Raw genomic sequence first — 72089 nt, 5'->3', positions numbered from 1 at the left:
CCTCAATAAATTGTCTAGTTCCCTGTGAACTAACGGCGGATACCGGACGCACGTCTAACACCAACATAGTTGTCAAGGACTCAGTTATCCGCTTTGCAGTAGGATGACTGCTGTGATATTTCATCTTCCTCGCAAAGGACTGTTGAACAGTCAATTGCTTACTGGAAGTAGTACAAGTGGGCTTAAGACTTCCCCTCTGGGATGACCATCGACTCCCAGCGGCAACAACAGCAGCGCCAGCAGCAGTAGGCGTTACACGCAAGGATGCATCGGAGGAATCCCAGGCAGGAGAGGACTCGTCAGACTTGCCAGTGACATGGCCTGCAGGACTATTGGCATTCCTGGGGAAGGAGGAAATTGACACTGAGGGAGTTGGTGGGGTGGTTTGCGTGAGCTTGGTTACAAGAGGAAGGGATTTACTGGTCAGTGGACTGCTTCCGCTGTCACCCAAAGTTTTTGAACTTGTCACTGACTTATTATGAATGCGCTGCAGGTGACGTATAAGGGAGGATGTTCCGAGGTGGTTAACGTCCTTACCCCTACTTATTACAGCTTGACAAAGGGAACACACGGCTTGACACCTGTTGTCCGCATTTCTGGTGAAATACCTCCACACTGAAGAGCTGATTTTTTTGGTATTTTCACCTGGCATGTCAACGGCCATATTCCTCCCACGGACAACAGGTGTCTCCCCGGGTGCCTGACTTAAACAAACCACCTCACCATCAGAATCCTCCTGGTCAATTTCCTCCCCAGCGCCAGCAACACCCATATCCTCCTCATCCTGGTGTACTTCAACACTGACATCTTCAATCTGACTATCAGGAACTGGACTGCGGGTGCTCCTTCCAGCACTTGCAGGGGGCATGCAAATAGTGGAAGGCGCATGCTCTTCACGTCCAGTGTTGGGAAGGTCAGGCATCGCAAACGACACAATTGGACTCTCCTTGTGGATTTGGGATTTCAAAGAACGCACAGTTCTTTGCGGTGCTTTTGCCAGCTTGAGTCTTTTCAGTTTTCTAGCGAGAGGCTGAGTGCTTCCATCCTCATGTGAAGCTGAACCACTAGCCATGAACATAGGCCAGGGCCTCAGCCGTTCCTTGCCACTCCGTGTGGTAAATGGCATATTGGCAAGTTTACGCTTCTCCTCCGACAATTTTATTTTAGGTTTTGGAGTCCTTTTTTTTCTGATATTTGGTGTTTTGGATTTGACATGCTCTGTACTATGACATTGGGCATCGGCCTTGGCAGACGACGTTGCTGGCATTTCATCGTCTCGGCCATGACTAGTGGCAGCAGCTTCAGCACGAGGTGGAAGTGGATCTTGATCTTTCCCTAATTTTGGAACCTCAACTTTTTTGTTCTCCATATTTTATAGGCAGAACTAAAAGGCACCTCAGGTAAACAATGGAGATGGATGGATTGGATACTAGTATACAATTATGGACGGACTGCCACGGTTAGGTGGTATAAAAAAACCACGGTTAGGTGGTATATATTATAATAATAATACAATTATGGATGGACGGACTGCCTGCCGACTGCCGACACAGAGGTAGCCACAGCCGTGAACTACCGCACTGTACACTGGTTGATAAAGAGATAGTAGTATACTCGTAACAACTAGTATGACACTATGACGACGGTATAAAGAATGAAAAAAAAACCACGGTTAGGTGGTATATATTATAATAATAATACAATTATGGATGGACGGACTGCCTGCCGACTGCCGACACAGAGGTAGCCACAGCCGTGAACTACCGTACTGTACACTGGTTGATAAAGAGATAGTAGTATACTCGTAACAACTAGTATGACACTATGACGGTATAAAGAATGAAAAAAAAAACCACGGTTAGGTGGTATATATTATAATAATAATACAATTATGGATGGACGGACTGCCTGCCGACTGCCGACACAGAGGTAGCCACAGCCGTGAACTACCGCACTGTACACTGGTTGATAAAGAGATAGTAGTATACTCGTAACAACTAGTATGACACTATGACGACGGTATAAAGAAAGAAAAAAAAATACCACAGTTAGGTGGTATATATTATAATAATAATACAATTATGGATGGACGGACTGCCTGCCGACTGCCGACACAGAGGTAGCCACAGCCGTGAACTACCGCACTGTACACTGGTTGATAAAGAGATAGTAGTATACTCGTAACAACTAGTATGACACTATGACGACGGTATAAAGAATGAAAAAAAAACCACGGTTAGGTGGTATATATTATAATAATAATACAATTATGGATGGACGGACTGCCTGCCGACTGCCGACACAGAGGTAGCCACAGCCGTGAACTACCGCACTGTACACTGGTTGATAAAGAGATAGTAGTATACTCGTAACAACTAGTATGACACTATGACGACGGTATAAAGAATGAAAAAAAAACCACGGTTAGGTGGTATATATTATAATAATAATACAATTATGGATGGACGGACTGCCTGCCGACTGCCGACACAGAGGTAGCCACAGCCGTGAACTACCGCACTGTACACTGGTTGATAAAGAGATAGTAGTATACTCGTAACAACTAGTATGACACTATGACGACGGTATAAAGAATGAAAAAAAAACCACGGTTAGGTGGTATATATTATAATAATAATACAATTATGGATGGACGGACTGCCTGCCGACTGCCGACACAGAGGTAGCCACAGCCGTGAACTACCGCACTGTACACTGGTTGATAAAGAGATAGTAGTATACTCGTAACAACTAGTATGACACTATGACGACGGTATAAAGAATGGAAAAAAAACCACGGTTAGGTGGTATATATTATAATAATAATACAATTATGGATGGACGGACTGCCTGCCGACTGCCGACACAGAGGTAGCCACAGCCGTGAACTACCGCACTGTACACTGGTTGATAAAGAGATAGTAGTATACTCGTAACAACTAGTATGACACTATGACGACGGTATAAAGAATGAAAAAAAAACCACGGTTAGGTGGTATATATTATAATAATAATACAATTATGGATGGACGGACTGCCTGCCGACTGCCGACACAGAGGTAGCCACAGCCGTGAACTACCGCACTGTACACTGGTTGATAAAGAGATAGTAGTATACTCGTAACAACTAGTATGACACTATGACGACGGTATAAAGAATGAAAAAAAAACCACGGTTAGGTGGTATATATTATAATAATAATACAATTATGGATGGACGGACTGCCTGCCGACTGCCGACACAGAGGTAGCCACAGCCGTGAACTACCGCACTGTACACTGGTTGATAAAGAGATAGTAGTATACTCGTAACAACTAGTATGACACTATGACGACGGTATAAAGAATGAAAAAAAAACCACGGTTAGGTGGTATATATTATAATAATAATACAATTATGGATGGACGGACTGCCTGCCGACTGCCGACACAGAGGTAGCCACAGCCGTGAACTACCGCACTGTACACTGGTTGATAAAGAGATAGTAGTATACTCGTAACAACTAGTATGACACTATGACGACGGTATAAAGAAAGAAAAAAAAATACCACGGTTAGGTGGTATATATTGTAATACAATTATGGATGGACGGACTGCCTGCCGAGTTCCGACTGCCGACACAGAGGTAGCCACAGCCGTGAACTACCGCACTGTACTGTGTCTGCTGCTAATATAGACTGGTTGATAAAGAGATAGTATACAATACATACAACAATATACTACTATACTGGTGGTCAGGCACTGGTCACCACTAGTCACACTGGCAGTGGCACTCCTGCAGCAAAAGTGTGCACTGTTTAATTTTAAATTAATATAATATTATGTACTCCTGGGGGCTCCTGCTATAACAACCTGCAGTGCTCCCCAGTCTCCCCCACAATTATTATAAGCTTTGCCTTTTATACATTGATGTGCAGCACACTGGGCTGAGCTGAGTGCACACAGACTGAGTCACACTGTGTGACTGGCTGCTGCTGTGTATCGTTTTTTTTCAGGCAGAGAACGGATATAGCAGAGAACGGATATATTATATTAAAATAAATAAAAGTTAACTAACAACAACTGCACTGGTCACTGTGGTAAACTCTGTCTGACTCTGCACAATCTCTCTCTCTCTTCTAATCTAATTTCTAATGGAGAGGACGCCAGCCACGTCCTCTCCCTATCAATCTCAATGCACGTGTGAAAATGGCGGCGACGCGCGGCTCCTTATATAGAATCCGAGTCTCGCGAGAATCCGACAGCGTCATGATGACGTTCGGGCGCGCTCGGGTTAACCGAGCAAGGCGGGAGGATCCGAGTCTGCTCGGACCCGTGAAAAAAACATGAAGTTCGTGCGGGTTCGGTTTCAGAGAAACCGAACCCGCTCATCTCTAGTTTTAAGTGTTTGCAGGTAAAATTGCATTGGTGCAGCTGTGCTTAAAAAACAAAATTACAATAATACAGATACAGGCATTTGTAGGTGAAATGGATGGTTTATGAAATGTCCAAGTAAGGTAGTTCTGTGCTATGTAATCAGATGCAACAATCAGGAGGTGAGTGATCTGAGGAGTAAGTGACTCACATTTGTTATTAGTTCTTCAGTTTTCTTTGTTTTGTTAGATTGGTGTGCTTCTGTTTTCCTTCTTTTTCACTTCGATTGAACGCTGATTGAACACTGCTGTTATGTGTCAATTTTATCACGCTTTGATAAAAATGCACGCTTAGATCAATAAATGCACAGCCAAATGGCTTTGCACAGCCTACACCATTGGACTTAAGTAGAAGACTATCACAAGTGAAACCAATAATTGAAATCTGTAACCACACCCCACCCCCTCAAATGCCAGGCAATAAATTACCGTAAAAACAACAACCAGGCATTCCACAAAGATTAAACTGGGTCTATATCATTCAAAACTTTAAAAAAGTACTTCAAAATCACATACTATGCAATAATGTTTCAATTTGCATAACCCAGCAGAATTAGCTTTGCATATATAGATATAGTGCAGCAGAATATATTGGTGGTTGTAGTCAATTGTAATTACCTGTAGGTGACAAGAAGAGAAGAAACGTCAATTCACAATCAATATCAGCTGAAGATAAATTAACGCTGATTGAACGCTGCTGTTATGTGTCAATTTTATCACGCTTTGATAAAAATGCACGCTTAGATCAATAAATGCACAGCCAAACGGCTTTGCACAGCCTACACCATTGGACTTAAGTAGAAGACTATTACAAGTGAAACCAATAATTGAAATCTGTAACCACGCCCCACCCCCTCAAATGCCAGGCAATAAATTACCTTAAAAACAACAACCAGGCATTCCACAAAGATTAAACTGGGTCTATATCATTCAAAACTTTAAAAAAGTACTTCAAAATCACATACTATGCAATAATGTTTCAATTTGCATTACCCAGCAGAATTAGCTTTGCATATATAGATATAGTGCAGCAGAATATATTGGTGGTTGTAGTCAATTGTAATTACTCAGCAGAATTAGCTTTGCATATATAGATATAGTGCAGCAGAATATATTGGTGGTTGTAGTCAATTGTAATTACCCAGCAGAATTAGCTTTGCAAATATAGATATAGTGCAGCAGAATAAATTGGTGGTTGTAGTCAGTTGTAATTACCCAGCAGAATTAGCTTTGCATATATATAGTGCAGCAGAATATATTGGTGGTTGTAGTCAATTGTAATTACCCAGCAGCAGCTCTACTGCACTCAACATCACCAGTGCTCACAATATATATAATGCTATATACTATGCCATAGTGGTGCTTACTATATAACACCTCCTACTGCGTTCCCCCTGGCAATGAGCATGACACCCAGAGAGTGAAACCCCTGGCAATGAGCATGACACCCAGCACGTGAAACTCTTGGCATTGAGCAGTTTTTGTAAAAGTAATTAGAAGCTTTACTGTAGGGCATAGTGTATCACAGATATTGTGGTGAGTGACATAATATGTTCCAAAGGGCATTAATGTGTGGGGCTTAACATGGTGGAAATTACTGTACTTTTTTCCCTGTGGTGGCCGAGGTCTGTTGGTGCAGGGTCAAGAACTGGGGTGTAAGGTAGTCTTTGCCTGCAAGGCTACGCCCATTTTATGGAGACCATACCCATTTTTGCGAGGTCACGCCCCCCCATCCCGTCCGGAGCGCTCACGCAAATATAGTTTTTTATATATATATATATATGGGGGAGGGGCACAATTTTTAATGCCAATGGTGGCGGGGGGCACGCATTTGAAGCCAAATTGTTTAGAAACACCCCTGCAAGAAAATATCTGCAAATCCAATGTTACCATAAGTGTGGCATATACCTGCGCTTGCTCGCGGGGTGAGAACATCTCCCTAATTGAATTCAGCGATATGAATAGAGGTTGTGCAGCAGCCACAGAAAGGGTTAATCTCTGCAGCTTGTCACGAAATTACATTGTTGCAATTTTAGCTGGGAGCTGCAATAATTACTCTAATACATAACACAGCCAACACTTCTATATTCACACAATATACTGCATGGTGAATATAGAAGTGGTGCTTACTAAACAGCACCTCCTACTGCATTCCACATCACCGCTGGTCACACTCATATCAGGCCCATAATGCTGTATACTATGCCATAGTGGTGCTTACTATATAACACCAGGTGCTGTGCAGTGGTCAAAACACACTAACTGGTCCCATGCTGTTGTTGAACTAAAGGCCTATACACACACGATGAGATTCGGTCTTTGCTAATAGGTTTAAAAAGGTTACATAAAAGCTACTTTATGTATTTATTCATTAAAGTTTTTAAGTTGTATTTTACAACCATACAATGATATGATATATAATGTATCGTATAATCATTACATAATGTTGATGGCATTGAATTGTCTCTGCCTTGACTAGTGGCAGCAGCTTCAGCACTAGGTGGAAGTGGATCTTGATCTTTCCCTATTTTCTCTGACGTCCTAAGTGGATGCTGGGGACTCCGTCAGGACCATGGGGAATAGCGGCTCCGCAGGAGACAGGGCACAAAAGTAAAAGCTTTAGGATCAGGTGGTGTGCACTGGCTCCTCCCCCTATGACCCTCCTCCAAGCCTCAGTTAGATTTTTGTGCCCGGCCGAGAAGGGTGCAATCTAGGTGGCTCTCCTAAAGAGCTGCTTAGAGTAAAAGTTTTGTTAGGTTTTTTTTATTTTCAGTGAGTCCTGCTGGCAACAGGCTCACTGCATCGAGGGACTTAGGGGAGAGAAGTGAACTCACCTGCATGCAGGATGGATTGGCTTCTTAGGCTACTGGACACCATTAGCTCCAGAGGGAGTCGGAACACAGGTATCACCCTGGGGTTCGTCCCGGAGCCGCGCCGCCGACCCCCTTGCAGATGCCGAAAAGTGAAGAGGTCCAGAAACCGGCGGCAGAAGACTTTTCAGTCTTCATAAGGTAGCGCACAGCACTGCAGCTGTGCGCCATTGTTGTCAGCACACTTCATAGCAGCGGTCACTGAGGGTGCAGGGCGCTGGGGGGGGCGCCCTGGGCAGCAATGATAGTACCTTATTCTGGCTAAAAATACATCACATATAGCCCCTGGGGGCTATATGGATGTATTTAACCCCTGCCAGGTCTCAGAAAAACGGGAGAAGAAGCCCGCCGAAAAGGGGGCGGGGCCTATTCTCCTCAGCACACAGCGCCATTTTCCCTCACAGAAATGCTGGTGGGAAGGCTCCCAGGCTCTCCCCTGCACTGCACTACAGAAACAGGGTTAAAACAGAGAGGGGGGGCACTTATTTGGCGATATGACTATATATATTAAAATGCTATAAGGGAAAAACACTTATATAAAGGTTGTCCCTGTATTAATTATAGCGTTTTTGGTGTGTGCTGGCAAACTCTCCCTCTGTCTCCCCAAAGGGCTAGTGGGGTCCTGTCCTCTATCAGAGCATTCCCTGTGTGTGTGCTGTGTGTCGGTACGTGTGTGTCGACATGTATGAGGACGATGTTGGTGAGGAGGCGGAGCAATTGCCTGTAATGGTGATGTCACTCTCTAGGGAGTCGACACCGGAATGGATGGCTTATTTAAGGAATTACGTGATAATGTCAACACGCTGCAAGGTCGGTTGACGACATGAGACGGCCGGCAAACCAATTAGTACCTGTCCAGGCGTCTCAAACACCGTCAGGGGCGTTAAAACGTCCTTTTACCTCAGTCGGTCGACACAGACACAGACACGGACACTGACTCCAGTGTCGACGGTGAAGAAACAAACGTATTTTCCTTTAGGGCCACACGTTACTTGTTAAGGGCAATGAAGGAGATGTTACATATTTCTGATACTACAAGTACCACAAAAAAGGGTATTATGTGGAGTGTGAAAAAACTACATGTGGTTTTTCCTGAATCAGATAAATTAAATGAAGTGTGTGATGATGCGTGGGTTTCCCCCGATAGAAAATTATTGGCGGTATACCCTTTCCCGCCAGAAGTTATGGCGCGTTGGGAAACACCCCTTAGGGTGGATAAGGCGCTCACACGCTTATCAAAACAAGTGGCGTTACCGTCTCCAGATACGGCCGCCCTCAAGGAGCCAACTGATAGGAGGCTGGAAAATATCCTAAAAAGTATATACACACATACTGGTGTTATACTGCGACCAGCGATCGCCTCAGCCTGGATGGGCAGCGCTGGGGTGGCTTGGTCGGATTCCCTGACTGGAAATATTGATACCCTTGACAGGGACAGTATTTTATTGACTATAGAGCATTTAAAGGATGCATTTCTATATATGCGAGATGCACAGAGGGATAATTGCACTCTGGCATCAAGAGTAAGTGCGATGTCCATATCTGCCAGAAGATGTTTATGGACACGACAGTGGTCAGGTGATGCAGATTCCAAACGGCACATGGAAGTATTGCCGTATAAAGGGGAGGAGTTATTTGGGGTCGGTCCATCGGACCTGGTGGCCACGGCAACAGCTGGAAAATCCACCTTTTTTACCCCAAGTCACATCTCAGCAGAAAAAGACATAGTCTTTTCAGCCTCAGTCCTTTCATCCCCATAAGGGCAAGCGGGCAAAAGGCCAGTCATATCTACCCAGGGATAGAGGTAAGGGAAGAAGACTGCAGCAGGCAGCCCATTCCCAGGAACAGAAGCCTTCCACCGCTTCTGCCAAGTCCTCAGCATGACGCTGGGGCCGTACAAACAGGTGCGGTGGGGGGTCGTCTCAAGAGTTTCAACACGCAGTGGGCTCACTCGCAAGTGGACCCCTGGATCCTACAAGTAGTATCCCAGGGGTACAGATTGGAAATTCGAGACGTCTCCCCCTCGCAGGTTCCTGAAGTTTGCTTTACCAACGTCTCCCTCCGACAGGGAGGCAGTATTGGAAACAATTCACAAGCTGTATTCCCAGCAGGTGATAATCAAAGTACCCCTCCTACAACAAGGAAAGGGGTATTATTCCACACTATATTGTGGTACTGAAGCCAGACGGCTCGGTGAGACCTATTCTAAATCTGAAATATTTGAACGCTTACATACAAAGGTTCAAATCAAGATGGAGTCACTCAGAGCAGTGATAGCGAACCAGGAAGAAGGGGACTATATGGTGTCCCTGGACATCAAGGATGCTTACCTCCATGTCCCAATTTGCCCTTCTCACCAAGGGTACCTCAGGTTCGTGGTACAAAACTGTCACTATCAGTTTCAGACGCTGCCGTTTGGATTGTCCACGGCACCCCGGGTCTTTACCAAGGTAATGGCCGAAATGATGATTCTTCTTCAAAGAAAAGGCGTCTTAATTATCCCTTACTTGGACGATCTCCTGATAAGGGCAAGGTCCAGAGAACAGTTGGAGGTCGGAGTAGCACTATCTCAAGTAGTTCTACGACAGCACGGGTGGATTCTAAATATTCCAAAATCGCAGCTGTCTCCGACGACACGTCTGCTGTTCCTAGGGATGATTCTGGACACAGTCCAGAAAAAGGTGTTTCTCCCGGAGGAGAAAGCCAGGGAGTTATCCGAGCTAGTCAGGAACCTCCTAAAACCAGGAAAAGTGTCAGTGCATCATTGCACAAGGGTCCTGGGAAAAATGGTGGCTTCTTACGAAGCGATTCCATTCGGCAGATTTCACGCAAGAACTTTTCAGTGGGATCTGCTGGAAAAATGGTCCGGATCGCATCTTCAGATGCATCAACGGATAACCCTGTCTCCAAGGACAAGGGTGTCTCTTCTGTGGTGGCTGCAGAGTGCTCATCTACTAAAGGGCCACAGATTCGGCATTCAGGACTGGGTCCTGGTGACCACGGATGCCAGCCTGAAAGGCTGGGGAGCAGTCACACAAGGAAAAAATTTCCAGGGAGTGTGATCAAGTCTGGAGACTTCTCTCCACATAAATATACTGGAGCTAAGAGCAATTTACAATGCTCTAAGCTTAGCAAGACCTCTGCTTCAAGGTCAGCCGGTATTGATCCAGTGGGACAACATCACGGCAGTCGCCCACGTAAACAGACAGGGCGGCACAAGAAGCAGGAGGACAATGGCAGAAACTGCAAGGATTCTTCGCTGGGCGGAAAATCATGTGATAGCACTGTCAGCAGTGTTCATTCCGGGAGTGGACAACTGGGAAGCAGATTTCCTCAGCACGACCTCCACCCGGGAGAGTGGGGACTTCATCGGGAAGTCTTCCACATGATTGTGAACCGTTGGGAAAGACCAAAGGTGGACATGATGGCGTCCCGCCTGAACAAAAAACTGGACAGGTATTGCGCCAGGTCAAGAGACCCTCAGGCAATAGCTGTGGACGTTCTGGTAACACCGTGGGTGTACCAGTCGGTGTATGTGTTCCCTCCTCTGCTTCTCATACCTAAGGTACTGAGAATTATAAGACGTAGAGGAGTAAGAACTATACTCGTGGCTCCGGATTGGCCAAGAAGGACTTGGTACCCGGAACTTCAAGAGATGCTCACAGAGGACTCATGGCCTCTGCCGCTAAGAAGGGACTTGCTTCAGCAAGTACCATGTCTGTTCCAAGACTTAACGCGGCTGCGTTTGACGGCATGGCGGTTGAACGCCGGATCCTAAGGGAAAAAGGCATTCCGGAAGAGGTCATTCCTACCCTGGTCAAAGCCAGGAAGGAGGTGACCGCACAACATTATCACCACATGTGGCGAAAATATGTTGCGTGGTGTGAGGCCAGGAAGGCCCCACGAAGAAATTTCAACTTGGTCGATTCCTGCATTTCCTGCAAACAGGAGTGTCTATGGGCCTCAAATTGGGGTCCATTAAGGTTCAAATTTCGGCCCTGTCGATTTTCTTCCAGAAAGAATTGGCTTCAGTTCCTGAAGTCCAGAAGTTTGTCAAGGGAGTACTGCATATACAACCCCCTTTTGTGCCTCCAGTGGCACTGTGGGATCTCAACGTAGTTCTGGGATTCCTCAAATCACATTGGTTTAAACCGCTCAAATCTGTGGATTTGAAATATCTCACATGGAAAGTGACCATGATGTTGGCCCTGGCCTCGGCCAGGCGAGTGTCAGAATTGGCGGCTTTGTCTCACAAAAGCCCATATCTGATTGTCCATTCGGACAGGGCAGAGCTGCGGACTCGTCCCCAGTTTCTCCCTAAGGTGGTGTCAGCGTTTCACCTGAACCAGCTTATTGTGGTACCTGCGGCTACTAGGGACTTGGAGGACTCCAAGTTGCTAGATGTTGTCAGGGCCCTGAAAATATAGGTTTCCAGGACGGCTGGAGTCAGGAAAACTGACTTGCTGTTATCCTGTATGCACCCAACAAACTGGGTGCTCTTGCTTCTAAGCAGACGATTGCTAGTTGGATGTGTAGTACAATTCAGCTTGCACATTCTGTGGCAGGCCTGCCACAGCCAAAATATGTAAATGCCCATTCCACAAGGAAGGTGGGCTCATCTTGGGCGGCTGCCCGAGGGGTCTCGGCTTTACAACTTTGCCGAGCTGCTACTTGGTCAGGGGCACACCCTGGCTGAGGAGGACCTGGAGTTCTCTCACTCGGTGCTGCAGAGTCATCCGCACTCTCCCGCCCGTTTGGGAGCTTTGGTATAATCCCCATGGTCCTGACGGAGTCCCCAGCATCCACTTAGGACGTCAGAGAAAATAAGAATTTACTTACCGATAATTCTATTTCTCGTAGTCCGTAGTGGATGCTGGGCGCCCATCCCAAGTGCGGATTGTCTGCAATACTTGTACATAGTTATTGTTACAAAAATCGGGTTATTATTGTTGTGAGCCATCTTTTCAGAGGCTCCGCTGTTATCATGCTGTTAACTGGGTTCAGATCACAGGTTGTACAGTGTGATTGGTGTGGCTGGTATGAGTCTTACCCGGGATTCAAAATCCTTCCTTATTGTGTACGCTCGTCCGGGCACAGTATCCTAACTGAGGCTTGGAGGAGGGTCATAGGGGGAGGAGCCAGTGCACACCACCTGATCCTAAAGCTTTTACTTTTGTGCCCTGTCTCCTGCGGAGCCGCTATTCCCCATGGTCCTGACGGAGTCCCCAGCATCCACTACGGACTACGAGAAATAGAATTATCGGTAAGTAAATTCTTATTTTACCCTCCACCTTTTTGTTCTCCATTTTTTAATGTGTAGAATTATATGCCAGTAATATATCTGGAATTAGACGGTGGTAATGTCTGGAATTAGATACCACTAGATAGATACCAGATATCACTGCATACCCTCCAACATTTTACACACAAAAATCGGTACAAATTAGAAAAAGGGGCGTGGTCACAGGTAAAGGGGCGTGGTCACGCCCCTTTTCCTATACTTTCAATGGAAGTTTGGAGAGCCAAAAATAGGTACAGACCATGAAAAAAAGGTACTGTACCTATTAAAAAGGTACAGTTGGAGGGTATGTCACTGTGACTGGAATGATGACATATGCACAGTGACAGGACACTACCACAGCACCCTACAGCAGCCATATGCGGCACAAGACACTGGAGTATTAGTAATGTACTGTAGTATACTGAGCACCACAAGACAATGAGCAGTGATACGGAGCACTGATGAGATTACTAGAACTGACACAGAGCAGCCAGATGCAGCACTGGACTATTAGTAATGTTCTGTAGTATACTGAGCACCACAATGCAGCACAAAACAATGAGCAGTGATACTGAGCACTGATGAGGATACTAGAACTGACACTGAGCAGCAAGATGCAGCACTGGACTATTAGTAATGTACTCTAGTATACTGAGCACCACAATGCAGCACAAGACAATGAGCAGTGATACTGAGCACTGATGAGGATACTACTGAGAACTGACACTGAGCAGGAGAGACACACTACAATTTCATCTTGCGCCTCTTTTTTTATTTATCTTTGCATCATGTGCTGTTTGGGGCTATTTTTTTAAGTGCCATCCTGTCTGACACTGCAGTGCCACTCCTAGATGGGCCAGGTGTTTGTGCTGCCCACTTGGGTCGCTTAGCTTAGTCATCCAGGGACCTTGGTGCAAATTTTAGGACTAAAAATAATATTGGGAGGTGTGAGGTGTTCAGAATAGACTGGAAAGGAGTAGAAATTGGTTATTGAGCTTAATACTATAGGATCAAAATTACCCCCAAATTCTATGATTTTAGCTGTTTGAGGTTTTAAAAAAAAATCACCCGAATCCAAAACCCGAAAGTGTGGTTTTGCCAAAACGCGTCCGTATCCAAAACACAACTGCGGATCCGAAACCAAAACCAAAACATGAAACACGAAAAATGCCCGCTGCACATCTCTAGTTAGGGGAGAAGCATGTAGCCTTGTAGACTATGCACAGCTATATCTAGAAAAATATACGATCTAATCTTTAACCAACCAATGCAAGAAAGTATTTAATGTGAAAATACGAAACACTAGACTAATTGGAGGTGCGCCCTAAAGCAAATTACAATGTTAGGATTAGGGGGTTCGGAAAGACCTCTAGTGTATACACTACTATATACATTTTAAGATAGGAAGGTACAAATTACATATTCACATTGCATCTATGGGCTGGATTCAAATGTCCCTTTCCTCCCTCAATCGTGCCCGTCAGCAGCTATTCTAATGTTGCTGCCAACGGGTGCGACATGTTTATTTCAGCTCGCTACCCCCAGGGGAAACAAGCTGAAATGTGTGCAAAGAGACCCATTTGGGCAACCAAACGGTGTCTTTTCACGATCGCGCCCATTACTTTATTCAGGTTTAGGTGCTTTGTGCACCTAAACCAGAGTGTAATGGGCGCAATAATTGAGGGCATTTGAATTTCCCTTATATGTGTGTGTGTGTGATATACACATAGACACACATACTGTATTTCTTTATATAATGGACACCTCAGTTTCTATTCATTCATGTCCTGCCCCCTACTCTGTCAGACCCCTTCCCCTCTACTTTTCTGACCCCAAACGCCACTCATTCTTGTTGAGTGCTGGTGGGCCCATTCAGAATTTTGCTATGGGGCCCACAAAGGTCTAGTTACGCCACTGGGCAGGGTTATAGAGGAGGCGGTGCAAGGCATCCTGGGAACAGTCAAAGCTTTAGCCTGTTGGTGCCTTGGATCAACATCCAACTCTACACCCCGATGTTAGTGTAGTGCCTTTTGGGGTTAAGGTTTTACAGAAAGTTACAGGTTTTTTTAATTTAGTAAAATATGCCCCATTTTAAAGATAGGGCATTTAAATTTGTTGCACCTGTGCAGTACATAGCAGCCTGCAGGGCATGTACAGTGGCTTCATTTGGGTGCACATACATTGCCGGCTCCTGGTCGCAAACTGAAATGATTGTGTGTAAGTGGAATAGCGGTGTTTATGTCATACAGGGGGGTGGGGGAGGTTTGTGGTTGGCGGGGGGCACGCTGTGCGATTATTATCCTGCATCTATACATACATGCGCTAACACCTGGACATACACTGATGTACCCACACCTAATATCCATACATACACGCCCTGACACCTGGACATACACCAACATTCCCACACCTGCATCTATACATACACATGCTGACACCTGGACATACACCAACATACAAGCACCTGCATCTATATATACACGCGCTGACAAATGGACATACACCGACGTACCCACACTTGCATCTATACATATATGCACTGACATCTGGACATACAAGCACCTGCATCTATACATACACGCGCTGACACCTGAACCTACACTGACGTTCCCACACCTGCATCTATACATACACATTCTGACACCTGGACATACACAGACGTACCCACACCTGCATCTATACATACACGCGTTGACACCTGGACGTACACTGACGTACACACACCTACATCTATATATGCATGGATGCAAATGTGGGTACGTCTGTATACGTCCAGTTGTTAGCATGTGTATGTATAGATGTTAGGTGTGGGTACATCAGTGTATGTCCAGGTGTCAGCACATGTATGTATAGATTCACATGTGGGTACGTTGGTGTACGTTTAGGGGTCAGCGTGTTTATGTATAGATGTTGGTGTGTGTATGTCAGTGTACGTACAGATATAGGTGTGTGTATTAGAGATGAGCGCCGGAAATTTTTCGGGTTTTGTGTTTTGGTTTTGGGTTCGGTTCCGCGGCCGTGTTTTGGGTTCGACCGCGTTTTGGCAAAACCTCACCGAATTTTTTTTGTCGGATTCGGGTGTGTTTTGGATTCGGGTGTTTTTTTCAAAAAACCCTAAAAAACAGCTTAAATCATAGAATTTGGGGGTAATTTTGATCCCAAAGTATTATTAACCTCAAAAAACATAATTTACACTCATTTTCAGCCTATTCTGAACACATCACACCTCACAATATTATTTTTAGTCCTAAAATTTGCACCGAGGTCGCTGTGTGAGTAAGATAAGCGACCCTAGTGGCCGACACAAACACCGGGCCCATCTAGGAGTGGCACTGCAGTGTCACGCAGGATGTCCCTTCCAAAAAACCCTCCCCAAACAGCACATGACGCAAAGAAAAAAAGAGGCGCAATGAGGTAGCTGTGTGAGTAAGATTAGCGACCCTAGTGGCCGACACAAACACCGGGCCCATCTAGGAGTGGCACTGCAGTGTCACGCAGGATGTCCCTTCCAAAAAACCCTCCCCAAACAGCACATGACGCAAAGAAAAAAAGAGGCGCAATGAGGTAGCTGACTGTGTGAGAAAGATAAGCGACCCTAGTGGCCGACACAAACACCGGGCCCATCTAGGAGTGGCACTGCAGTGTCACGCAGGATGTCCCTTCCAAAAAACCCTCCCCAAACAGCACATGACGCAAAGAAAAAAAGAGGCGCAATGAGGTAGCTGACTGTGTGAGAAAGATAAGCGACCCTAGTGGCCGACACAAACACCGGGCCCATCTAGGAGTGGCACTGCAGTGTCACGCAGGATGTCCCTTCCAAAAAACCCTCCCCAAACAGCACATGACGCAAAGAAAAAAAGAGGCGCAATGAGGTAGCTGTGTGAGTAAGATTAGCGACCCTAGTGGCCGACACAAACACCGGGCCCATCTAGGAGTGGCACTGCAGTGTCACGCAGGATGTCCCTTCCAAAAAACCCTCCCCAAACAGCACATGACGCAAAGAAAAAAAGAGGCGCAATGAGGTAGCTGACTGTGTGAGAAAGATAAGCGACCCTAGTGGCCGACACAAACACCGGGCCCATCTAGGAGTGGCACTGCAGTGTCACGCAGGATGTCCCTTCCAAAAAACCCTCCCCAAACAGCACATGACGCAAAGAAAAAAAGAGGCGCAATGAGGTAGCTGTGTGAGAAAGATAAGCGACCCTAGTGGCCGACACAAACACCGGGCCCATCTAGGAGTGGCACTGCAGTGTCACGCAGGATGTCCCTTCCAAAAAACCCTCCCCAAACAGCACATGACGCAAAGAAAAATAAAAGAAAAAAGAGGTGCAAGATGGAATTGTCCTTGGGCCCTTCCCACCCACCCTTATGTTGTATAAACAAAACAGGACATGCACACTTTAACCAACCCATCATTTCAGTGACAGGGTCTGCCACACGACTGTGACTGAAATGACGGGTTGGTTTGGACCCCCACCAAAAAAGAAGCAATTAATCTCTCCTTGCACAAACTGGCTCTACAGAGGCAAGATGTCCACCTCATCATCATCCTCCGATATATCACCGTGTACATCCCCCTCCTCACAGATTATCAATTCGTCCCCACTGGAATCCACCATGTCAGCTCCCTGTGTACTTTGTGGAGGCAATTGCTGCTGGTCAATGTCTCCGCGGAGGAATTGATTATAATTCATTTTAATGAACATCATCTTCTCCACATTTTCTGGATGTAACCTCGTACGCCGATTGCTGACAAGGTGAGCGGCGGCACTAAACACTCTTTCGGAGTACACACTTGTGGGAGGGCAACTTAGGTAGAATAAAGCCAGTTTGTGCAAGGGCCTCCAAATTGCCTCTTTTTCCTGCCAGTATAAGTACGGACTGTGTGACGTGCCTACTTGGATGCGGTCACTCATATAATACTCCACCATTCTATCAATGGTGATAGAATCATATGCAGTGACAGTAGACGACATGTCCGTAATGGTTGTCAGGTCCTTCAGTCCGGACCAGATGTCAGCATCAGCAGTCGCTCCAGACTGCCCTGCATCACCGACAGCGGGTGGGCTCGGAATTCTGAGCCTTTTCCTCGCACCCCCAGTTGCGGGAGAATGTGAAGGAGGAGATGTTGACAGGTCGCGTTCCGCTTGACTTGACAATTTTCTCACCAGCAGGTCTTTGAAACCCAGCAGACTTGTGTGCGCCGGAAAGAGAGATCCAAGGTAGGTTTTAAATCTAGGATCGAGCACGGTGGCCAAAATGTAGTGCTCTGATTTCAACAGATTGACCACCCGTGAATCCTTGTTAAGCGAATTAAGGGCTCCATCCACAAGTCCCACATGCCTAGCGGAATCGCTCTGTCTTAGCTCCTCCTTCAATGTCTCCAGCTTCTTCTGCAAAAGCCTGATGAGGGGAATGACCTGACTCAGGCTGGCAGTGTCTGAACTGACTTCACGTGTGGCAAGTTCAAAAGGTTGCAGAACCTTGCACAACGTTGAAATCATTCTCCACTGCGCTTGAGACAGGTGCATTCCACCTCCTATATCGTGGTCAGTTGTATAGGCTTGAATGGCCTTTTGCTGCTCCTCCAACCTCTGAAGCATATAGAGGGTTGAATTCCACCTCGTTACCACCTCCTGCTTCAGATGATGGCAGGGCAGGTTCAGGCGTTTTTGGTGGTGCTCCAGTCTTCTGTACGTGCTGCCTGTACGCCGAAAGTGTCCCGCAATTTTTCTGGCCACCGACAGCATCTCTTGCACGCCCCTGTCGTTTTTTAAAAAATTCTGCACCACCAAATTCAAGGTATGTGCAAAACATGGGACGTGCTGGAATTTGCCCAGATGTAATGCACGCACAATATTGCTGGCGTTGTCCGATGCCACAAATCCACAGGAGAGTCCAATTGGGGTAAGCCATTCCGCGATGATCTTCCTCAGTTGCCGTAAGAGGTTTTCAGCTGTGTGCGTATTCTGGAAACCGGTGATACAAAGCGTAGCCTGCCTAGGAACGAGTTGGCGTTTGCGAGATGCTGCTACTGGTGCCGCCGCTGCTGTTCTTGCGGCGGGAGTCCATACATCTACCCAGTGGGCTGTCACAGTCATATAGTCCTGACCCTGCCCTGCTCCACTTGTCCACATGTCCGTGGTTAAGTGGACATTGGGTACAGCTGCATTTTTTAGGACACTGGTGACTCTTTTTCTGAGGTCTGTGTACATTTTCGGTATCGCAACCCTAGAGAAATGGAACCTAGATGGTATTTGGTACCGGGGACACAGTACCTCCAACAAGTCTTTAGTTGGCTCTGCAGTAATGATGGATACCGGAACCACGTTTCTCACCACCCAGGATGTCAAGGCCTCAGTTATCCGCTTTGCAGTAGGATGACTGCTGTGATATTTAATCTTCCTCGCAAATGACTGTTGGACAGTCAATTGCTTGGTGGAAGTAGTAAAAGTGGTCTTACGACTTCCTCTCTGGGATGACCATCGACTCCCAGCAGCAACAACAGCAGCGCCAGCAGCAGTAGGCGTTACACGCAAGGATGCATCGGAGGAATCCCAGGCAGGAGAGGAATCGTCAGAATTGCCAGTGACATGGCCTGCAGGACTATTGGCATTCCTGGGGAAGGAGGAAATTGACACTGAGGGAGTTGGTGGGGTGGTTTGCGTGAGCTTGGTTACAAGAGGAAGGGATTTACTGGTCAGTGGAGTGCTTCCGCTGTCACCCAAAGTTTTTGAACTTGTCACTGACTTATTATGAATGCGCTGCAGGTGACGTATAAGGGAGGATGTTCCGAGGTGGTTAACGTCCTTACCCCTACTTATTACAGCTTGACAAAGGGAACACACGGCTTGACACCTGTTGTCCGCATTTCTGGTGAAATACCTCCACACCGAAGAGCTGATTTTTTTGGTATTTTCACCTGGCATGTCAACGGCCATATTCGTCCCACGGACAACAGGTGTCTCCCCGGGTGCCTGACTTAAACAAACCACCTCACCATCAGAATCCTCCTTGTCAATTTCCTCCCCAGCGCCAGCAACACCCATATCCTCCTCATCCTGGTGGACTTCAACACTGACATCTTCAATCTCACTATCAGGAACTGGACTGCGGGTGCTCCTTCCAGCACTTGCAGGGGGCGTGCAAATGGTGGAAGGCGCATGCTCTTCACATCCAGTGTTGGGAAGGTCAGGCATCGCAACCGACACAATTGGACTCTCCTTGTGGATTTGGGATTTCGAAGAACGCACAGTTCTTTGCTGTGCTTTTGCCAGCTTGAGTCGTTTCATTTTTCTAGCGAGAGGCTGAGTGCTTCCATCCTCATGTGAAGCTGAACCACTAGCCATGAACATAGGCCAGGGCCTCAGCCGTTCCTTGCCACTCCGTGTGGTAAATGGCATATTGGCAAGTTTACGCTTCTCCTCCGACAATTTTAGTTTAGGTTTTGGAGTCCTTTTTTTTCTGATATTTGGTGTTTTGGATTTGACATGCTCTGTACTATGACATTGGGCATCGGCCTTGGCAGACGACGTTGCTGGCATTTCATCGTCTCGGCCATGACTAGTGGCAGCAGCTTCAGCACGAGGTGGAAGTGGATCTTGATCTTTCCCTAATTTTGGAACCTCAACTTTTTTGTTCTCCATATTTTATAGGCAGAACTAAAAGGCACCTCAGGTAAACAATGGAGATGGATGGATTGGATACTAGTATACAATTATGGACGGACTGCCACGGTTAGGTGGTATAAAAAAACCACGGTTAGGTGGTATATATTATAATAATAATACAATTATGGATGGACGGACTGCCTGCCGACTGCCGACACAGAGGTAGCCACAGCCGTGAACTACCGCACTGTACACTGGTTGATAAAGAGATAGTAGTATACTCGTAACAACTAGTATGACACTATGACGACGGTATAAAGAAAGAAAAAAAAATACCACAGTTAGGTGGTATATATTATAATAATAATACAATTATGGATGGACGGACTGCCTGCCGACTGCCGACACAGAGGTAGCCACAGCCGTGAACTACCGCACTGTACACTGGTTGATAAAGAGATAGTAGTATACTCGTAACAACTAGTATGACACTATGACGACGGTATAAAGAATGAAAAAAAAAACCACGGTTAGGTGGTATATATTATAATAATAATACAATTATGGATGGACGGACTGCCTGCCGACTGCCGACACAGAGGTAGCCACAGCCGTGAACTACCGCACTGTACACTGGTTGATAAAGAGATAGTAGTATACTCGTAACAACTAGTATGACACTATGACGACGGTATAAAGAAAGAAAAAAAAATACCACAGTTAGGTGGTATATATTATAATAATAATACAATTATGGATGGACGGACTGCCTGACGACTGCCGACACAGAGGTAGCCACAGCCGTGAACTACCGCACTGTACACTGGTTGATAAAGAGATAGTAGTATACTCGTAACAACTAGTATGACACTATGACGACGGTATAAAGAATGAAAAAAAAACCACGGTTAGGTGGTATATATTATAATAATAATACAATTATGGATGGACGGACTGCCTGCCGACTGCCGACACAGAGGTAGCCACAGCCGTGAACTACCGCACTGTACACTGGTTGATAAAGAGATAGTAGTATACTCGTAACAACTAGTATGACACTATGACGACGGTATAAAGAAAGAAAAAAAAATACCACGGTTAGGTGGTATATATTATAATAATAATACAATTATGGATGGACGGACTGCCTGCCGACTGCCGACACAGAGGTAGCCACAGCCGTGAACTACCGCACTGTACACTGGTTGATAAAGAGATAGTAGTATACTCGTAACAACTAGTATGACACTATGACGACGGTATAAAGAATGAAAAAAAAACCACGGTTAGGTGGTATATATTATAATAATAATACAATTATGGATGGACGGACTGCCTGCCGACTGCCGACACAGAGGTAGCCACAGCCGTGAACTACCGCACTGTACACTGGTTGATAAAGAGATAGTAGTATACTCGTAACAACTAGTATGACACTATGACGACGGTATAAAGAAAGAAAAAAAAATACCACAGTTAGGTGGTATATATTATAATAATAATACAATTATGGATGGACGGACTGCCTGCCGACTGCCGACACAGAGGTAGCCACAGCCGTGAACTACCGCACTGTACACTGGTTGATAAAGAGATAGTAGTATACTCGTAACAACTAGTATGACACTATGACGACGGTATAAAGAATGAAAAAAAAACCACGGTTAGGTGGTATATATTATAATAATAATACAATTATGGATGGACGGACTGCCTGCCGACTGCCGACACAGAGGTAGCCACAGCCGTGAACTACCGCACTGTACACTGGTTGATAAAGAGATAGTAGTATACTCGTAACAACTAGTATGACACTATGACGACGGTATAAAGAATGAAAAAAAAACCACGGTTAGGTGGTATATATTATAATAATAATACAATTATGGATGGACGGACTGCCTGCCGACTGCCGACACAGAGGTAGCCACAGCCGTGAACTACCGCACTGTACACTGGTTGATAAAGAGATAGTAGTATTCTCGTAACAACTAGTATGACACTATGACGACGGTATAAAGAAAGAAAAAAAAATACCACAGTTAGGTGGTATATATTATAATAATAATACAATTATGGATGGACGGACTGCCTGCCGACTGCCGACACAGAGGTAGCCACAGCCGTGAACTACCGCACTGTACACTGGTTGATAAAGAGATAGTAGTATACTCGTAACAACTAGTATGACACTATGACGACGGTATAAAGAATGAAAAAAAAACCACGGTTAGGTGGTATATATTATAATAATAATACAATTATGGATGGACGGACTGCCTGCCGACTGCCGACACAGAGGTAGCCACAGCCGTGAACTACCGCACTGTACACTGGTTGATAAAGAGATAGTAGTATACTCGTAACAACTAGTATGACACTATGACGACGGTATAAAGAATGAAAAAAAAACCACGGTTAGGTGGTATATATTATAATAATAATACAATTATGGATGGACGGACTGCCTGCCGACTGCCGACACAGAGGTAGCCACAGCCGTGAACTACCGCACTGTACACTGGTTGATAAAGAGATAGTAGTATACTCGTAACAACTAGTATGACACTATGACGACGGTATAAAGAATGAAAAAAAAACCACGGTTAGGTGGTATATATTATAATAATAATACAATTATGGATGGACGGACTGCCTGCCGACTGCCGACACAGAGGTAGCCACAGCCGTGAACTACCGCACTGTACACTGGTTGATAAAGAGATAGTAGTATACTCGTAACAACTAGTATGACACTATGACGACGGTATAAAGAATGAAAAAAAAAACACGGTTAGGTGGTATATATTATAATAATAATACAATTATGGATGGACGGACTGCCTGCCGACTGCCGACACAGAGGTAGCCACAGCCGTGAACTACCGCACTGTACACTGGTTGATAAAGAGATAGTAGTATACTCGTAACAACTAGTATGACACTATGACGACGGTATAAAGAATGAAAAAAAAACCACGGTTAGGTGGTATATATTATAATAATAATACAATTATGGATGGACGGACTGCCTGCCGACTGCCGACACAGAGGTAGCCACAGCCGTGAACTACCGCACTGTACACTGGTTGATAAAGAGATAGTAGTATACTCGTAACAACTAGTATGACACTATGACGACGGTATAAAGAATGAAAAAAAAACCACGGTTAGGTGGTATATATTATAATAATAATACAATTATGGATGGACGGACTGCCTGCCGACTGCCGACACAGAGGTAGCCACAGCCGTGAACTACCGCACTGTACACTGGTTGATAAAGAGATAGTAGTATACTCGTAACAACTAGTATGACACTATGACGGTATAAAGAATGAAAAAAAAACCACGGTTAGGTGGTATATATTATAATAATAATACAATTATGGATGGACGGACTGCCTGCCGACTGCCGACACAGAGGTAGCCACAGCCGTGAACTACCGCACTGTACACTGGTTGATAAAGAGATAGTAGTATACTCGTAACAACTAGTATGACACTATGACGACGGTATAAAGAAAGAAAAAAAAATACCACGGTTAGGTGGTATATATTGTAATACAATTATGGATGGACGGACTGCCTGCCGAGTTCCGACTGCCGACACAGAGGTAGCCACAGCCGTGAACTACCGCACTGTACTGTGTCTGCTGCTAATATAGACTGGTTGATAAAGAGATAGTATACAATACATACAACAATATACTACTATACTGGTGGTCAGGCACTGGTCACCACTAGTCACACTGGCAGTGGCACTCCTGCAGCAAAAGTGTGCACTGTTTAATTTTAAATTAATATAATATTATGTACTCCTGGGGGCTCCTGCTATAACAACCTGCAGTGCTCCCCAGTCTCCCCCACAATTATTATAAGCTTTGCCTTTTATACATTGATGTGCAGCACACTGGGCTGAGCTGAGTGCACACAGACTGAGTCACACTGTGTGACTGGCTGCTGCTGTGTATCGTTTTTTTTCAGGCAGAGAACGGATATAGCAGAGAACGGATATATTATATTAAAATAAATAAAAGTTAACTAACAACAACTGCACTGGTCACTGTGGTAAACTCTGTCTGACTCTGCACAATCTCTCTCTCTCTTCTAATCTAATTTCTAATGGAGAGGACGCCAGCCACGTCCTCTCCCTATCAATCTCAATGCACGTGTGAAAATGGCGGCGACGCGCGGCTCCTTATATAGAATCCGAGTCTCGCGAGAATCCGACAGCGTCATGATGACGTTCGGGCGCGCTCGGGTTAACCGAGCAAGGCGGGAGGATCCGAGTCTGCTCGGACCCGTGAAAAAAACATGAAGTTCGTGCGGGTTCGGTTTCAGAGAAACCGAACCCGCTCATCTCTAGTGTGTATGTATGTATGTATGTATGTATATGTATAGAGGAAGGTGTGATACATACATATAACACATACATGATAGATACATACATATATCACACACACGATAGATAGATAGATAGATAGATAGATAGATAGATAGATAGATAGATAGATAGATAGATAGATAGAACACATACCTACAAGATAGATACATACATACATACATGATAGATACATATATACACACACATACGATAGATAGATAGATAGATAGATAGATAGATAGATAGATAGATAGATACATATATATATATATATCAAAAAATAGGGGAGAGTTTATTGCGCCACTTGTGTACAACACCAAATAATCTAGAATCCACGTAAGAATTAACGACACTCCCTAGGAATTAGCACAGGGCGTCAGCTGTCCCCCAGAAAACACAGGGATGGTAGTTCCCTGAAACAACGAGTAATGCACACAGGGGGGTGGGGGATATAGCGACCGTCGGTGTCTTAAAAATAGTTCAGAAATTGTGGAGTTAAAATCGTATCTAAAATGAGTAACCAGATCTAGAAATTATTTAAAAAAGGGGGGTGATGTTTATTTAAACACTAAAACAGACAAATTAATTACATACAATCTCTAAAATTTAAGCAGCAACAATTCTTAAAAAATGGGATAAAAACAATAAACACAATGCTATAAATACCAGTTAAAAGATATAAAACAATTTTAACTTAACTTGGTATGAGGTCACTGCCAGGTAGCGACCTCATACCAAGTTAAGTTAAAATTGTTTTATATCTTTTAACTGGTATACTATTTATAGCATTGTGTTTATTGTTTTTATCCCATTTTTTAAGAATTGTTGCTGCTTAAATTTTAGAGATTGTATGTAATTAATTTGTCTGTTTTAGTGTTTAAATAAACATCACCCCCCTTTTCTAAATAATTTCTAGATCTGGTTACTCATTTTAGATACGATTTTAACTCCACAATTTCTGAACTATTTTTAAGACACCGACGGTCGCTATATCCCCCACCCCCCTGTGTACATATATATATATATATATATATATATATATGTATCTATCACAAACATATATGATTCATACATATATCACACACACATACATGATACATACATGAGAAAGACCTGGGATGGTGATGAGGCCCGGGCCCCCTGCTGATGTTGCGTTGAGGAAGGCAGTGTTCCAGGGCGGATGCCAGTCGGGGAGAGCGCCGCGCAGCCCGGGAAAAATACTGCTGAGGAGCTACATCTGGAAGAGCCCCAGGGAGGGAGAGTGTCACATGCCCCATCCTGCGCGGCACACTCTGCAGGCCTGCACATGGGAAGGGAGGTCTCTGGCCACACATACTCACCCTGCTGCTGAAGCCCCGCTGCTGTCCCCATCAGCGCTCTCCAGCGGGGAGCGGGGCCAGGATGAACCTCAACCTGTGAGAACTATCTTCATGATCAAGAGATCTCATATGCAAGATAAGTATGTGTTGGGAAAGGGCTGGGGAGGGCGGCTGCTCGGGCACACCCTCGTCAAGTTAAGGAGATTTAACTGAGGAAGCACAAGGGAACTCTCGTCTGGGGACAACAACTGCAGGGAGACCACATCTTTTCAGATGAACATGGGAGGGCGGAAGGCTGCCTAATACTGAAGCACCCTCAGACATTAAACCATATGCAACAACTATTGCAAGCATTCCTGGGGGAAGGTCTGCAGCAGACGGATTTGCATTCGGTGATGTCATCCAAGCAGTGGGCCAAAGTTGGCTGGAACCCTCATCTGTATATGAAAAGAGAAAAGGGGCATGCGGGGCATGGCGGTCTTTTGCGGCGCTTGGATAACCCCAAGTTTGCATTAAACACCCCCACCCTCCTTCGGTGTGGGGCTCATGTTGGCCATGCCCAAGCCCCTGAAGCATTCAAGCTGATTTCTTGCAGCAGCTGGGCACTGTAACAGCTTCAGAGCTGCTCTACAAGACAAGTAAAAGGGTGTGGGCCCTGCAGCACCACCGGTAGTTTGCATACACACATATATAGGACAGCATCTCTTATATGCCTCAGGGTCAATAAAATAGTATCCTTGTCTAGGCTATCCATCCCCTCAGATAAGGCATTTGTCCATGCCGCTACAGCACTACACACCCTGGTCGACGCAATTGCCGGTCTGAGTAAGGTACCTGAATGTGTATAAATGGACTTCAGGGTAATCTCCTGTTTGCGGTCAGCACACTCTTTGAGGGTAGCCGTATCCTGGGACGGGAGGGCTACCTTCTTGGATAAGCGTGTTAATGCTTTGTCCACCCTAGGGGAGGATTCCCATCGTAACCTATCCGTTGATGGGAAAGGATACGCCATAAGAATCCTTTTGGAAATCTGCAGTCTTTTATCTGGAGATTTCCAAGCTTTTTCACATAACTCGTTCAGCTCGTGTGAGGGGGGAAAGGTTACCTCAGGCTTCTTTCCCTTGTACATATGTACCCTCTTGTCAGCGACAGGGGGTTACTCTGTGATGTGCAAAACCTTTTTTATTGCCATAATCATAAATCGAATGGATTTTGCCAATTTTGGCTGTAACTTTGCATCATCGTAATCGACACTGGAGTCAGAATCCGTGTCGGTATCTGTGTCAACAAACTGGGATAGTGGGCGCTTATGAGACCCTGACAGTCCCTGCAACATAGGATCAGGCATGGGTTGAGACCCTGACTGTCCCAAAGCTTCTGCCTTGTCTAATCTTTTGTGCAATGAGTTTACACTAGCATTTAAAACATTCCACATATCCATCCAATCAGCTGTCGGCGGAGACACCACATTCATTTGCTCCCGCTCCTCTCTAATATAGCCTTCTTCCTCAGACATGTCGACACACGTGTACCGACACACCACACACACAGGGAATGCTTTTTCTGAAGACAGTTTCCCCACAAGGCCCTTTGGAGAGACAGAGAGGGAGTATGCCAGCACACACCCCAGCGCTATATAACCCAGGAATAAAACAGTAACTTAATGTTTGCCCAGTAGTGCTGCTGTATGTAATTTGCGAATTATGTGCCCCCCCCCCTCTTTTCAACCCTCTTGTCTAACGTGGTATAAGCAGGGTAGAGTCCGGGGAGCTTCCTCTCAGCGGTGCTGTGGAGAAAAAATGGCGCTGGTGAGTGCTGAGGGAGAAGCCCCGCCCCCTCAGAGGCGGGCTTCTGTCCCGCTTAAACTGTAAAATTGGTGGGGGCTCATACATATATACAGTGCCCAGCTGTATATATGTTATATTTTTGCGAAAGAGGTTTATATTGCTGCCCAGGGCGCCCCCCCTGCGCCCTGCACCCTTACAGTGACCGGAGTATGTGAGGTGTATGGGAGCAAAGGCACACAGCTGCAGTGCTGTGCGTTACCTCAGTGAAGATCATGAAGTCTTCTGCCGCCTCTGAAGTCTTCTTTTCTTCTCATACTCACCCGGCTTCTATCTTCCGGCTCTGCGAGGGGGACGGAGGCGCGGCTCTGGGACGGACGGCGAGGGTGAGATCCTGCGTACCAATCCCTCTGGAGCTAATGGTGTCCAGTAGCCTAAGAAGCAGGACCTTGCAACTCAGAGAGTAGGGCTGCTTCTCTCCCCTCAGTCCCTCGATGAGGGAGTCTGTTGCCAGCAGTGCTCCCTGAAAATTAAAAACCTAACAAAATACTTTCTGTCAGAAAGCTCAGGAGAGCTCATGAAAAGCACCCAGTCTCCACTGGGCACAGTATCAAACTGAGGTCTGGAGGAGGGGCATAGAGGGAGGAGCCAGTGCACACCCAGAACTAAAGTCTTTCTTAAAGTGCCCATGTCTCCTGCGGAGCCCGTCTATCCCCATGGTCCTTACGGAGTCCCCAGCATCCTCTAGGACTTTAGAGAAAATAGGATTTTAATACCTACTGGTAAATCCTTTTCTCTTAGTCCGTAGAGGATGCTGGGCACCCGTCCCAGTGCGTACTGTGTCTGCAGTTATTAAATGGCCCTTAACTCCAGAACATTTATGTGGAGACAACTTTCCTGACTTGACCATCTTCCTTGGATGTTTTCCCCCTGTGTGACCGCTCCCCAGCCTCGGAGGGTTGCATCCGTGGTCCCTAGGATCCCGTCCTGGATCCCAAACCATCGCCCCTCTAGGTGGTGAGAACTGTGCAGCCACCAATGGAGTGAGATTCTGGTCTTGGAAGACAGGATTATCCTCCGGTGCATGTGTAGGTGGGATCCGGACCACTTGTCCAACAGGTCCCACTGGAACACTCTGGCATGGAGCCTGCCAAACTGAATGGCCTCGTAGGCCGCAACCATCTTCCCCAGCAACCGAATGCATTGATGGATTAACACTCTTGCTGGTTTCAGAATTTGTTTGACCAGACTCTGGATCTCCAGAGCCATTCCACTAGAAGAAAACCTCTTCTGTGTCCAGTATCACTCCCAAAAACAACAACCGCGTCATTAGGACCAACTGCGATTTTGGCAAGTTTAGGAGCCAACCATGTTGTTAAAGAACTGTCAGGGAGAGTAGGTGTTTTGCACCAACTGGTACCTGGATCTCGCCTTTATCAGGAGATCATCCAAGTACGGGATAATTGTGACTCCTTGCTTGCGAAGGAGAACCATCATTTCCGCCATCACCCTGGTGAAAATCCTCGGAGCCGTGGACAGACCAAACGGCAACGTCTGAAATTGGTAATGACAATCCTGAATTGCAAACCTCAGGTAGCTTGATGCAGTGGCTAAATGGGAACATGTAAGTAGGCATCCTTTATGTCTACCAAAACCAGGAAATCTCCTTTATCCCCCGGACTGGAGATCACTACCCTGAGAGATTCCATCTTGAAATTGAATTTCTTTAGGTAGAAATTAAGGGATTTCAGATTTAAGATTGGTCTGACTGAGCCGTCCGGCTTCGGTACCACGAATAGGCTTGAATAAAAACCTTCTCCCTGCTGACTAAGGCTGATTTGAACAATCGGTGAGGGGGAACTTCTTGAAACCCCATTTTTTACCCTTGGGACACTATTTGTAAAACCCACGAGTCCAGGTCCGAATGAATCCAGAACTGACTGAAGAGTTTTAGACGTGCCCCCCAGTGGTGGAACTAGCGAGCAGTGGGCCCATGTGCGACAAAATGGCTTGGGCCCCCCCCCCCATCCCTTCCCATCCAAGTCCACCCCCTCACCCCTGGAGAGGATCTGGTGAGGGGGGCCTGCTCAGGGAAGTGGATACCTAGCAACAGTGCCGTAACTAGACATTTTAGCAGTGTGTGCAAGAAACTGCATTGGAGCCCCACCCCTGCATGCAAAACAGGGGCAGTGCGCGCTGTAGGCGCGCGCAAAAAAACATAGTGGCGTGGCTTCGTGGTTAAGGGGTGTGGCCACAAAATAATACCAATTCATAAAACGGTGCACAGTAGTCTCCATTATTCAAATTACGCCGCACAGTAGCACCACTACACCAGGTAGAGACCCTTTTACACCTCACGGCGGACAGATTCCTCTTTTTACACATTACAGCAGACAGCGTCCTCTTTTTACACATTACAGCAGACAGCGTCCCCTTTTTACACATTACGGCAGACAGCATCCCCCTTTTTTACACAACGGCAGACAGCGTGCCCTTGTTACACATAGCGGCAGACAGCGTACATTTTTTTCACATAACGGCAGACAGCCTGCCCTTGTTAAACATAGCGGCAGACAGCGTACACTTTTTACACATAACGGCAGACAGCCTGCCCTTGTTAAACATAGCGGCAGACAGCGTACACTTTTTTCACATAACAGCAGTCAGCCTGCCCTTGTTACACATAATGGCAGACATCGTACACTTTTTACACATTACAGCAGACAGCTTGCCCTTGTTACACATTACAGCAGACAGCTTGCCCTTGTTACACATTATGGCAGACAGCGTGCCCTTGTTACACATTACGGCAGACAGCATCCCCCTTGTTACACATTACGGCAGGCAGATTCCCCCTTGTTACACATTGCGGCAAGCAGATTCCCCCTTTTTACACATTGCGGCAAGCAGCTTCCCCCTTTTTACACATTGCGGCAGGCAGATTCCCCCTTTTTACACATTGCGGCAGGCAGTCCCCCTTTTTACACATAGCTGCAGGCAGATTCCCCCTTTTTACACATAGCGGCAGGCAGATTCCCCCTTTTTACACATTGCGGCAGGCAGTCCCCCTTTTTACACATAGCTGCAGGCAGATTCCCCCTTTTAACACATAGCTGCAGGCAGATTCCCCCTTTTACACATAGCTGCAGGCAGATTCCCCCTTTTTACACATAGCGGCAGGCAGATTCCCCCTTTTTACACATAGCGGCAGGCAGATTCCCCCTTTTTACACATAGCGGCAGGCAGATTCCCCCTTTTTACACATAGCGGCAGGCAGTCCCAACAAAGAAAGAAAGAGTCGAAAGAAAGAAAGAAAGAAAGAAAGAAAGAAAGAAAGAAAGAAAGAAAGAAAGAAAGAAAGAAAGAAGAATTATACTTACCCTCTCCGCTGGCTCAGGCTTCTCGTGCAGCTTGACGATTCCCGGGCAGTAGAGAAGGAGGAGGAGGGAGGTGGAGGAGGGAGCCGCAGCAGCGCTGTCTTATTGGTGGAGGCGCTGCTGCTGCTGCCCCTCTGCTTCACTATAGGCTGTTCTCGGAAGACAGCCTATAGTGAAGCAGAGGGGCAGCAGCAGCAGCGCCTCCACCAGTAACAAAGCGCTGCTGCGGCTCCTTCCTTCACCTCCCTCCTCCTCCTCCTCCCACCCGTGCCGCTGCTCCTCTCATCTCCAAGCGACCCTCCTCCCTCTTCGTGTGTTACAGAGGCGGCAGCGTGTCTGGTGCTGCGGCTGCTGCCCGTAGTGCCCTGGCCTGATCTGTTCGTTACGACGGGCGGGCGGCGGGAGTCGCAGGACGCATACCTGACGGGAGCGCTGGTGTGCGGCTGCGGCATGATACAATGAGTCATTGTGACTCATTGTAATGCCGGCGGCTGTGGGCCCTTGAGTGCGGCGGGGCCCCAGTGCAATGCACTGCCTGCCCTGCCAGTAGTTTCGCCCCTGGTGCCCCCCACTGGTGTGGGCTCCTGCAAGAGAGCCCCAGCGTCATGCAGTGGATTTGGCAGAAGCAGAGGACTCTGCTCCTGCGATCTTGAAGAGGCTTCTTGGAGTCAGCATCAGCATTCCCTTGGTGAATCCACAATGCCCTCCTATCCGAGACTGCCATGAAATTGGCCCGTGAGCACTTGTGCCCGGTGTAGGATTTTTAAATATGTGTAGTTTACTGTATGCAAGGGTTTAAAACCTTTTAGGAACTGAGATCTAAGGTGTATTACATGTAGTTTAAAAAAAACAAAAAAGGTTTATTTTATGGCAGTAGTTTCCAAACTGGGGTTCTTGCACTGGTAGCATAGTTTGGTGGTCCAGGACCAATTAAAATTATTTATACTTTATTAAATTGGCAAAACCATTCCCTCACAACATAACTGAACCTGAGGATGACATGCTATAAACACAATTTACTTAATTTTATATTTTTTTCTGAATTTCTCAATAAAAAAAACTTTGGCCTAGGGGTGCCGTGAAACAAATTTTGATACTATTTATTTATATAGTGCTCTTTCTCCAACAGGACTTGAGATATGGCTTCTGGAACTGAACACAGGATTCTAAATGTGGCTGTACCAAGGACCTATACAGTGGCATTACAGGTTGAGTATCCCTTATCCAAAATGCTTGGGACCAGAGGAATTTTGGATATCGGATTTTTCTGTATTTTGGAATAATTGCATACCATAACGAGATATTATGGTGATGGGACCTAAATCTAAGCACAGAATGCATTTATGTTTCATATATACCATATACACACAGCCTGAAGGTCATTTTAGCCAATATTTTTTATAACTTTGTGCATTAAACAAAGTGTGTGTACATTCACAGAATTCATTTATGTGTCATATACACCTTATACACACAGTCTGAAGTTCATTTAATACAATATTTTTAATAACTTTGAGTATTAAACAAAGTTTGTGTACACTGAGCCATCAAAAAACAAAGGTTTCACTATCTCAGTCTCACTCAAAAAAGTCCGTATTTCGGAATATTCCGTATTTCGGAATATTTGGATATGGGATACTCAACCTGTATTACTTTTTTCTGCTACTGGTTCTTTACCTATGCAAACAAGCATCTGACTTGCCTTTCCTATTGCTTTGTTACATTGCTCACCTGAAATAGTAATACTTAGATAGCTTTCCTCTTGCCATTATAATGCCCTTAATATTATAGTTAGCCTTTGTATTTTTGAGACGTGTATGATTTTGCATTTTTTGGCATTAAATGTTGCCATGTTCTTGACCATTCCTCTAGTCCAGGGGCGGAACTGCCAGAGACAACGGAGTCAGTTGCCGCCGGGCTCCAGCCCTAAAGGGGCTTCCTCCATTGCCCTCCGGCTGTTACGTGCCCTTCCTACTAAATAGACAAAGGCGCTACCAGCAGGGTCTCGCAGTTTGTACATTCCATGCCGTAACACCCTTCTTTCCACCTTTTTCAAGACCCAGCCCAGCAGCCTCGCCGCTGCCACCACCGCTAGCTGCAGCACTGCCAGCGGTGGGGTGCCCCTGCTTCTTCTCACACCACAGATAGCTGGGCAGCACTGCAACTGCCTGCCTGATTGCTCCGCCCCCTTCCGGCTCCCAAGCACCTCTGCTGCCCAGTGATCCAGGAGCCTGCTGCTAGGAAGAAGTGGCCGAGCTTCAGCAAGCGAGTCTGGACACTGGCGGAGGAAGCCATGATAACCAGATAATGGGGAGTGGAGAGCCAGTTCCAAGGTAATACTTTATACAGCTGGTTGAGATCCTGGTCGGTGGATATGGATTCCAAGAAAACCCTGGAGGTGCTTCCTTTCAAGGGAGACACTCTCTTTGGAGAAGACCTCAATAAGATTGTAGCTGATCTGGCTACTGCTAAAACAGCTTGCCTACCTAGTATGACTCCTACCACGCAGAAGGCTAAAAGTACTTTCCCTTGGCCCTTTCATCCTCAAGGTAAAGCGTACCCAAGGTCAGGCATACCCAAAGCAAGCTCATGCTTCCAGACCTGCCAAGCCCAGACTGAAGCAAGCCTGGGCTGCCCATCAGCCTGCTTCCAAAACGGACAAGCCTGCCGCATGACGGTGCAGGCCTCCCTCTGGGGGATCCCAGGGTGGGGGGCCCGACTTCTAGGTTTGGCATAATTCTAAGCTAGAGAATTCTGTTTGGAGCTCACCTTGTACTTTGTGAAGAAATAATCAGCATTGTGGCTGAGCAGATACATGTAGTGTGTGGCTGCAAACTGCATGGATCTCCTGCGTTGTAATGCTGATACTTTTTTTTTCAAAGTACCAATAGCTTCATATAATGTTCACAATTTTTATGCAGGATCAAATAGCTCAATAGGTAGGGTGTTTGATTAGAATTCAACAGGTTATAGGTTTGAATCCTGGGTATGGTAGTTTGAGATGTGTTATTTAATAAAGTATGTTGTTCTGACTGCCGGCATCCTATCACCTGGGATATCATACTAAATAAATGGAGTTGATCAATTTTTTTTTATTTTTTTTTTAAACTAGGGACAATTTCCAGATACTTTTCTTTATAACTGAGATTGCCCCCTGGAACTTCACATCAGTTGACAACTATGCATGAGTGAGCAGTGCTTGCTCTGGATCTGCCCACCCATTTATGTGCCGTCATAAAAGAAAGCACAACTGACAGTTATCCTGGGCGTACACTACACAATTATCTGTCAGGCTATCTATCCAGTCTGGATGGATGGAATGAAAATCTGGTAATGTATAGGAGCAAATGTCAATTAACCATTTGCTCCCAAACACTAGAAAAGTGGTCAAAAATGGTCATTACACAAATTGGTTAAACCCAAAATTTAACCAATTTGTTTAGGGGACCATTTTTGTCCATTTTCTAGTGTTTGAGAGTAAATCGTTGATGGTCATTTGCTCACATAGATAACCGGATTTCTATTCCAACCAGCCAGTGTTGGAGATATGGTCTGCCAGATTACATAATGCATACCAGAGCCATAACTAGACTTTTTGGTGCCCTGTGACAGATAATTATATGCCCCCCCCCCCTCCCCATTTTTGCAATATGGACAAAAGGCGCATGCCTTGTGGGGAAGGGGCATAACAAGATTGGTCTCAGAGAAAGCACATGAGATATGAAGATATATCTAGTATACTTGACACTCAATGGTTTGTGGTATTGCCGGGGTGCCCTCCTTAAATGCATATACAGTCACACATGGCGTGTTTGTGCAAATGGCATATCAGCAGTCAGCACTAACTGGTGACATGCCATTTGTACAAGTAAGCCATGTGTGACTAATATATAAACATACTTTATTAAATAACACCTCAAACTATCATACCCAGGATTCAAACCTATAACCTGTTGAATTCTAATCAAATACCCTACCCATTGAGCTACTTGATCATGCATCTATTCTAACCTCCAAAAACAGATTCAGTTGCATTTTCCAGCGTGTTTTGTTTGCGCCTTTGCAAATGTCTTACATCGACAAACTTATTTAGTACTATTTTGCAAATAGGGTTACATTGTCGCAACATTGTGTTCCCTAATTGCTTGATTTTTTTAAATGCAACAATTGATAAAGACACCTGATAATTGCTCTGTGGAGTCTTATTTTGTGTCTACTTCTTATCTACATTTAATCAAGGCATTTTTAAATGCTGGGGGCTGCCAGGACGTGAGGCCTACCTAGACTTTAGATCTGAATTTGAATGTACTTGTGAACTAACTTAATTTCCTACTTCTAAATTCATTCCTAAATTCACTACTTACATGAATCCTGTAGTTGGGCATTTTGGGACTTCGATTGTGGGCATTGTTTTGTGTCCAGACCAGCAGCAGGTGGTGTGCATTTGCTGGAAAGGCATCGAAGACCTCCGATATGCTGCATCTCCTGATGTGTGTCTCCCTCAAGTGGCTGTCAGCAAATGCCTGCTAGACACCCCATTCCAAGCTGATTGTGACATCACGGTACATGCATCATAGAACAGGCATGCTAGAACATGGGTCTTCAACCTGCGACCCTCCAGCTGCTGTGGAACTACACATCCCAGCATGCCCTGCCTCAGTTTTAGCATACCTTAATAGCAAAACTGTGGCAGGGCATGCTGGGATGTGTAGTTTCACAGCAGCTGGAGGGCCACAGGATGAAGACCCATGTGCTAGAGCCAAGCCGCAGGTACATTGAATGCTAGCAAGCTGAATATTTAAATCCTTTTTGTTCCGCAGCATTCCAATGTGGAAGATTCCATGGAACCAGAGATCCTTCCATTGAGAAGGACATGCTGCCTGGATGACTACACTGTGCAAATTAAATCACGGAGCCAGTTGGTTTGTGGGTGGCTCTGGTGACTGGGTGGTTGGGTGGGTGGTGTGTCGGAGGTGGAGCACATGCAAATGATTGTGTATCATCCAGCTAGTGAGAGAGAAAACTCATGCAGGAGTGTGCCTGCTTGTCAGTGGGTTATGCACCTTGCCAGACGTCAAATCTACATAGAGCAGCTGGAGGGGACAAGAGCAGGTTTGCAAAATATAGATAGAAGAGCATATATGCTGGCACATTCTCCATGATTGTGTCAGCTTATGTTTTGGTGCACTGCACTTTCCTCCACTAAGTTTTAGCCATTTTTGTTAAGCTCAAGTGTAGTTGCTTCTCGGCCTTTTGGCTGTGATCTTGTATCGTGGTTGAAGGGTCTGCTGGAGGGAGGGATTGTTTTCTTCATTGGCGAAAAACCAAAGATATTCCAGGATGGAAGGCTATCCGTTTTTCAGTTGTGGAAGAGCACAGAGGTCGGATTAGACTACATTCTATAGTAAAGGATACCTTTCTATTTATTGCCCCTCCCCTTATATGTGTCTGTGTTACAATAAAGCTTCGGTCTTGTGATTCCCTCACCCTCTTACACTCCACACACATAGCCTTATTAACTGTTGTATTATTGTATAGTTTAAATGTATAGTGCAGTTCATGATTTATAGTGTAGGCTGGCCTGTGCTGTAGTTCTTGAACTGTACTATACCGACAGCATTTGTATTGTGTTTTATCTGTGCTGCAACACAGTACTTATGTGTGTAATGTTTATGTATGTTTTTTTGCTTCTTTATGTCAATAAAGACTGCTTTTTCAATCCAATATCTGAAAACAATCAATGTTTATCTTTGATGGCAATAGAAGTGGTATGATATTTGCTGCTTTTGAAAGGCAATATCTGATATGTCCCCTATCTGGGAACCATATATTAAATGGCTTTTCAGAAAAGGGAGATGGTAGAAGAGCTTTCAGTACTTGTAGGACCGATGCACATTTCCTATTCTAGCCTCCAAAAACAGATTCAGTTGCATTTTCCAGCGTGTTTTGGATGCGCCTTTGCAAATGTCTTACATCGACAAACTTATTCAGTACTATTTTGCAAATAGGGTTACATTGTTGCAACATTGTGTTCCCTAATTGCTTGATTTTTTAAATGCAACAATTGATAAAGACACCTGATAACTGCTCTGTGGAGTCTTATTTTGTGTCTACTTTTTATCTACATTGAATTCTCTACCTCTAATCAAGGCATTTTTAAGTGCTGGGGGCTGCCAGGACGTGAGGCCTACCTAGACTTTAGATCTGAATTTGAATGTACTTGTGAACTAACTTAATTTCCTACTTCTAAATTCATTCCTAAATTCACTACTTACATGAATCCTGTAGTTGGGCATTTTGGGACTTCGATTGTGGGCATTGTTTTGTCTCCAGACCAGCAGCAGGTGGTGTGCATTTGCTGGAAAGGCATCGAAGACCTCCGATATGCTGCATCTCCTGATGTGTGTCTCCCTCAAGTGGCTGTCAGCAAATGCCTGCTAGACACCCCATTCCAAGCTGATTGTGACATCACGGTACATGCATCATAGAACAGGCATGCTAGAACATGGGTCTTCAACCTGCGACCCTCCAGCTGCTGTGGAACTACACATCCCAGCATGCCCTGCCTCAGTTTTAGCATACCTTAATAGCAAAACTGTGGCAGGGCATGCTGGGATGTGTAGTTTCACAGCAGCTGGAGGGCCACAGGATGAAGACCCATGTGCTAAAGCCAAGCCGCAGGTACATTGAATGCTAGCAAGCTGAATATTTAAATCCTTTTTATTCCGCAGCATTCCAATGTGGAACATTCCATGGAACCAGAGATCCTTCCATTGAGAAGGACATGCTGCCTGGATGACTACACTGTGCAAATTAAATCACGGAGCCAGTTGGCTTGTGGGTGGCTCTGGTCACTGGGTGGTTGGGTGGGTGGTGTGTCGGAGGTGGAGCACATGCAAATGATTGTGTATCATCCAGCTAGTGAGAGAGAAAACTCATGCAGGAGTGTGCCTGCTTGTCAGTGGGTTATGCACCTTTCCAGACGTCAAATCTACATGGAGCAGCTGGAGAGGACAAGAGCAGGTTTGCAAAATATAGACAGAAGAGCTCTCCAGCCTAGTTTGCTGTCTGTTTCCACTTCTCTTTTCTTGAGCCGCTCCCTTCTATGCCCTTGCGCACTATCCTGACTTCTCACATCTGCTTACTTTGTGCCTTCCAACGCACAATGCGAATTACAGGTAGTGCTGCAGGGCCCACACCCTTTTACTTGCCATACAGAGCAGCTCTGGAGCTGTTACAGTGCCCAGCTTCTGCAAGAAATCAGCTTGAATGCTTCAGGGGCTGGGGCATAGCCAACATGAGCCCCACACCGAAGGAGGGTGGAGGTGTTTAATGCAAACTATAGGTCATCCAAGCGCCGCAAAAGGCCGCCATGCCCTGCACGCCCCTTTTCTCTTTTCATATGCAGACGAGGGTTGAAGCCAACTTTGACCCACTGCTTGGATGACATCACCATATGCAAATCCATCTGCTGCAGGCCTTCCCGCAGGAATGCTTGCACTAGTTGTTGCATTTGGTTTGTTGTTTGGGGGTGCTTCAGTATTAGGCAGCCTTCTGCCCTCCCATGTTCATCTGAAAATATGTGTTCTCCCTGCAGTTGTTGTCCCCAGATGAGAGTTCCCTTGTGCTGCCTAATGATTTTGAATTGAAGTGGTTCATGTAGGTGCTATTTTAATCTGATTTTATATATGCATTTTAGTATATTTTTTTTTTTGCTTTACCATATTTATCTTTTTATTCTAGAACCACTATTTGTCTGATCAGTTATTTAATATTGGAACCAGTAGATATAAGGTGGATTTTATATATTAATTAAACACTTTTAATTGACTGTAAAGAAGTCTACGCCAGCTTATCTCTGATTACGGACATTGGAATAGAAGTATACTGAAGAGAGATGAGCGTTGTGCGGCAAGTTGTCATGACAACGGACTCCAAGACGACGTAACCGGAAGTGACGTATCGCTAGACCTAGCGACTACGAGAAAAAGATCTAGGACTCCGGAGGCGGAAGTGACGGAGTGGGAGTTCAGGTTGCTATGGTAACCCGGCGGTTTCCGAACATGACGCCAGGTGGAATCAATTTGGAATCTGGCTGTGATTTGCTATTTAAATCTGGATGTGTGGTGCAGTGAGTATTCAGCCTCGAAAAAGACTCCAGGAATAGGAGTTGAAACGCGTCGGCGTATTCCATCTGTGACTGGCATTTACGGTGGTCTGCACTTCTAAGAACCAGAGGACTTTCCAGCTCCAGCCCGGGCGGTTTTGGGATTTAAAAGAACTTGTTTGAGAACTTTTTTGGGTTCTCAAACCCTCTGGTAATTGCTCTGCATATCTCTTTGTGGCTGTCACATTTTGGAGAATCATTCTGCACATTTTTACCCTACCTGTTTATTGTGTTATGTCCATGTTCCCCGATATGTGTCATTAAAAAACTTTATTGCACATGTGGTTCCCCTCTCCCCTCTGTTTTACATGCTACTACATTGAGAGGAGGAGGAGTGAGGAGTAAGAACCTGGACTTTCACGGTGACCTTAAGGGTTGTATGTTTTGTTTTTTTATTGCATGCAAGCACTTTATGCATTCATTTATGCACTGTTACTAGGCGCCTGTTGGTACCCGCAGCCTAATTTGTTTATTGTTCATTCATTTCTGGTGCTCTGGAGAGGCACTTATCCTGGTTGCGGGGGCTATTGTGCAGCCTTGTTTTAGACTGCGCGACACGTGGATAAAACTAGACAGATTCTTTGTTATACATTCCCTGCATACCCCTTTTCTCTTTTCATATGCAGATGAGGGTTCCAGCCAACTTTGGCCCACTGCTTGGATGACATCACTGTATGCAAATCCATCTTCTGCAGACCTTCCCCCAGGAATGCTTGTACTAGTTGTTGCATTTGGTTTGTTGTTTGGGGGTGCTTCAGTATTAGGCAGCCTTCTGCCCTCCCATGTTCATCTGAAAATATGTGTTCTCCCTGCAGTTGTTGTCCCCAGATGAGAGTTCCCTTGTGCTGCCTCAGTTGAATCTCCTTTACTTGACAGAGATGTGCCTGAGCAGCGGCCCTCCCCAGCCCTATCCCAAATCATACTTATTTTGCATAGGAGATATCATGGTAATGAAGACTGTTATCCCAGGGTGAGGTTCATTCATTGCATTCTGGGTATGCTGACCCCTGTGATTTCCCCAAATGTGGGAAACTTGACTGCATTATTTGTGGTAGTGGGGGACTGTGTTTGTGCTTTCCTCTGGTCAGCTCTGGTAAAAGTCAGATTTCTTTGTCTCAGATCTTCCTCTAGCCTTGTTCTTCTTTCGAGAGTTCCCTTGTGCTGACTCAGTTGGATCTCCTTCACTTGACAGGGAAGTGCCCGAGCAGCGACCCTACCCAGCTCTAGCCCAACTCCTACTTACCTGCCAGGTGAGATACTATGATCATGAAGGTGTTCTCCCAGGGCAAGGCTCACCCATTGCACTCTGGGTGTGCTGCTCTTGCGATTTCCCCAAATGTGGGAAACTTGACTGCATAATTTGTGTTTCCCCTGGTCGGCTCTCGTATAATTCAGATCTCTTTGTCTCAGGTCTCTCTCCAGCCTAGTTTGCTGTCTGTTTCCACTTCTCTTTTCTTGAGCCGCTCCCTTCTATGCCCTTGCGCACTATTATGACCTCTCCTGTCTGCTTACTTTGTGCCTTCCAACGTCAATGCAAACTACAGGTAGTGCTGCAGGGCCCACACCCTTTTACATGCTTTACAGAGCAGCTCTGGAGCTGTTACAGTGCCCAGCTGCTGCAAGAAATCAGCTTGAATGCTTCAGGGGCTGGGGCATAGCCAACATGAGCCCCACACCGAAGGAGGGTGGAGGTGTTTAATGTGAATTAGGGGTCATCCAAGCGCCGCAAAAGGCCGCCATGCCCTGCACATCCCTTTTTTCTTTTCATATGCAGACGAGGGTTGAAGCCAACTTTGACCCACTGCTTGGATGACATCACCATATGCAAATCCATCTGCTGCAGGCCTTCCCCCAGGAATGCTTGCACTAGTTGTTGCATTTGGTTTGTTGTTTGGGGGTGCTTCAGTATTAGGCAGCCTTCTGCCCTCCCATGTTCATCTGAAAATATGTGTTCTCCCTGCAGTTGTTGTCCCCAGATGAGAGTTCCCTTGTGCTGCCTCAGTTGAATCTCCTTTACTTGACAGAGATGTGCCTGAGCAGCGGCCCTCCCCAGCTCTATCCCAAATCATACTTATTTTGCATAGGAGATACCATGGTCATGAAGATTGTTCTCCCAGGTTGAGGTTCATTCATTGCATTCTGGGTATGCTGACCCCTGTGATTTCCCCAAATGTGGGAAACTTGACTGCATTATTTGTGGTAGTGGGGGACTGTGTTTGTGCTTTCCTCTGGTCAGCTCTGGTAAAAGTCAGATTTCTTTGTCTCAGATCTTCCTCTAGCCTTGTTCTTCTTTCGAGAGTTCCCTTGTGCTGCCTCAGTTGGATCTCCTTCACTTGACAGGGGGGTGCCCGAGCAGCGACCCTCCCCAGCTCTAGCCCAACTCCTACTTACCTGCCAGGTGAGATACTATGATCATGTAGGTGCTTCTCCCAGGGCAAGGCTCACCCATCGCACTCTGGGTGTGCTGCCCCTGTGATTTCTCCAAATGTGGGAAACTTGACTGCATAATTTGTGTTTCCCCTGGTCGGCTCTCGTATAATTCAGATGTCTTTGTCTCAGGTCTCTCTCCAGCCTAGTTTGCTGTCTGTTTCCACTTCTCTTTTCTTGAGCCGCTCCCTTCTATGCCCTTGCGCACTATCCTGACTTCTCCCGTCTGCTTACTTTGTGCCTTCCAACGCACAATGCGAACTACAGGTAGTGCTGCAGGGCCCACACCCTTTTACTTGCCTTACAGAGCAGCTCTGGAGCTGTTACAGTGCCCAGCTGCTGCAAGAAATCAGCTTGAATGCTTCAGGGGCTGGGGCATAGCCAACATGAGCCCTACACCGAAGGAGGGTGGAGGTGTTTAATGCGAACTAGGGGTCATCCAAGCGCCGCAAAAGGCCGCCATGCCCTGCACGCCCCTCTTCTCTATTCATATGCAGATGAGGGTTGAAGCCAACTTTGACCCACTGCTTGGATGACATCACCATATGCAAATCCATCTGCTGCAGGCCTTCCCCCAGGAATGCTTGCACTAGTTGTTGCATTTGGTTTGTTGTTTGGGGTGCTTCAGTATTAGGCAGCCTTCTGCCCTCCCATGTTCAACTGAAAATATGTGTTCTCCCTGCAGTTGTTGTCCCCAGATGAGAGTTCCCTTGTGCTGCCTCAGTTGAATCTCCTTTACTTGACAGAGATGTGCCTGAGCAGCGGCCCTCCCCAGCTCTATCCCAAATCATACTTATTTTGCATAGGAGATACCATGGTCATGAAGATTGTTTTCCCAGGGTGAGGTTCATTCATTGCATTCTGGGTATGCTGACCCCTGTGATTTCCCCAAATGTGGGAAACTGGACTGCATTATTTGTGGTAGTGAGGGACTGTGTTTGTGCTTTCCTCTGGTCAGCTCTGGTAAAAGTCAGATTTCTTTGTCTCAGATCTTCCTCTAGCCTTGTTCTTCTTTCGAGTTGCTCCCTCGGTGTGGGGCTCATGATGGCTATGCCCCAGCCCCTGAAGCATTCAAGCTGATTTCTTGCAGCAGCTGGGCACTGTAACAGCTCCAAAGCTGCTCTGTAAGGCAAGTAAAAGGGTGTGGGCCCTGCAGCACTACCTGTAGTTTGCATTGTGCGTTGGAAGGCACAAAGTAAGCAGACAGGAGAAGTCAGGATAGTGCGCAAGGGCATAGAAGGGAGCAACTCAAGAAAAGAGAAGTGGAAACAGACTGCAAATTAGGCTGGAGAGAGACCTGAGACAAAGAGATCTGAATTATACGAGAGCCGACCAGGTGAAACACAAATTATGCAGTCAAGTGTCCAACATTTGGGGAAACCGCAGGAGTAGCACACCCAGAGTGCAATGGGTGAGCCTTGCCCTGGGAGAAGCACCTTCATGATCATAGTATCTCACCTGGCAGGTAAGTAGGAGTTGGGCTAGAGCTGGGGAGGGTCGCTGCTCGGGCACCCCCCTGTCAAGTGAAGGAGATCCAACTGAGGCAGCACAAGAGAACTCTCGAAAGAAGAACAAGGCTAGAGGAAGATCTGAGACAAAGAAATCTGACTTTTACCAGAGCTGACCAGAGGAAAGCACAAACACAGTCCCTCACTACCACAAATAATGCAGTCCAGTTTCCCACATTTGGGGAAATCACAGGGGTCAGCATACCCAGAATGCAATGAATGAACCTCACCCTGGGAAAACAATCTTCATGACCATGGTATCTCCTATGCAAAATAAGTATAATTTGGGATAGAGCTGGGGAGGGCCGCTGCTCAGGCACATCTCTGTCAAGTAAAGGAGATTCAACTGAGGCAGCACAAGGGAACTCTCATCTGGGGACAACAACTGCAGGGAGAACACATATTTTCAGATGAACATGGGAGGGCAGAAGGCTGCCTAATACTGAAGCACCCCCAAACAACAAACCAAATGCAACAACTAGTGCAAGCATTCCTGGGGGAAGGCCTGCAGCAGATGGATTTGCATATGGTGATGTCATCCAAGCAGTGGGTCAAAGTTGGCTTCAACCCTCATCTGCATATGAATAGAGAAGAGGGGCGTGCAGGGCATGGCGGCCTTTTGCGGCGCTTGGATGACCCCTAGTTCGCATTAAACACCTCCACCCTCCTTCGGTGTGGGGCTCATGTTGGCTATGCCCCAGCCCCTGAAGCATTCAAGCTGATTTCTTGCAGCAGCTGGGCACTGTAACAGCTCCAGAGCTGCTCTGTAAGGCAAGTAAAAGGGTGTGGGCCCTGCAGCACTACCTGTAGTTCGCATTGTGCGTTGGAAGGCACAAAGTAAGCAGACGGGAGAAGTCAGGATAGTGCGCAAGGGCATAGAAGGGAGCGGCTCAAGAAAAGAGAAGTGGAAACAGACAGCAAACTAGGCTGGAGAGAGACCTGAGACAAAGACATCTGAATTATACGAGAGCCGACCAGGGGAAACACAAATTATGCAGTCAAGTTTCCCACATTTTGGGAAATCACAGGGGCAGCACACCCAGAGTGCGATGGGTGAGCCTTGCCCTGGGAGAAGCACCTACATGATCATAGTATCTCACCTGGCAGGTAAGTAGGAGTTGGGCTAGAGCTGGGGAGGGTCGCTGCTCGGGCACCCCCCTGTCAAGTGAAGGAGATCCAACTGAGGCAGCACAAGGGAACTCTCGAAAGAAGAACAAGGCTAGAGGAAGATCTGAGACAAAGAAATCTGACTTTTACCAGAGCTGACCAGAGGAAAGCACAAACACAGTCCCCCACTACCACAAATAATGCAGTCAAGTTTCCCACATTTGGGGAAATCACAGGGGTCAGCATACCCAGAATGCAATGAATGAACCTCAATCTGGGAGAACAATCTTCATGACCATGGTATCTCCTATGCAAAATAAGTATGATTTGGGATAGAGCTGGGGAGGGCCGCTGCTCAGGCACATCTCTGTCAAGTAAAGGAGATTCAACTGAGGCAGCACAAGGGAACTCTCATCTGGGGACAACAACTGCAGGGAGAACACATATTTTCAGATGAACATGGGAGGGCAGAAGGCTGCCTAATACTGAAGCACCCCCAAACAACAAACCAAATGCAACAACTAGTGCAAGCATTCCTGGGGGAAGGCCTGCAGCAGATGGATTTGCATATGGTGATGTCATCCAAGCAGTGGGTCAAAGTTGGCTTCAACCCTCGTCTGCATATGAAAAGAAAAAAGGGATGTGCAGGGCATGGCGGCCTTTTGCGGCGCTTGGATGACCCCTAATTCACATTAAACACCTCCACCCTCCTTCGGTGTGGTGCTCATGTTGGCTATGCCCCAGCCCCTGAAGCATTCAAGCTGATTTCTTGCAGCAGCTGGGCACTGTAACAGCTCCAGAGCTGCTCTGTAAAGCATGTAAAAGGGTGTGGGCCCTGCAGCACTACCTGTAGTTTGCATTGACGTTGGAAGGCACAAAGTAAGCAGACAGGAGAGGTCATAATAGTGCGCAAGGGCATAGAAGGGAGCGGCTCAAGAAAAGAGAAGTGGAAACAGACAGCAAACTAGGCTGGAGAGAGACCTGAGACAAAGAGATCTGAATTATACGAGAGCCGACCAGGGGAAACACAAATTATGCAGTCAAGTTTCCCACATTTGGAGAAATCACAGGGGCAGCACACCCAGAGTGCGATGGGTGAGCCTTGCCCTTGGAGAAGCACCTTCATGATCATAGTATCTCACCTGGCAGGTAAGTAGGAGTTGGGCTAGAGCTGGGTAGGGTCGCTGCTCGGGCACTTCCCTGTCAAGTGAAGGAGATCCAACTGAGTCAGCACAAGGGAACTCTCGAAAGAAGAACAAGGCTAGAGGAAGATCTGAGACAAATAAATCTGACTTTTACCAGAGCTGACCAGAGGAAAGCACAAACACAGTCCCCCACTACCACAAATAATGAAGTCGAGTTTCCCACATTTGGGGAAATCACAGGGGTCAGCATACCCAGAATGCAATGAATGAACCTCACCCTGGGATAACAGTCTTCATTACCATGATATCTCCTATGCAAAATAAGTATGATTTGGGATAGGGCTGGGGAGGGCCGCTGCTCAGGCACATCTCTGTCAAGTAAAGGAGATTCAACTGAGGCAGCACAAGGGAACTCTCATCTGGGGACAACAACTGCAGGGAGAACACATATTTTCAGATGAACATGGGAGGGCAGAAGGCTGCCTAATACTGAAGCACCCCCAAACAACAAACCAAATGCAACAACTAGTACAAGCATTCCTGGGGGAAGGTCTGCAGAAGACGGATTTGCATACAGTGATGTCATCCAAGCAGTGGGCCAAAGTTGGCTGGAACCCTCATCTGCATATGAAAAGAGAAAAGGGGTATGCAGGGAATGGCGGCCTTTTGCGGCGCTTAGATGACCCTTAGTTCGCATTAAACACCCCCACCCTCCTTCGGTGTGGGGCTCATGTTGGCAATGCCCCAGCCCCTGAAGCATTCAAGCTGATTTCTTGCAGCAGCTTGGCACTGTAACAGCTCCAGAGCTGCTCTGTAATGCAAGTAAAAGTTGTGGGCCCTGCAGCACTACCTGTAGTTTGCATTGTGCATTGGAAGGCACAAAGTAAGCAGACAGGAGGAGAAGTCAGGATAGTGCACAAGGGTATAGAAGGGAGGGGCTCAAAAAAAAAGAAGTGGAAACAGACTGCAAACTAGGCTGGAGAGAGACCTGAGACAAAGAGATCTGAATTATATGAAAGCCAACCAGTGGAAACACAAATTATGCAGTCAAGTTTCCCACATTTGGGGAAATCACAGGGGCAGCACACCCAGAGTGCAATGGGTGAGCCTTGCCCTGGGAGAAGCACCTTCATGATCATAGTATCTCACCTGGCAGGTAAGTAGGAGTTGGGCTAGAGCTGGGGAGGGTCGCTGCTTGGGCACCCCCCTGTCAAGTAAAGGAGATCCAACTGAGGCAGCACAAGGGAACTCTCGAAAGAAGAACAAGGCTAGAGGAAGATCTGAGACAAAGAAATCTGACTTTTACCAGAGCTGACCAGAGGAAAGCACAAACACAGTCCCCCACTACCACAAATAATGCAGTCAAGTTTCCCACATTTGGGGAAATCACAGGGGTCAGCATACCCAGAATGCAATGAATGAACCTCACCCTGGGAGAACAATCTTCATGACCATGGTATCTCCTATGCAAAATAAGTATGATTTGGGATAGGGCTGGGGAGGGCCGATGCTCAGGCACATCTCTGTCAAGTAAAGAAGATTCAACTGAGGCAGCACAAGGGAACTCTCATCTGGGGACAACAACTGCAGGGAGAACACATATTTTCAGATGAACATGGGAGGGCAGAAGGCTGCCTAATACTGAAGCACCCCCAAACAACAAACCAAATGCAACAACTAGTGCAAGCATTCCTGGGGGAAGGCCTGCAGCAGATGGATTTGCATATGGTGATGTCATCCAAGCAGTGGGTCAAAGTTGGCTTCAACCCTCGTCTGCATATTAAAAGAGAAAAGGGGCATGCAGGGCATGGCGGCCTTTTGCGGCGCTTGGATGACCTATAGTTCGCATTAAACACCTCCACCCTCCTTCGGTGCGGGGCTCATGTTGGCTATGCCCCAGCCCCTGAAGCATTCAAGCTGATTTCTTGCAGAAGCTGGGCACTGTAACAGCTCCAGAGCTGCTCTGTATGGCAAGTAAAAGGGTGTGGGCCCTGCAGCACTACCTGTAGTTCGCATTGTGCGTTGGAAGGCACAAAGTAAGCAGATGGGAGAAGTCAGGATAGTGCGCAAGGGCATAGAAGGGAGCGGCTCAAGAAAAGAGAAGTGGAAACAGACATCAAACTAGGCTGGAGAGCTCTTCTGTCTATATTTTGCAAACCTGCTCTTGTCCTCTCCAGCTGCTCCATGTAGATTTGACGTCTGGAAAGGTGCATAACCCACTGACAAGCAGGCACACTCCTGCATGAGTTTTCTCTCTCACTAGCTGGATGATACACAATCATTTGCATGTGCTCCACCTCCGACACACCACCCACCCAACCACCCAGTGACCAGAGCCACCCACAAGCCAACTGGCTCCGTGATTTAATTTGCACAGTGTAGTCATCCAGGCAGCATGTCCTTCTCAATGGAAGTATCTCTGGTTCCATGGAATCTTCCACATTGGAATACTGCGGAATAAAAGGATTTAAATATTCAGCTTGCTAGCATTCAATGTACCTGCGGCTTGGCTTTAGCACATGGGTCTTCATCCTGTGGCCCTCCAGCTGCTGTGAAACTACACATCCCAGCATGCCCTGCCACAGTTTTGCTATTAAGGTATGCTAAAACTGAGGCAGGGCATGCTGGGATGTGTAGTTCCACAGCAGCTGGAGGGTCGCAGGTTGAAGACCCATGTTCTAGCATGCCTGTTCTATGATGCATGTACCGTGATGTCACAATCAGCTTGGAATGGGGTGTCTAGCAGGCATTTGCTGACAGACACTTGAGGGAGACACACATCAGGAGATGCAGCATATCGGAGGTCTTCGATGCCTTTCCAGCAAATGCACACCACCTGCTGCTGGTCTGGACACAAAACAATGCCCACAATCGAAGTCCCAAAATGCCCAACTACAGGATTCATGTAAGTAGTGAATTTAGGAATTAATTTAGAAGTAGGAAATTAAGTTAGTTCACAAGTACATTCAAATTCAGATCTAAAGTCCAGGTAGGCCTCACGTCCTGGCAGCCCCCAGCACTTAAAAATGCCTTGATTAGAGGTAGAGAATTAAATGTAGATAAAAAGTAGACACAAAATAAGACTCCACAGAGCAGTTATCAGGTGTCTTTATCAATTGTTGCATTTAAAAAATCAAGCAATTAGGGAACACAATGTTGCAACAATGTAACCCTATTTGCAAAATAGTACTGAATAAGTTTGTCGATGTAAGACATTTGCAAAGGCGCATCCAAAACACGCTGGAAAATGCAACTGAATCTGTTTTTGGAGGCTAGAATAGGAAATGTGCATCGGTCCTACAAGTACTGAAAGCTCTTCTACCATCTCCCTTTTCTGAAAAGCCATTTAATATATGGTTCCCAGATAGGGGACATATCAGATATTGCCTTTCAAAAGCAGCAAATATCATACCACTTCTATTGCCATCAAAGATAAACATTGATTGTTTTCAGATATTGGATTGAAAAAGCAGTCTTTATTGACATAAAGAAGCAAAAAAAACATACATAAACATTACACACATAAGTACTGTGTTGCAGCACAGATAAAACACAATACAAATGCTGTCGGTATAGTACAGTTCAAGAACTACAGCACAGGCCAGCCTACACTATAAATCATGAACTGCACTATACATTTAAACAATACAATAATACAACAGTTAATAAGGCTATGTGTGTGGAGTGTAAGAGGGTGAGGGAATCACAAGACCGAAGCTTTATTGTAACACAGACACATATAAGGGGAGGGGCAATAAATAGAAAGGTATCCTTTACATTAGAATGTAGTCCAATCCGACCTCTGTGCTCTTCCACAACTGAAAAACGGATAGTGTTCCCAAGCCTTCCATCCTGGAATATCTTTGGTCTTTCGCCAATGAAGAAAACAATCCCTCCCTCCAGCAGACCCTTCAACCACGATACAAGATCACAGCCAAAAAGCCGAGAAGCAACTACACTTGAGCTTAACAAAAATGGCTAAAACTTAGTGGAGGAAAGTGCAGTGCACCAAAACATAAGCTGACACAATCATGGAGAATGCGCCAGCATATATGCTCTTCTATCTATATTTTGCAAACCTGCTCTTGTCCCCTCCAGCTGCTCCATGTAGATTTGACGCCTGGCAAGGTGCATAACCCACTGACAAGCAGGCACACTCCTGCATGAGTTTTCACTCTCACTAGCTGGATGATACACATTCATTTGCATGTGCTCCACCTCCGACACACCGCCCACCCAACCACCCAGTCACCAGAGCCACCCACAAGCCAACTGGCTCCGTGATTTAATTTGCACAGTGCAGTCATCAAGGCAGCATGTCCTTCTCAATGGAATAATCTCTGGTTCCATGGAATCTTCCGCATTGGAATGCTGCGGAACAAAAATGATTTAAACATTCAGCTTGCTAGCATTCAATGTACCTGCGGCTTGGCTCTAGCACATGGGTCTTCATCCTGTGGCTCTCCAGCTGCTGTGAAACTACACATCCCAGCATGCCCTGCCACAGTTTTGCTATTAAGGTATGCTAAAACTGAGGCAGGGCATGCTGGTATATGTAGTTCCACAGCAGCTGGAGGGTCGCAGGTTGAAGACCCATATTCTAGCATGCCTGTTCTATGATGCATGTTCCGTGATGTCACAATCAGCTTGGAATGGGGTGTCTTGCATGCATTTGCTGACAGCCACTTGAGGGAGACACACATCAGGAGATGCAGCATATCGGAGGTCTTCGATGCCTTTCCAGCAAATGCACACCACCAGCTGCTGGTCTGGACACAAAACAATGCCCACAATTGAAGGCTCAAAATGCCCAACTACAGGATTAATGTAAGTAGTGAATTTAGGAATGAATTTAGAAGTAGGAAATTAAGTTAGTTCACAAGTACATTCAAATTCAGATCTAAAGTCTAGGTAGGCCTCACGTCCTGGCAGCCCCCAGCATTTAAAAATGCCTTGATTAGAGGTAGGGAATTAAATGTAGATAAGAAGTAGACACAAAATAAGACTCCAAAGAGCAATTATCAGGTGTCTTTATCAATTGTTGCATTTAAAAAAATCAAGCAATTAGGGAACACAATGTTGCGACAATGTAACCCTATTTGCAAAATAGTACTAAATAAGTTTGTCGATGTAAGATATTTGCAAAGGCGCAAACAAAACACGCTGGAAAATGCAACTGAATCTATTTTTGGAGGTTAGAATAGATGCAGGATCAAGTAGCTCAATGGGTAGGGTATTTGATTAGAATTCAACAGGTTATAGGTTTGAATCCAGGGTATGATAGTTTGAGGTGTTATTTAATAAAGTATGTTTATATATTAGTCACACATGGCTTACTTCAGTGGTTTCCAAACTTTTTTGAATCACGGCGCCCTAGAATATCAGAATTTTTTTCACGGCACCACTAGGCCAAAAATTTCTTATTGAGAAATTTAGAAAGAAATATTACATTAAGTTGATCACGTTTATATGTCATCCTAAAGGTCAGTTGTGTGGTGAGGGACAAGATTTGATTCTGTTTGGCCACATATTTTATGACTGGCAGCCACCAGCACTGGTTTTGCCTATTATATTGACCATGAATAATTTGAATTGGTCCTGGACCACCAACCCAGGGCACCCCTGCAAGTGTCCCGAGGCACCCCAGGGAGCCACGGCACACAGTTTGGGAACCTCTGGCTTACTTGTACAAATGGCATGTCACCAGTTAGTGCTGACTGCTGATATGCCATTTGCACAAACACGCCATGTGTGACTGTATATGCATTTAAGGAGGGCACCCCGGCAATACCACAAACCATTGAGTGTCAAGTATACTAGATATATCTTCATATCTCATGTAGAGATGAGCGGGTTCGGTTTCTTTGAATCCGAACCCGCACGAACTTCACTTTTTTTTCCACGGGTCCGAGCGACTCGGATCTTCCCGCCTTGCTCGGTTAACCCGAGCGCGCCCGAACGTCATCATGACGCTGTCGGATTCTCGCGAGACTCGGATTCTATATAAGGAGCCGCGCGTCGCCGCCATTTTCACTCGTGCATTGAGATTGATAGGGAGAGGACGTGTCTGGCGTCCTCTCCATTAGAATAGAGATAGATAGATTAGATAGAGAGAGATTGTGCAGAGTCGCAGACAGAGTTAGTTTACCACAGTCAGTGACCAGTGCAGTTGCTAGTTAACTTTTATTTAATATAATATATCCGTTCACTTCTCTCTGCTATATCCGTTCTCTGCCTGAAAAAAAAAACGATACACAGCACAGTCAGTCACACAGTGTGACTCAGTCTGTGTGCACTCAGCTCAGCCCAGTGTGCTGCACAGTCATCAATGTATAAATTAAAAGCTTATAATTAATTGTGGGGGAGACTGGGGAGCACTGCAGGTTGTTAGCAGGAGCCAGGAGTACAATTATATTAATTAACAGTGCACACTTTTGCTGCAGGAGTGGTGACCAGTGCCTGACCACCAGTATAGTATTGTTGTATACTACTAATATCTCTTTAAATATCAACCAGTCTATATTAGCAGCAGACACAGTACAGTGCGGTAGTTCACGGCTGTGGCTACCTCTGTGTCGGCACACGGCAGGCAGTCCGTCCGACCAGAATTGTATTATTTATTATTATATACCTACCACCTAACCGTGGTTTTTTTTTCATTCTTTATACCGTCATAGTGTCATCCTAATTGTTACGAGTATACTACTATCTCTTTATCAACCAGTGTACAGTGCGGTAGTTCACGGCTGTGGCTACCTCTGTGTCGGCACACGGCAGGCAGTCCGTCCGACCAGAATTGTATTATTTATTATTATATACCTACCACCTAACCGTGGTTTTTTTTTCATTCTTTATACCGTCATAGTGTCATCCTAATTGTTACGAGTATACTACTATCTCTTTATCAACCAGTGTACAGTGCGGTAGTTCACGGCTGTGGCTACCTCTGTGTCGGCACACGGCAGGCAGTCCGTCCGACCAGAATTGTATTATTTATTATTATATACCTACCACCTAACCGTGGTTTTTTTTTCATTCTTTATACCGTCATAGTGTCATCCTAATTGTTACGAGTATACTACTATCTCTTTATCAACCAGTGTACAGTGCGGTAGTTCACGGCTGTGGCTACCTCTGTGTCGGCAGTCGGCAGGCAGTCCGTCCATCCATAATTGTATTATTATTATAATATATACCACCTAACCGTGGTTTTTTTTTCATTCTTTATACCGTCGTCATAGTGTCATACTAGTTGTTACGAGTATACTTTGCGTCATGTGCTGTTTGGGGAGGGTTTTTTGGAAGGGACATCCTGCGTGACACTGCAGTGCCACTCCTAGATGTGCCCGGTGTTTGTGTCGGCCACTAGGGTCGCTAATCTTACTCACACAGTCAGCTACCTCATTGCGCCTCTTTTTTTCTTTGCGTCATGTGCTGTTTGGGGAGGGTTTTTTGGAAGGGCCATCCTGCGTGACACTGCAGTGCCACTCCTAGATGGGCCCGGTGTTTGTGTCGGCCACTAGGGTCGCTTATCTTACTCACACAGCGACCTCGGTGCAAATTTTAGGACTAAAAATAATATTGTGAGGTGTGATGTGTTCAGAATAGGCTGAAAATGAGTGTAAATTATGTTTTTTGAGGTTAATAATACTTTGGGATCAAAATTACCCCCAAATTCTATGATTTAAGCTGTTTTTTAGGGTTTTTTGAAAAAAACACCCGAATCCAAAACACACCCGAATCCGACAAAAAAAATTCGGTGAGGTTTTGCCAAAACGCGGTCGAACCCAAAACACGGCCGCGGAACCGAACCCAAAACCAAAACACAAAACCCGAAAAATTTCCGGCGCTCATCTCTAATCTCATGTGCTTTCTCTGAGACCAATCTTGTTATGCCCCTTCCCCACAAGGCATGCGCCTTTTGTCCATATTGCAAAAATGGGGAGGGGGGGGGGCATATAATTATCTGTCACAGGGCACCAAAAAGTCTAGTTATGGCTCTGGTATGCATTATGTAATCTGGCAGACCATATCTCCAACACTGGCTGGTTGGAATAGAGATCCGGTTATCTATGTGAGCACATGACCATCAACGATTTACTCTCAAACACTAGAAAATGGACAAAAATGGTCCCCTAAACAAATTGGTTAAATTTTGGGTTTAACCAATTTGTGTAATGACCATTTTTGACCACTTTTCTAGTGTTTGGGAGCAAATGGTTAATTGACATTTGCTCCTATACATTACCAGATTTTCATTCCATCCATCCAGACTGGATAGATAGCCTGACAGATAATTGTGTAGTGTACGCCCAGGATAACTGTCAGTTGTGCTTTCTTTTATGACGGCACATAAATGGGTGGGCAGATCCAGAGCAAGCACTGCCCACTCATGCATAGTTGTCAACTGATGTGAAGTTCCAGGGGGCAATCTCAGTTATAAAGAAAAGTATCTGGAAATTGTCCCTAGTTTAAAAAAAAAATAAAAAAAAATTGATCAACTCCATTTATTTAGTATGATATCCCAGGTGATAGGATGCCGGCAGTCAGAACAACATACTTTATTAAATAACACATCTCAAACTACCATACCCAGGATTCAAACCTATAACCTGTTGAATTCTAATCAAACACCCTACCTATTGAGCTATTTGATCCTGCATAAAAATTGTGAACATTATATGAAGCTATTGGTACTTTGAAAAAAAAAGTATCAGCATTACAGCGCAGCAGATCCATGCAGTTTGCAGCCACACACTACATGTATCTGCTCAGCCACAATGCTGATTATTTCTTCACAAAGTACAAGGTAAGCTCCAAACAGAATTCTCTAGCTTAGAATTATGCCAAACCTAGAAGTCGGGCCCCCCACCCTGGGATCCCCCAGAGGGAGGCCTGCACCGTCATGCGGCAGGCTTGTCCGTTTTGGAAGCAGGCTGATGGGCAGCCCAGGCTTGCTTCAGTCTGGGCTTGGCAGGTCTGGAAGCATGAGCTTGCTTTGGGTATGCCTGACCTTGGGTACGCTTTACCTTGAGGATGAAAGGGCCAAGGGAAAGTACTTTTAGCCTTCTGCGTGGTAGGAGTCATACTAGGTAGGCAAGCTGTTTTAGCAGTAGCCAGATCAGCTACAATCTTATTGAGGTCTTCTCCAAAGAGAGTGTCTCCCTTGAAAGGAAGCACCTCCAGGGTTTTCTTGGAATCCATATCCACCGACCAGGATCTCAACCAGCTGTATAAAGTATTACCTTGGAACTGGCTCTCCACTCCCCATTATCTGGTTATCATGGCTTCCTCCGCCAGTGTCCAGACTCGCTTGCTGAAGCTCGGCCACTTCTTCCTAGCAGCAGGCTCCTGGATCACTGGGCAGCAGAGGTGCTTGGGAGCCGGAAGGGGGCGGAGCAATCAGGCAGGCAGTTGCAGTGCTGCCCAGCTATCTGTGGTGTGAGAAGAAGCAGGGGCACCCCACCGCTGGCAGTGCTGCAGCTAGCGGTGGTGGCAGCGGCGAGGCTGCTGGGCTGGGTCTTGAAAAAGGTGGAAAGAAGGGTGTTACGGCATGGAATGTACAAACTGCGAGACCCTGCTGGTAGCGCCTTTGTCTATTTAGTAGGAAGGGCACGTAACAGCCGGAGGGCAATGGAGGAAGCCCCTTTAGGGCTGGAGCCCGGCGGCAACTGACTCCGTTGTCTCTGGCAGTTCCGCCCCTGGACTAGAGGAATGGTCAAGAACATGGCAACATTTAATGCCAAAAAATGCAAAATCATACACGTCTCAAAAATACAAAGGCTAACTATAATATTAAGGGCATTATAATGGCAAGAGGAAAGCTATCTAAGTATTACTATTTCAGGTGAGCAATGTAACAAAGCAATAGGAAAGGCAAGTCAGATGCTTGTTTGCATAGGTAAAGAACCAGTAGCAGAAAAAAGTAATACAGGTTGAGTATCCCATATCCAAATATTCCGAAATACGGAATATTCCGAAATACGGACTTTTTTGAGTGAGACTGAGATAGTGAAACCTTTGTTTTTTGATGGCTCAGTGTACACAAACTTTGTTTAATACTCAAAGTTATTAAAAATATTGTATTAAATGAACTTCAGACTGTGTGTATAAGGTGTATATGACACATAAATGAATTCTGTGAATGTACACACACTTTGTTTAATGCACAAAGTTATAAAAAATATTGGCTAAAATGACCTTCAGGCTGTGTGTATATGGTATATATGAAACATAAATGCATTCTGTGCTTAGATTTAGGTCCCATCACCATAATATCTCGTTATGGTATGCAATTATTCCAAAATACAGAAAAATCCGATATCCAAAATTCCTCTGGTCCCAAGCATTTTGGATAAGGGATACTCAACCTGTAATGCCACTGTATAGGTCCTTGGTACAGCCACATTTAGAATCCTGTGTTCAGTTCCAGAAGCCATATCTCAAGTCCTGTTGGAGAAAGAGCACTATATAAATAAATAGTATCAAAATTTGTTTCACGGCACCCCTAGGCCAAAGTTTTTTTTATTGAGAAATTCAGAAAAAAATATAAAATTAAGTAAATTGTGTCTATAGCATGTCATCCTCAGGTTCAGTTATGTTGTGAGGGAATGGTTTTGCCAATTTAATAAAGTATAAATAATTTTAATTGGTCCTGGACCACCAAACTATGCTACCAGTGCAAGAACCCCAGTTTGGAAACTACTGCCATAAAATAAACCTTTTTTGTTTTTTTTAAACTACATGTAATACACCTTAGATCTCAGTTCCTAAAAGGTTTTAAACCCTTGCATACAGTAAACTACACATATTTAAAAATCCTACACCGGGCACAAGTGCTCACGGGCCAATTTCATGGCAGTCTCGGATAGTAGGGCATTGTGGATTCACCAAGGGAATGCTGATGCTGACTCCAAGAAGCCTCTTCAAGATCGCAGGAGCAGAGTCCTCTGCTTCTGCCAAATCCACTGCATGACGCTGGGGCTCTCTTGCAGGAGCCCACACCAGTGGGGGGCACCAGGGGCGGAACTACTGGCAGGGCAGGCAGTGCATTGCACTGGGGCCCCGCCGCACTCAAGGGCCCACAGCCGCCGGCATTACAATGAGTCACAATGACTCATTGTATCATGCCGCAGCCGCACACCAGCGCTCCCGTCAGGTCTGCGTCCTGCGACTCCCGCCGCCCGCCCGTCGTAACGAACAGATCAGGCCAGGGCACTACGGGCAGCAGCCGCAGCACCAGACACGCTGCCGCCTCTGTAACACACGAAGAGGGAGGAGGGTCGCTTGGAGATGAGAGGAGCAGCGGCACGGGCGGGAGGAGGAGGAGGAGGGAGGTGAAGGAAGGAGCCGCAGCAGCGCTTTGTTACTGGTGGAGGCGCTGCTGCTGCTGCCCCTCTGCTCCACTATAGGCTGTCTTCCGAGAACAGCCTATATTGAAGCAGAGGGGCAGCAGCAGCAGCGCCTCCACCAATAAGACAGCGCTGCTGCGGCTCCCTCCTCCACCTCCCTCCTCCTCCTTCTCTACTGCCCGGGAATCGTCAAGCTGCACGAGGAGCCTGAGCCAGCGGAGAGGGTAAGTATAATTCTTCTTTCTTTCTTTCTTTCTTTCTTTCTTTCTTTCTTTCTTTCTTTCTTTCTTTCTTTCTTTCTTTCTTCTCTTTCTTTCTTTGTTGGGACTGCCTGCCGCTATGTGTAAAAAGGGGGAATCTGCCTGCCGCTATGTGTAAAAGGGGGGAATCTGCCTGCCGCTATGTGTAAAAAGGGGGAATCTGCCTGCCGCTATGTGTAAAAAGGGGGAATCTGCCTGCAGCTATGTGTAAAAGGGGGGAATCTGCCTGCAGCTATGTGTTAAAAGGGGGAATCTGCCTGCAGCTATGTGTAAAAAGGGGGACTGCCTGCCGCAATGTGTAAAAAGGGGGAATCTGCCTGCCGCTATGTGTAAAAAGGGGGAATCTGCCTGCAGCTATGTGTAAAAAGGGGGACTGCCTGCCGCAATGTGTAAAAAGGGGGAATCTGCCTGCCGCAATGTGTAAAAAGGGGGAAGCTGCTTGCCGCAATGTGTAAAAAGGGGGAATCTGCTTGCCGCAATGTGTAACAAGGGGGAATCTGCCTGCCGTAATGTGTAACAAGGGGGATGCTGTCTGCCGTAATGTGTAACAAGGGCACGCTGTCTGCCATAATGTGTAACAAGGGCAAGCTGTCTGCTGTAATGTGTAACAAGGGCAAGCTGTCTGCTGTAATGTGTAAAAAGTGTACGATGTCTGCCATTATGTGTAACAAGGGCAGGCTGACTGCTGTTATGTGAAAAAAGTGTACGCTGTCTGCCGCTATGTTTAACAAGGGCAGGCTGTCTGCCGTTATGTGTAAAAAGTGTACGCTGTCTGCCGCTATGTTTAACAAGGGCAGGCTGTCTGCCGTTATGTGAAAAAAATGTACGCTGTCTGCCGCTATGTGTAACAAGGGCACGCTGTCTGCCGTTGTGTAAAAAAGGGGGATGCTGTCTGCCGTAATGTGTAAAAAGGGGACGCTGTCTGCTGTAATGTGTAAAAAGAGGACGCTGTCTGCTGTAATGTGTAAAAAGAGGAATCTGTCCGCCGTAAGGTGTAAAAGGGTCTCTACCTGGTGTAGTGGTGCTACTGTGCGGCGTAATTTGAATAATGGAGACTACTGTGCACCGTTTTATGAATTGGTATTATTTTGTGGCCACACCCCTTAACCACGAAGCCACGCCACTATGTTTTTTTGCGCGCGCCTACGGCGCGCACTGCCCCTGTTTTGCATGCAGGGGTGGGGCTCCAATGCCGTTTCTTGCACACACTGCTAAAATGTCTAGTTACGGCACTGTTGCTAGGTATCCACTTCCCTGAGCAGGCCCCCCTAACCAGATCCTCTCCAGGGGTGAGGGGGTGGACTTGGATGGGAAGGGAAGGGGGGGGGGCCCAAGCCATTTTGTCGCACATGGGCCCACTGCTCGCTAGTTCCACCACTGGGGGGCACGTCTAAAACTCTTCAGTCAGTTCTGGATTCATTCGGACCTGGACTCGTGGGTTTTACAAATAGTGTCCCAAGGGTACAAACTGGGGTTTCAAGAAGTTCCCCCTCACCGATTGTTCAAATCAGCCTTAGTCAGCAGGGAGAAGGTTTTTATTCAAGCCTCTTCGTGGTCCCGAAGCCGGACGGCTCAGTCAGACCAATCTTAAATCTGAAATCCCTTAATTTCTACCTAAAGAAATTCAATTTCAAGATGGAATCTCTCAGGGTAGTGATCTCCAGTCCGGGGGATAAAGGAGATTTCCTGGTTTTGGTAGACATAAAGGATGCCTACTTACATGTTCCTGACACAGAAGAGGTTTTCTTCTAGTGGAATGGCTCTGGAGATCCAGAGTCTGGTCAAACAAATTCTGAAACCAGCAAGAGTGTTAATCCATCAATGCATTCGGTTGCTGGGGAAGATGGTTGCGGCCTACGAGGCCATTCAGTTTGGCAGGCTCCATGCCAGAGTGTTCCAGTGGGACCTGTTGGACAAGTGGTCCGGATCCCACCTACACATGCACCGGAGGATAATACTGTCTTCCAAGACCAGAATCTCACTCCATTGGTGGCTGCACAGTTCTCACCACCTAGAGGGGCGATGGTTTGGGATCCAGGACGGGATCCTAGGGACCACGGATGCAACCCTCCGAGGCTGGGGAGCGGTCACACAGGGGGAAAACATCCAAGGAAGATGGTCAAGTCAGGAAAGTTGTCTCCACATAAATGTTCTGGAGTTAAGGGCCATTTAATAACTGCAGACACAGTACGCACTGGGACGGGTGCCCAGCATCCTCTACGGACTAAGAGAAAAGGATTTACCAGTAGGTATTAAAATCCTATTTTCTCTAAAGTCCTAGAGGATGCTGGGGACTCCGTAAGGACCATGGGGATAGACGGGCTCCGCAGGAGACATGGGCACTTTAAGAAAGACTTTAGTTCTGGGTGTGCACTGGCTCCTCCCTCTATGCCCCTCCTCCAGACCTCAGTTTGATACTGTGCCCAGTGGAGACTGGGTGCTTTTCAGGAGCTCTCCTGAGCTTTCTGACAGAAAGTATTTTGTTAGGTTTTTAATTTTCAGGGAGCACTGCTGGCAACAGACTCCCTCATCGAGGGACTGAGGGGAGAGAAGCAGCCCTACTCTCTGAGTTGCAAGGTCCTGCTTCTTAGGCTACTGGACACCATTAGCTCCAGAGGGATTGGTACGCAGGATCTCACCCTCGCCGTCCGTCCCAGAGCCGCGCCTCCGTCCCCCTCGCAGAGCCGGAAGATAGAAGCCGGGTGAGTATGAGAAGAAAAGAAGACTTCAGAGGCGGCAGAAGACTTCATGATCTTCACTGAGGTAACGCACAGCACTGCAGCTGTGTGCCTTTGCTCCCATACACCTCACATACTCCGGTCACTGTAAGGGTGCAGGGCGCAGGGGGGGCGCCCTGGGCAGCAATATAAACCTCTTTCGCAAAAATATAACATATATACAGCTGGGCACTGTATATATGTATGAGCCCCCACCAATTTTACAGTTTAAGCGGGACAGAAGCCCGCCTCCGAGGGGGCGGGGCTTCTCCCTCAGCACTCACCAGCGCCATTTTTTCTCCACAGCACCGCTGAGAGGAAGCTCCCCGGACTCTACCCTGCTTATACCACGTTAGACAAGAGGGTTGAAAAGAGGGGGGGGGGCACATAATTCGCAAATTACATACAGCAGCACTACTGGGCAAACATTAAGTTACTGTTTTATTCCTGGGTTATATAGCGCTGGGGTGTGTGCTGGCATACTCCCTCTCTGTCTCTCCAAGGGGCCTTGTGGGGAAACTGTCTTCAGAAAAAGCATTCCCTGTGTGTGTGGTGTGTCGGTACACGTGTGTCGACATGTCTGAGGAAGAAGGCTATATTAGAGAGGAGCGGGAGCAAATGAATGTGGTGTCTCCGCCGACAGCTGATTGGATGGATATGTGGAATGTTTTAAATGCTAGTGTAAACTCATTGCACAAAAGATTAGACAAGGCAGAAGCTTTGGGACAGTCAGGGTCTCAACCCATGCCTGATCCTATGTTGCAGGGACTGTCAGGGTCTCATAAGCGCCCACTATCCCAGTTTGTTGACACAGATACCGACACGGATTCTGACTCCAGTGTCGATTACGATGATGCAAAGTTACAGCCAAAATTGGCAAAATCCATTCGATTTATGATTATGGCAATAAAAAATGTTTTGCACATCACAGAGTAACCCCCTGTCGCTGACAAGAGGGTACATATGTACAAGGGAAAGAAGCCTGAGGTAACCTTTCCCCCCTCACACGAGCTGAACGAGTTATGTGAAAAAGCTTGGAAATCTCCAGATAAAAGACTGCAGATTTCCAAAAGGATTCTTATGGCGTATCCTTTCCCATCAACGGATAGGTTACGATGGGAATCCTCCCCTAGGGTGGACAAAGCATTAACACGCTTATCCAAGAAGGTAGCCCTCCCGTCCCAGGATACGGCTACCCTCAAAGAGTGTGCTGACCGCAAACAGGAGATTACCCTGAAGTCCATTTATACACATTCAGGTACCTTACTCAGACCGGCAATTGCGTCGACCTGGGTGTGTAGTGCTGTAGCGGCATGGACAAATGCCTTATCTGAGGGGATGGATAGCCTAGACAAGGATACTATTTTATTGACCCTGGGGCATATAAGAGATGCTGTCCTATATATGTGTGTATGCAAACTACCGGTGGTACTGCAGGGCCCACACCCTTTTACTTGTCTTGTAGATCAGCTCTGAAGCTGTTACAGTGCCCAGCTGCTGCAAGAAATCAGCTAGAATGCTTCAGGGGCTTGGGCATGGCCAACATGAGCCCCACACCGAAGGAGGGTGGGGGTGTTTAATGCAAACTTGGGGTTATCCAAGCGCCGCAAAAGACCACCATGCCCCACATGCCCCTTTTCTCTTTTCATATACAGATGAGGGTTCCAGCCAACTTTGGCCCACTGCTTGGATGACATCACCGAATGCAAATCCGTCTGCTGCAGACCTTCCCCCAGGAATGCTTGCAATAGTTGTTGCATATGGTTTAATGTCTGAGGGTGCTTCAGTATTAGGCAGCCTTCCGCCCTCCCATGTTCATCTGAAAAGATGTGGTCTCCCTGCAGTTGTTGTCCCCAGACGAGAGTTCCCTTGTGTTCCTCAGTTAAATCTCCTTAACTTGACGAGGGTGTGCCCGAGCAGCCGCCCTCCCCAGCCCTTTCCCAACACATACTTATCTTGCATATGAGATCTCTTGATCATGAAGATAGTTCTCACAGGTTGAGGTTCATCCTGGCCCCGCTCCCCGCTGGAGAGCGCTGATGGGGACAGCAGCGGGGCTTCAGCAGCAGGGTGAGTATGTGTGGCCAGAGACCTCCCTTCCCATGTGCAGGCCTGCAGAGTGTGCCGCGCAGGATGGGGCATGTGACACTCTCCCTCCCTGGGGCTCTTCCAGATGTAGCTCCTCAGCAGTATTTTTCCCGGGCTGCGCGGCGCTCTCCCCGACTGGCATCCGCCCTGGAACACTGCCTTCCTCAACGCAACATCAGCAGGGGGCCCGGGCCTCATCACCATCCCAGGTCTTTCTCATGTATGTATCATGTATGTGTGTGTGATATATGTATGAATCATATATGTTTGTGATATATATATATATATATATATATATATGTATCTATCTATCTATCTATCTATCTATCTATCTATCTATTTATCTATCTATCGTATGTGTGTGTATATATGTATCTATCATGTATGTATGTATGTATGTATGTATGTATCTATCTTGTATGTATGTGTTCTATCTATCTATCTATCTATCTATCTATCTATCTATCGTGTGTGTGATATATGTATGTATCTATCATGTATGTGTTATATGTATGTATCACACCTTCCTCTATACATATACATACATACATACATACATACATACATACATACACACACCTATATCTGTACGTACACTGATATACACACACCAACATCTATACATAAACACGCTGACCCCTAAACGTACACCAACGTACCCACATGTGAATCTATACATACATGTGCTGACACCTGGACATACACTGATGTACCCACACCTAACATCTATACATACACATGCTAACAACTGGACGTATACAGACGTACCCACATTTGCATCCATGCATATATAGATGTAGGTGTGTGTACGTCAGTGTACGTCCAGGTGTCAACGCGTGTATGTATAGATGCAGGTGTGGGTACGTCTGTGTATGTCCAGGTGTCAGAATGTGTATGTATAGATGCAGGTGTGGGAACGTCAGTGTAGGTTCAGGTGTCAGCGCGTGTATGTATAGATGCAGGTGCTTGTATGTCCAGATGTCAGTGCATGTATGTATAGATGCAAGTGTGGGTACGTCGGTGTATGTCCATTTGTCAGCGCGTGTATATATAGATGCAGGTGCTTGTATGTTGGTGTATGTCCAGGTGTCAGCATGTGTATGTATAGATGCAGGTGTGGGAATGTTGGTGTATGTCCAGGTGTCAGGGCGTGTATGTATGGATATTAGGTGTGGGTACATCAGTGTATGTCCAGGTGTTAGCGCATGTATGTATAGATGCAAAATAATAATCGCACAGCGTGCCCCCCGCCAACCACAAACCTCCCCCACCCCCCTGTATGACATAAACACCGCTAATTCCACTTACACACAATAATTTCAGTTTGCGACCAGGAGCCGGCAATGTATGTGCACCCAAATGAAGCCACTGTACATGCCCTGCAGGCTGCTATGTACTGCACAGGTGCAACAAATTTAAATGCCCTATCTTTAAAATGGGGCATATTTTACTAAATTAAAAAAACCTGTAACTTTCTGTAAAACCTTAACCCCAAAAGGCACTACACTAACATCGGGGTGTAGAGTTGGATGTTGATCCAAGGCACCAACAGGCTAAAGCTTTGACTGTTCCCAGGATGCCTTGCACCGCCTCCTCTATAACCCTGCCCAGTGGCGTAACTAGACCTTTGTGGGCCCCATAGCAAAATTCTGAATGGGCCCACCAGCACTCAACAAGAATGAGTGGCGTTTGGGGTCAGAAAAGTAGAGGGGAAGGGGTCTGACAGAGTAGGGGGCAGGACATGAATGAATAGAAACTGAGGTGTCCATTATATAAAGAAATACAGTATGTGTGTCTGTGTGTATATCACACACACACATATAAGGGAAATTCAAATGCATTCAATTATTGCGCCCATTACACTCTGGTTTAGGTGCACAAAGCACCTAAACCTGAATAAAGTAATGGGCGCGATCGTGAAAAGACACCGTTTGGTTGCCCAAATGGGTCTCTTTGCACACATTTCAGCTTGTTTCCCCTGGGGGTAGCGAGCTGAAATAAACATGTCGCACCCGTTGGCAGCAACATTAGAATAGCTGCTGACGGGCACGATTGAGGGAGGAAAGGGACATTTGAATCCAGCCCATAGATGCAATGTGAATATGTAATTTGTACCTTCCTATCTTAAAATGTATATAGTAGTGTATACACTAGAGGTCTTTCCGAACCCCCTAATCCTAACATTGTAATTTGCTTTAGGGCGCACCTCCAATTAGTCTAGTGTTTCGTATTTTCACATTAAATACTTTCTTGCATTGGTTGGTTAAAGATTAGATCGTATATTTTTCTAGATATAGCTGTGCATAGTCTACAAGGCTACATGCTTCTCCCCTAACTAGAGATGTGCAGCGGGCATTTTTCGTGTTTCATGTTTTGGTTTTGGTTTCGGATCCGCAGTTGTGTTTTGGATACGGACGCGTTTTGGCAAAACCACACTTTCGGGTTTTGGATTCGGGTGATTTTTTTTTAAAACCTCAAACAGCTAAAATCATAGAATTTGGGGGTAATTTTGATCCTATAGTATTAAGCTCAATAACCAATTTCTACTCCTTTCCAGTCTATTCTGAACACCTCACACCTCCCAATATTATTTTTAGTCCTAAAATTTGCACCAAGGTCCCTGGATGACTAAGCTAAGCGACCCAAGTGGGCAGCACAAACACCTGGCCCATCTAGGAGTGGCACTGCAGTGTCAGACAGGATGGCACTTAAAAAAATAGCCCCAAACAGCACATGATGCAAAGATAAATAAAAAAAGAGGCGCAAGATGAAATTGTAGTGTGTCTCTCCTGCTCAGTGTCAGTTCTCAGTAGTATCCTCATCAGTGCTCAGTATCACTGCTCATTGTCTTGTGCTGCATTGTGGTGCTCAGTATACTAGAGTACATTACTAATAGTCCAGTACTGCATCTTGCTGCTCAGTGTCAGTTCTAGTATCCTCATCAGTGCTCAGTATCACTGCTCATTGTTTTGTGCTGCATTGTGGTGCTCAGTATACTACAGAACATTACTAATAGTCCAGTGCTGCATCTGGCTGCTCTGTGTCAGTTCTAGTAATCTCATCAGTGCTCCGTATCACTGCTCATTGTCTTGTGGTGCTCAGTATACTACAGTACATTACTAATACTCCAGTGTCTTGTGCCGCATATGGCTGCTGTAGGGTGCTGTGGTAGTGTCCTGTCACTGTGCATATGTCATCATTCCAGTCACAGTGACATACCCTCCAACTGTACCTTTTTAATAGGTATTTTCTCTGACGTCCTAGTGGATGCTGGGACTCCGTAAGGACCATGGGGAATAGCGGCTCCGCAGGAGACAGGGCACAAGAATAAAAGCTTTAGGATCAGGTGGTGTGCACTGGCTCCTCCCCCTATGACCCTCCTCCAAGCCCCAGTTAGATTTTTGTGCCCGAACGAGAAGGGTGCAGGCTAGGTGGCTCTCCTGAGCTGCTTAGAATAAATGTATATTTTAGGTTTTTTATTTTCAGTGAGTCCTGCTGGCAACAGGCTCACTGCATCGTGGGACTAAGGGGAGAAGAAACGGACTCACCTGCGTGCAGAGTGGATCGGGTTTCTTAGGCTACTGGACATTAGCTCCAGAGGGACGATCACAGGTTCAGCCTGGATGGGTCCCGGAGCCGCGCCGCCGGCCCCCTTACAGAGCCAGAAGAGCGAAGAGGTCCGGTGAAATCGGCGGCAGAAGACGATCCTGTCTTCAGACTAAGGTAGCGCACAGCACCGCAGCTGTGCGCCATTGCTCTCAGCACACTTCACACTCCGGTCACTGAGGGTGCAGGGCGCTGGGGGGGAGCGCCCTGAGACGCAATATAACATGATATACCTTAGATTGGCTAAAGAATACATCACATATAGCTCTGGGGCTATATGGATGTATTTTAACCCCTGCCATTTTTTACAGAAAAAGCGGGAGATAAGGACGTCGTGAAGGGGCGGAGCCTATCTCCTCAGCACACAAGCGCCATTTTCCCTCACAGCTCCGCTGGAAGGACGGCTCCCTGACTCTCCCCTGCAGACTTGCTACTGAATCAGGGTAAAAAAGAGAAGGGGGGGCACTATTGGCAGCTAAAAACTATATAAACAGCAGCTATAAGGGATTAACACTTATATAAGGTTATCCCTGTATATATATATAGCGCTTGGTGTGTGCTGGCAGACTCTCCCTCTGTCTCTCCAAAGGGCTTGTGGGGTCCTGTCCTCTATCAGAGCATTCCCGGTGTGTGTGCTTTGTGTCGGTACGTGTGTGTCGACATGTATGAGGAGGAAAATGATGTGGAGGCGGAGCAATTGCCTGGGTTAGTGATGTCACCCCCTAGGGAGTCGACACCTGACTGGATGATCGTATTTAAAGAATTAAGTGATAATGTCAGCACTTTGCAAAGAACGGTTGATGACATGAGACAGCCGGCAAATCAATTAGTGCCTGTCCAGGCGTCTCAGACACCGTCAGGGGCCCTAAAACGCCCGTTACCTCAGTGGGTCGACACAGATCCAGACACAGATACTGAGTCTAGTGTCGTCGGTGAGGAGACAAACGTAATGTCCAGTAGGGCCACACGTTACATGATCACGGCAATGAAGGAAGCATTGAACATTTCTGACACTACAAGTACCACAAAGAAGGGTATTATGTGGGGTGTGAAAAAACTACCAATAGTTTTCCCTGAGTCAGATGAGTTAAATGAGGTGTGTGATAAAGCGTGGGTTTCCCCCGACAAAAAACTGCTAATTTCTAAAAAATTATTGGCACCATATCCTTTCCCGTTAGAGGTTAGGACACGTTGGGAAACACCCCCTAGGGTAGATAAGGCGCTCACACGTTTATCTAAACAAGTAGCGTTACCATCTCCTGATACGGCCACCCTCAAAGAACCAGCAGATAGAAGGCTGGAAAATATTCTTAAAAGTATATACACACATACTGGTGTTATACTGCGACCAGCAATCGCTTCAGCCTGGATGTGCAGTGCTGGCGTCGCGTGGTCGGATTCCCTGACTGAAAATATTGATACCCTGGATAGGGACAATATACTGTTAACTATAGAGCATTTGAAGGATGCATTACTATATATGCGTGATGCACAGAGGGATATTTGCACCCTGGCATCAAGAGTAAGTGCTATGTCCATTTCTGCCAGAAGAGCGTTATGGACGCGACAGTGGTCAGGCGATGCGGATTCCAAACGACATATGGAAGTATTGCCGTATAAAGGGGAGGAGTTATTTGGGGCTGGTCTATCGGACCTGGTGGCCACGGCAACGGCTGGAAAATCCACCTTTTTACCCCAGGTCACTTCACATCAGCAGAAAAAGACACCGTCTTTTCAAACTCAGTCCTTTCGTTCCCATAAGTACAAGCGAGCTAAAGGCCATTCCTTCCTGCCCCGGGGCAGAGGAAGGGGAAAAAGACTGCACCATGCAGCCGCTTCCCAGGAGCAGAAGCCATCCCCTGCTTCTGCCAAGTCTTCAGCATGACGCTGGGGCTTTACAAGCAGACTCAGACATGGTGGGGGCCCGTCTCAAGAATTTCAACGCGCAGTGGGCTCACTCGCAAGTGGACCCCTGGATTCTACAGGTGGTATCGCAGGGGTACAAACTGGAATTCGAGGCGTTTACCCCTCGCCGGTTCCTGAAGTCTGCTCTACCAAAGTCTCCCTCCGACAGGGAGGCAGTTTTGGAAGCCATTCACAAGCTGTATTCCCAGCAGGTGATAATCAAGGTACCCCTCCTACAACAGGGAAAGGGGTATTATTCCACGCTGTTTGTGGTACCGAAGCCGGACGGCTCGGTGAGACCAATTTTAAATCTAAAATCCCTGAACACTTACATAAAGAGGTTCAAATTCAAGATGGAATCACTCAGAGCGGTGATAGCAAACCTGGAAGAAGGGGACTATATGGTGTCTCTGGACATCAAGGATGCTTATCTCCACGTCCCAATCTACCCGTCTCACCAAGGGTACCTCAGGTTTGTAGTACAAAACTGTCATTATCAGTTTCAGACGCTGCCGTTTGGGTTGTCCACGGCACCTCGGGTCTTTACCAAGGTAATGGCCGAAATGATGATTCTTCTTCGAAGAAAAGGCATCTTAATTATCCCTTACTTGGACGATCTCCTGATAAGGGCAAGGTCCAGGGAACAGTTAGAAGTCGGAGTAGCACTATCTCAGGTAGTGTTACGTCTGCACGGGTGGATCCTAAATATTCCAAAATCGCAGCTGATTCCAACGACACGTCTACTGTTCCTAGGAATGATTCTGGACACAGTCCAGAAAAAGGTGTTTCTCCCGGAGGAGAAGGCCAGGGAGTTATCCGAGCTAGTCAGGAACCTCCTAAAACCAGACCAGGTGTCAGTGCATCAGTGCACGAGGGTCCTGGGAAAAATGGTGGCTTCTTACGAAGCGATTCCATTCGGAAGATTCCATGCAAGAACGTTTCAGTGGGATCTACTGGACAAATGGTCCGGATCGCATCTTCAGATGCATCAGCGGATAACCCTGTCGACAAGGACAAGGGTGTCTCTTCTGTGGTGGCTGTAGAGTGCTCATCTACTAGAGGGCCGCAGATTTGGCATTCAGGATTGGGTCCTGGTGACCACGGACGCCAGCCTGAGAGGCTGGGGGGCAGTCACACAGGGAAAAAATTTCCAGGGCTTGTGGTCAAGCATGGAAACATCTCTTCATATAAACATTCTGGAACTAAGGGCCATTTACAATGCCCTAAGTCAAGCGAAACCCCTTCTTCAGGGTCAGGCGGTATTGATCCAATCGGACAACATCACGTCAGTCGCCCACGTAAACAGACAGGGCGGCACGAGAAGCAGGAGGGCAATGGCAGAAGCTGCAAGGATTCTTCGCTGGGCGGAAAATCATGTGGTAGCTCTGTCAGCAGTGTTCATTCCGGGAGTGGACAACTGGGAAGCAGACTTCCTCAGCAGACACGACCTTCACCCGGGAGAGTGGGGACTTCACCCAGAAGTCTTCCACCTGATTGTAAACCGTTGGGAAAAACCAAAGGTGGACATGATGGCGTCACGTCTAAACAAAAAACTAGACAGATATTGCGCCAGGTCAAGGGACCCTCAGGCAATAGCGGTGGACGCTCTGGTGACACCGTGGGTGTACCAGTCAGTGTATGTGTTCCCTCCTCTGCCTCTCATACCAAAAGTACTGAGAATCATAAGAAGGAGAGGAGTAAGAACGATACTCGTGGTTCCGGATTGGCCAAGAAGGACTTGGTACCCGGAACTTCAAGAGATGCTCACGGAAGACCCGTGGCCTCTACCTCTAAGAAAGGACCTGCTCCAACAGGGGCCTTGTCTGTTCCAAGACTTACCGCGGCTGCGTTTGACGGCATGGCGGTTGAACGCCGGATCCTGAAGGAAAAAGGCATTCCAGATGAAGTCATCCCTACCCTGGTCAAAGCCAGGAAGGATGTAACCGCAAAACATTATCACCGCATTTGGCGAAAATATGTTGCGTGGTGTGAGGCCAAGAAGGCCCCTACAGAGGAATTTCAACTGGGTCGTTTCCTCCATTTCCTGCAAACAGGACTGTCTATGGGCCTAAAATTAGGGTCCATTAAGGTTCAAATTTCGATTTTTGTAACAATAACTATGTACAAGTATTGCAGACAATCCGCACTTGGGATGGGCGCCCAGCATCCACTACGGACTACGAGAAATAGAATTATCGGTAAGTAAATTCTTATTTTCTCTGACGTCCTAAGTGGATGCTGGGGACTCCGTCAGGACCATGGGGATTATACCAAAGCTCCCAAACGGGCGGGAGAGTGCGGATGACTCTGCAGCACCGAGTGAGAGAACTCCAGGTCCTCCTCAGCCAGGGTGTGCCCCTGACCAAGTAGCAGCTCGGCAAAGTTGTAAAGCCGAGACCCCTCGGGCAGCCGCCCAAGATGAGCCCACCTTCCTTGTGGAATGGGCATTTACATATTTTGGCTGTGGCAGGCCTGCCACAGAATGTGCAAGCTGAATTGTACTACACATCCAACTAGCAATCGTCTGCTTAGAAGCAAGAGCACCCAGTTTGTTGGGTGCATACAGAATAACAGCAAGTCAGTTTTCCTGACTCCAGCCGTCCTGGAAACCTATATTTTCAGGGCCCTGACAACATCTAGCAACTTGGAGTCCTCCAAGTCCCTAGTAGCCGCAGGTACCACAATAAGCTGGTTCAGGTGAAACGCTGACACCACCTTAGGGAGAAACTGGGGACGAGTCCGCAGCTCTGCCCTGTCCGAATGGACAATCAGATATGGGCTTTTGTGAGACAAAGCCGCCAATTCTGACACTCGCCTGGCCGAGGCCAGGGCCAACATCATGGTCACTTTCCATGTGAGATATTTCAAATCCACAGATTTGAGCGGTTTAAACCAATGTGATTTGAGGAATCCCAGAACTACGTTGAGATCCCACAGTGCCACTGGAGGCACAAAAGGGGGTTGTATATGCAGTACTCCCTTGACAAACTTCTGGACTTCAGGAACTGAAGCCAATTCTTTCTGGAAGAAAATCGACAGGGCCGAAATTTGAACCTTAATGGACCCCAATTTGAGGCCCATAGACACTCCTGTTTGCAGGAAATGCAGGAATCGACCGAGTTGAAATTTCTTCGTGGGGCCTTCCTGGCCTCACACCACGCAACATATTTTCGCCACATGTGGTGATAATGTTGTGCGGTCACCTCCTTCCTGGCTTTGACCAGGGTAGGAATGACCTCTTCCGGAATGCCTTTTTCCCTTAGGATCCGGCGTTCAACCGCCATGCCGTCAAACGCAGCCGCGTTAAGTCTTGGAACAGACATGGTACTTGCTGAAGCAAGTCCCTTCTTAACGGCAGAGGCCATGAGTCCTCTGTGAGCATCTCTTGAAGTTCCGGGTACCAAGTCCTTCTTGGCCAATCCGGAGCCACGAGTATAGTTCTTACTCCTCTACGTCTTATAATTCTCAGTACCTTAGGTATGAGAAGCAGAGGAGGGAACACATACACCGACTGGTACACCCACGGTGTTACCAGAACGTCCACAGCTATTGCCTGAGGGTCTCTTGACCTGGCGCAATACCTGTCCAGTTTTTTGTTCAGGCGGGACGCCATCATGTCCACCTTTGGTCTTTCCCAACGGTTCACAATCATGTGGAAGACTTCCCGATGAAGTCCCCACTCTCCCGGGTGGAGGTCGTGCTGAGGAAATCTGCTTCCCAGTTGTCCACTCCCGGAATGAACACTGCTGACAGTGCTATCACATGATTTTCCGCCCAGCGAAGAATCCTTGCAGTTTCTGCCATTGTCCTCCTGCTTCTTGTGCCGCCCTGTCTGTTTACGTGGGCGACTGCCGTGATGTTGTCCCACTGGATCAATACCGGCTGACCTTGAAGCAGAGGTCTTGCTAAGCTTAGAGCATTGTAAATTGCTCTTAGCTCCAGTATATTTATGTGGAGAGAAGTCTCCAGACTTGATTACACTCCCTGGAAATTTTTTCCTTGTGTGACTGCTCCCCAGCCTTTCAGGCTGGCATCCGTGGTCACCAGGACCCAGTCCTGAATGCCGAATCTGTGGCCCTTTAGTAGATGAGCACTCTGCAGCCACCACAGAAGAGACACCCTTGTCCTTGGAGACAGGGTTATCCGTTGATGCATCTGAAGATGCGATCCGGACCATTTTTCCAGCAGATCCCACTGAAAAGTTCTTGCGTGAAATCTGCCGAATGGAATCGCTTCGTAAGAAGCCACCATTTTTCCCAGGACCCTTGTGCAATGATGCACTGACACTTTTCCTGGTTTTAGGAGGTTCCTGACTAGCTCGGATAACTCCCTGGCTTTCTCCTCCGGGAGAAACACCTTTTTCTGGACTGTGTCCAGAATCATCCCTAGGAACAGCAGACGTGTCGTCGGAGACAGCTGCGATTTTGGAATATTTAGAATCCACCCGTGCTGTCGTAGAACTACTTGAGATAGTGCTACTCCGACCTCCAACTGTTCTCTGGACCTTGCCCTTATCAGGAGATCGTCCAAGTAAGGGATAATTAAGACGCCTTTTCTTTGAAGAAGAATCATCATTTCGGCCATTACCTTGGTAAAGACCCGGGGTGCCGTGGACAATCCAAACGGCAGCGTCTGAAACTGATAGTGACAGTTTTGTACCACGAACCTGAGGTACCCTTGGTGAGAAGGGCAAATTGGGACATGGAGGTAAGCATCCTTGATGTCCAGGGACACCATATAGTCCCCTTCTTCCTGGTTCGCTATCAC

General features: G+C 46.5%; 13 non-coding genes across 13 annotated transcripts; 5 read left to right on the top strand and 8 right to left on the bottom strand.

The window, feature by feature from the left end:
- The first annotated feature begins 40127 nt into the window (after positions 1-40127).
- LOC134899106 (U1 spliceosomal RNA) lies at positions 40128-40291 on the top strand. The gene has a single exon (XR_010172790.1). It is a non-coding gene; the product is annotated as a U1 spliceosomal RNA (small nuclear RNA).
- A 152-nt stretch (positions 40292-40443) lies between these two features.
- Positions 40444-40605, top strand: LOC134899384 (U1 spliceosomal RNA). The gene has a single exon (XR_010173060.1). It is a non-coding gene; the product is annotated as a U1 spliceosomal RNA (small nuclear RNA).
- Positions 40606-41275: 670 nt separating this feature from the next.
- LOC134898921 (U1 spliceosomal RNA) lies at positions 41276-41439 on the top strand. Its single transcript, XR_010172611.1, has one exon. It is a non-coding gene; the product is annotated as a U1 spliceosomal RNA (small nuclear RNA).
- A 152-nt stretch (positions 41440-41591) lies between these two features.
- LOC134899591 (U1 spliceosomal RNA) lies at positions 41592-41754 on the top strand. The gene has a single exon (XR_010173245.1). It is a non-coding gene; the product is annotated as a U1 spliceosomal RNA (small nuclear RNA).
- Positions 41755-42424: 670 nt separating this feature from the next.
- On the top strand, positions 42425-42588 carry LOC134898963 (U1 spliceosomal RNA). The gene has a single exon (XR_010172651.1). It is a non-coding gene; the product is annotated as a U1 spliceosomal RNA (small nuclear RNA).
- Positions 42589-42945: 357 nt separating this feature from the next.
- On the bottom strand, positions 42946-43108 carry LOC134899533 (U1 spliceosomal RNA). The gene has a single exon (XR_010173205.1). It is a non-coding gene; the product is annotated as a U1 spliceosomal RNA (small nuclear RNA).
- Positions 43109-43260: 152 nt separating this feature from the next.
- On the bottom strand, positions 43261-43424 carry LOC134898961 (U1 spliceosomal RNA). Its single transcript, XR_010172649.1, has one exon. It is a non-coding gene; the product is annotated as a U1 spliceosomal RNA (small nuclear RNA).
- Positions 43425-44095: 671 nt separating this feature from the next.
- On the bottom strand, positions 44096-44258 carry LOC134899573 (U1 spliceosomal RNA). Its single transcript, XR_010173228.1, has one exon. It is a non-coding gene; the product is annotated as a U1 spliceosomal RNA (small nuclear RNA).
- Positions 44259-44410: 152 nt separating this feature from the next.
- LOC134899040 (U1 spliceosomal RNA) lies at positions 44411-44574 on the bottom strand. The gene has a single exon (XR_010172726.1). It is a non-coding gene; the product is annotated as a U1 spliceosomal RNA (small nuclear RNA).
- Positions 44575-45244: 670 nt separating this feature from the next.
- On the bottom strand, positions 45245-45407 carry LOC134899615 (U1 spliceosomal RNA). The gene has a single exon (XR_010173268.1). It is a non-coding gene; the product is annotated as a U1 spliceosomal RNA (small nuclear RNA).
- Positions 45408-45559: 152 nt separating this feature from the next.
- LOC134899160 (U1 spliceosomal RNA) lies at positions 45560-45723 on the bottom strand. Its single transcript, XR_010172843.1, has one exon. It is a non-coding gene; the product is annotated as a U1 spliceosomal RNA (small nuclear RNA).
- Positions 45724-46396: 673 nt separating this feature from the next.
- Positions 46397-46559, bottom strand: LOC134899312 (U1 spliceosomal RNA). The gene has a single exon (XR_010172991.1). It is a non-coding gene; the product is annotated as a U1 spliceosomal RNA (small nuclear RNA).
- Positions 46560-46711: 152 nt separating this feature from the next.
- LOC134898807 (U1 spliceosomal RNA) lies at positions 46712-46875 on the bottom strand. The gene has a single exon (XR_010172498.1). It is a non-coding gene; the product is annotated as a U1 spliceosomal RNA (small nuclear RNA).
- Between the last annotated feature and the right edge of the window lie 25214 nt (positions 46876-72089).

Source organism: Pseudophryne corroboree, chromosome 3 (assembly GCF_028390025.1).
Source record: "Pseudophryne corroboree isolate aPseCor3 chromosome 3, aPseCor3.hap2, whole genome shotgun sequence".
NCBI classification, from domain to species: Eukaryota; Metazoa; Chordata; class Amphibia; order Anura; family Myobatrachidae; genus Pseudophryne; species Pseudophryne corroboree.
This window is presented reverse-complemented; position numbering and strand designations above follow the sequence as displayed.